Raw genomic sequence first — 72,089 nt, 5'->3', positions numbered from 1 at the left:
AAGGACCCGAAAAGAGGCGTCTCGGCCGATGTAAATAACAGAAGCTGCATGTCCTTCGCGTGCAGTGGCAACACTCGGACGTACCTTCGTCTACTCGGCGCACGATTATAAGTCGTAGACGGGAACTAGGTTGAGAAGGCGAGCACTCGGCTCCCTAGATAACGCCAAGAAGCCAATTAAAGCCAATCTGAAGCAGAGTCAATTAGGACAATCGCGATCAGGACACTTGCACAAGGCACTAGATGACGAAGAGTTGTCCCTGCTCTATGCACGTTTTTACGTTCCTCCGCATGGACGAAGGCAGGAGCGTAAGGTCTCCATCAAATCGGGATGCCCGTAGCGCGCTCGTGCTCATTCGCGATTCGTAGATAGAGTATGCTCGTCTTTGTGTGTGTATATAGGGGTAGTACGTATGTGTGTGTGAACTTTTAAGTTAAAGTTAAGTTTAAGAGAATCGTGGCTTTCGGGCTATTGGTTCGTAGCGGGCAGCTGCTGGTTGGCTTCGTGGATTATTGGTCTGGGCAGGGCTGGGTTTGGTCTCTCTGGACAAGTGGTCAACCAACGTAACTGGAAAGAAGCCGAATTGCGTTGCTCGTCATTGGCATTAAGGTGAATAGAGCACGTAGGTTGAACGACCAATGAACACACATATAGTCCCTCGCATATTTCTTACACCCCGGCCCGCGAGTGCAAAGGCCGCGTGATCGATATTGGCGGCACTATCATGTCAGTTATGGGTTTATGCCAGGCTTTCTCGTTGTCGTCAGAGAAACTGAACGCTAAGCAACGAAGCGCGCTCGAGGATTTGCCGGCCGTTGTGCCAATCACGAGGGCCGTACTGACCGCGGGTTGGGATAACAGTGGCACGCGGTTCCGAACACCGACTTGCGATGGTATTCAACGAGGTTGCATAACCATGATCAAATTTTAGGATTTTGTGACAGACAGAGAAAACGAGAGCGTGCGGGACAAAGAGAAATTAACAACACACACACACACACACATATACACATTACTTGAGGCAGGTATAAACAAAACCATTGCAGCGAAAACGTCGAAGCCTAAATGGGCAGGTGACATTTTCTATGCGGCGTCGATGCCACTAGGCCAACACTGTATAAGTAGGTGTGATACGGATCAACCGGGATAGGGAAGTAGGTTCGAAAACTTTGCTTTGTTCATATGCATTTTAATCTCATGGAAGTATCATAGAAAGTGTAATAACGTTGAATGTTTTGCGAGCTTAACTAGTCTCATTTGACTCGTCCGGTTTTTTTCCCATTTTTTTTTAAGAAAACGTGTCTCCCTCTCTGGTTCCATTTGTTCATTGGCAAACGTTGTGATGCTCGCGGTACACTCGGCTATTCGTAGACACAGAAAGTTAAACTGTGATGATTATAATGAAGTTGATATCGCATATGTTAAATCATATAACGATATAGAAGTACTGACCGAAAGTCGGTTTCACACAAGTTAATTGCAGTAGTCCTATTTTGTCTTTTAGCCTATAATGGTATACACATCGTACGAAGAGCATAGAAGTTATTCTGTAATACACTCGACGTTCCCACTTACCTGGAATGCGCACACAAACAATCACTAATATTGTATTATATGTTAATGATCTCATGTAGATTATTACACATTTACATATAATTTGATTACAAAGTTACTAAACATCAGACATTCGTATGACGTAAATAGTCATAAAAAATTCTCACAACACCTCAGGTTTAGTCCCACAATATGCACGCTAGAAATCTTGAATCTCTCGTCATATACATGTATCACATATCTGAGCATTCCCTTATCTACTTCTCTTCACATCCGACTCCGAGACTGACTTCTAAGTCTATTTCATAGACGAGTACACCCTGCTAGGCAAAACATTTTCCTCGAACCATTCGCAGGCCTTCTTTCTTCTTAGCTATGACGACCTCATCAATGAGTGGTGACTTCGCTAACCGCGCCCTGACAAATCGTTCTTCAGGCTGTCAGCTTAGCCCATTCCCCATTACATATCAAATGACGCGTCCCTACTCTAGACACTGACCCCTGTAAGGTTCGTATGTATCCTTAAAGCAGGACATATATGCCTGGGGGTGTTCGGAGGCTTAGACGCGACAGAGCAACTACGCGACCCGGGAAGAGCTACCGTCATCGTGGTCGTCTTCCTCTTCTCATCAACGGGAAAAGTTATTCCTTGGCCCACTGACGGATCGTTTCAGATATAAATCACTAACTTCAGCCTTATTTCGGTTCGACCTTGACATCGTTAGATGTTTCCTCGACGTTGTGTACCGCATTGATGGATTGGCATTTGTATTCTGTTCTGAAACACATCCACAAACAGTCTGGCAGAAACCGCCATGTACAAAGACATGCCCAAAAGCACGTTCAAATAGATATCCAATCGACACCTGCAATAAGAGGAACACAGTCGAATGAAGATACCGAGGGACCATGGCTACGCCGAAAGGACAGGAAGCGCTGGTTCAGGGCCAACACTTCCGTTTTGGCCCCATAGAGAATTAAGTGATAGGGGGCCGACTAATCAACCGGTGCGCTCAAGCTGCAGGGATAGCCAGTGTAAGACTGGCCGTTAGACCCACAAGCTAATGGGACTAGCAAGAACATCATCTAAGATTCTAACTAGATAAGAGATTATACAAAAAGCTCTGAGACGAAGCCATCATCCAGGAGCCAACCAAACCCAGGAGCACACGACGTTCGCTTGTCCGCTTCGTATATCTACAGAGGAAGAGGTCCACGCAAGTATCCGTTTCTCTTCTCACTGATATTCGGGTCGGATACCGCGTCATTTGCACTGTAAGTACTCGTAGCTTGCCTGCCGTGAAAGTGACTTGGTCCCATAGGATATGTCTTCACTATGCTATGTTGGTTGTTCGTATGACCGACATGCGACAAAGTCTATCAACTACCGAGCCCACTACTAGAAAGCTAGCTTTCAGTATGTTGGCTCATTTGGTCCCAGCCCAGATGGTGATTTGCCCGCCAAAGAGATAGGCATGGAGAGCATCATATATGGACCGGCAGGCTAACAGGCTTTTCTTCGGCTCGAGCCTGAAAGACGAGGGACGTGGTAGGTGGTTGTTTGTTTGTTCACCAGAAAACTGGATAACAGCGAGTCAAACTGCTGTTTTTAAACCAGCCGGTCTACTGCCGGAGAACCTTGCATTCTGCTTCAATGCGAAGTCCTGTATTATTTCTTCGATCGAGCTGGACGCTACCCGTACGCCTCCGCACTGCAAGCTATTGTCAGGTCCAAATATAGCAAACGGGCCTCTAGTTCCTTCGAACCATTGCAGCTCAGCTAGCACTATCCGCACGGTAAGGAAACAAGTACAGCGATATTTCGGCATTTCTTGTTTGCGGGACCTGACATGACCTGTCTGTAGAAAGGTAGGACAAGGTTATTAGGCTATTTGGCCCTTATTGTACTGATCCAGCAGAGTACGAGGTAACAAAAACAGCGACTACGATTCTTTCTAATCCTGCTTGGCTCGATGTGTTGTTGACAAAGCTAGAGTCTTCCCATTCGTGTCTCGCACACTGGACATGCTTGTAAGCCTATACATCAAACCCGTAGTTTGCGCAAATGAAACGTATCCTGTCTACCGTCTGCGTCTGGCTGTGTTTGCTGAGGATAATTCCGACTTCCGTGACTTTCAGCACTGCTATTAATAGAAAGCGTCGATATCTTGACTTTGCACTTCGTCGCGGAACGGAGGGCGCAAAGGAAATAGTCGGGTGTAAACAAAGTGGCTTACGGGCAGCATTAGTAGCCGCTGCATCGCAAGTCGATGTCTGTTTCCGTTCGCTCTGAAATGACATCGCAGTTATTAGCTCAACCCCATCGCATGTTGCGAAAACCTAAGGGTGTCACAATTCGCCTCGTTCTTGTCTTACTCATACGCGAGATCGTCCGGTCAACCGTTAATAGCAATAATAGTGACAGACCGAGATTGGTACATAGATAACTTGCTGAGAAATGCAGGCCAGCTCGGTGACCAGTTAAGGGATGCATATGACCTTCTGCGTACTGTTGATACACTAAGGGCCATTACTGCCAGCGTAGGGTCGGGTCAACAACTCTACGGGCACCTGTGGCTAGAATAGGACGAAACTGCTGCAGAGGCTCTGAGAAGTCTCTCCGAGTAACGCAGCGCGTAGAAGTTCTATGCCACTGTGATATATCTTATTGGAAGGTATACGATAGTGGCTAGCTTATTCAGGAGGTAAAGACTTCCGCGGCCGTCTACAGCTTCGGGGAAACAAGTACTTTGTAAACGAATGAATGCCAGCTATTATTGGTTGGGTTGGCCCTCGGTTGTCTTTTCGGCATCTGATTCGTGGCATTTCCTCGCTTTCAGTTTGCCCTGCTTCAGGGTTGTGGTAGCAGCATCGATGTCCATGTGCATGCGTGTCTTTAGCGAGATGTACGTTACATATGTGAATGTATGTATCTGTGGTAGCTTTGCAGGAACAGACTTTGGACTTCGCAGCATTCTGAGGCTAAGGGCAGAGGAAGAGGAGGCTTAGCGCGATCGCAGTCCTGTCTCTGCGCCTGTGCTTGAAGCGGCCAGCCAGTTGAGGATAGGCTGGCAGGTTTAATGAAGTGATCTACGTGGGCCACACTACTATGCGAGGTCTAATAGCCTAACCAGTTTCCTCAGTGTCGGTGAAAGCGCCTGCTGATGTTGCAAGTTGGGCTAGGAGCGAAGCGTTCAGATGGGCGGTGCTATACTTTAACCATCTACCAGCTTGTCCCCTTGCCGACGCTCTAACCATTTCTTCGTCCATCAGTGTACTTCTTCCTTTGCAGGGTGGAGTCGATGGTAGCAGCGGCGTGCATCATCACTGTATGTATCTGCAGAGCTACATGCCGAAACTGTTGGGCTAGCTGTTGTTCTGCTCAAGGGAGTCCTGGCCCGTGCTAGCGTCGCTAAGAGGTACAAGCCCTCCTGTATTGTTCCGTCCTCTACCCATATTATCCCACAGACACGCGAAGGAGTAGATTTATTCTTAAGTAAATGAAGAAGCCGCGCTTTCGCTTGCTTGTGAAATAATTAGCAGCTGTGTCGAACTTCTATCGACAGCTGCATAGGGGATTCATGTCCATTCCAACAAAATGAAGCCTCGAATGGCGAGGATACTGTATGGGAGCGAGCCGGTTCTCGATCACGGCTGCTGGGAAAGGCGGTACGCGGGTTGATGATTTTATTTGTCATCACGAGGTAATTAATGATGTAAATGGCTGGGGTGATTCGTTCTTATGGCAACTGTGCGACACATCCGAACCCTGTGTTGAAGCCTGCGCCATATTAGATGACAACACTTAAAATCGAATGGTTGACATATTACATGACTTTAACAGATGGTGATGAATCTCAAGCTTGCAAAGTAAGCTTCTAAGCGGGCGCAGCAAATTATATTGCTTTCTTAATATAATATATCCGTAATAATTCGTTGGTTGTATTTTTCTTGTGCCATATGTATTCATCTGTTATCTTCAAAGATTCGGCTACGAAAGACCCGTAGCCTATAAGAGTTTACTAGAAATAAAACACTGATTAGCTGGGACGTATGCCTAGAAATACTGACAACCACTTTGGCGTTTGCACATTTTTTTCGAACAGCAGCTCATTGAGTTGGCAGTTGGTTCATATAGGTTATCTTCTAAGTATTATACACAATTGAACCAGCACTGAAATGTGAGGCCTACTCCTTCGTGGTTTGATTTCATCAATTTTCAGATGAGCCAACCAATATACCACCGATCAAATCATTCGCAAGGCAGAACTGCGTTTCATAACCCCTGCACTGGAATGTGCCCACCACGAACCGACCGGTAGGCATTTATCACGGGTGGACGATAGTATTGATTCTCTCTAATCTGACGCGTCGTATACAAGAAGGCTAGGCCACGTCTGAATCTAGGAGGGCCTATCATTTTAAAAACCTAATGTAATGCTTATTTCAACCTGCTGCGTCAGAGAGGGCCCGTAACACTTATAAGTTTGGTCAAACGTATCTATACGTGTTTACAGTGGAATGCATATGTGCAAGGGGGGTGGAGGGCACTCTGCTGGGGCGAAACCAGTATAAACATCGGCTACTTCTTGGCTGCCTAAACGCCTGTATCATCACCGAGGATTGTATGGCCATTCCTGAAGCTTTGTCGCAGTGCTGACCAGCTGGCGCCGTCGACGCAGGAATCTTCCAGCTCTCGGTTAGCACGACATTGCAGATGGAAACTTTAAGCTCAATTCAACTCAAAGAATGAAGAGGGCGAAAGGCTAACTTGAGGATAGGGCAACTGAACGACGCAAACAAGCCGAGCGTGGTCAGTCACTAGTACTGTTTGGGCAATACAAGATGAGTAGAGTTCTACGCTGTGTTATTATTATCATTATTTAGCATGACGAAGCAACCTGATAACTACAACCAAATAGCCAAACAGTGATCCACCAATCCACGTAATAAAAACGGAGATAGCGTTCGATAAAAGGCTTGCAAGGGGCAGATTGGGGTGACCGGAGCATAGTATACGTTTGTCGGCTACATAACCCCAGCTCAGGTTGCATCACTGCTCCTTTACTATTATTGAAAGATGCACATCAAGTAATAAACAGCTGAATGACGCCCCCTTATGATAGAATCTCTATAAAGACGAGAGGCTTTGATGTACTTTAGAGTTAAAGCTACGGTAGACCCCTGCATCACATTTCGACTTCGCTTTATCCGGATCGCTAGTGCTTGCTCGAGGTTTAACAATAATACCCTACCTACTAACAAATATATAACTACGCGTAAGGAATTCCCCATCTTGAACGTTGTCTAACTTCCTTTCCAGTTTTATCATTTGTTGTTAGAAGTACCTAGTAAGTTTCGGTAGCGCAAAAGTGAGCAGTTCATCGGTATCTGTATGTACGTTTCGTTGTCGCTTGCCTTATCGCTCGAGCCTTTCGAATAGTGCCTTCTCGGCAGCTAGTTGTAGTTCTGCTGCTCGTTCATTATCTCGAACAAGCTCGCAAATATTGCGCAGCCAAGCATTGCCCTACTGGCCATTGTCCGATCGCGCGGGCGACGCTTCTACTTTGTCCCCATTCTAGAATGGGTGCTGTCGTGCTCGGAGCCTGTCAGAACAAGCAAGCACTCTCAAGTACATAGACATCTATGTAGATAAATGCATTTTCCCTTTCTTTATGCCGACCAAATACAGCTAGGAGATGTAGACTTAAATAAGAATTATGCCACGAATAGTAGTGCCTCGTCGCCTACTTTTTCCCTTTTTTCTGTTGCTTTACGTTTGACAAATTTTAACTCATTTTGGTTGCAGTGAAAGTCTAATATGCGAACCGCATTGGAAGCACCCAGTTAAAGCCCAATAGTGCCGTGCCGTTACATCAGATGCAAATCTGTTGTTTACATCAGGATAACACGAAGTTTGAGAAAATATCGGGCAAGCGCAATTAAGATATATGGACATCACTGCGGAGGTACCGCGGAAAGGGTATTTCTGCAGTAAATTTTTTAGAAGTATAGTCATGTTGTAGTTCCTAATATTTTGATTGGCCAAGCCTGTCAACAGTTGTATTTTGGCAAAACTCGAGTAAGCTTTAGCGGGCTTGATTGAGTCAAAGGGTCAGGGAACATGTCTAAAAGCGACGATCAGCCGTTGTGTCTATCATGATGGAGCCTTGTCGCCGCTAGCGACACCAACGGTGGGCAAAACGACGCCAATCACAGTAGCATCCTGAATGCCTTGAAAATACCTTCTATCCCGTGTTACGGTTGCTTTTGTCCCTGGTCCTTTTCTCGCCGTTTGCCTTAGTGCCACCCCGGAAATATAAGTGCCCTGCCGGTACCGCTGCTTTTGTGGGCTTCTAGAGGATTAACTGACTCTTGGATCATCCACAGTGAGTTCATGAACCCCACCTAAAACTACTATGGTTAGTAGCGCCATCGACATGATCAGAATCTTCTAGAACAGATTCTTGAGCTCACTGCGCTCGCTTTATCTGTTTTTATCTGCTTTCGAGACGATCTAGGTAACACAAAGTAAGGGAAAGGAACATGCCGAGAATCGGGATGCGTTGTCACATACTCAGCATCTGTTTGACTGGTGGCGCAAAAAAGCAGTCATTTTGCAAGCAACGTCTGCCTGTGCGCGTGTATGGAAGGGAGTGCGATCAAGGGGAATCATGTAGATGGCTGCCTTAGTCGCATTGTTCCACGACCAACTTCGTTTATCCATGCTGACGGAAATTCAGGAAGAAGTACCTTGGTAATGGCCGTACCGTCTGTGTTGCAACGGCGTTGGACTCAGCGATGGCCATGGGCGTTCAGGGGCAGTAGTAACAGCGGCGGACGTGTAGCCACCATCAACAACGGATTCTTTGTCTCACGTGCCTATGTTGATTTTCCAATCGACATGGATCTTACCATAGGATGGGGTATTGGTGGCAGAAGGAGCATCACACAGCTGTTCACGGCTAACTCTAGCAGTACGTTGACTGCCGCTGCTGGGGACGGCAAATACCGGGCAGCGAGGGACGTTAGCTGACTGGCTGACCCTGTTGAATTACTTATCTGCGCACGATCTGAGGGGTGTAAAAGATGCACGGCGGGGAAAAGTACTGGCAAACCGTGCAGGAATGGACAAGTAATAGCGACCTAATGACGAGTGAGACTGAGCTCAAAAGCGAAACAAACGATACAATAAATATGAATTACAACGACGATGGAAATGATAACGACGGTGTCAGTGGAAAATTTATAAGCGATTCAAGCGGGTGAGATAAAATAATAAAAAGGTTAGGACGAAAGAAAAGGCTTGAAGGAAGGAGAATCTATTGCTGGCCCGTTCGGCGTAACCGTCAATGTTGTTCGCCTTTTTTTTTTTTTATCTATATATGGGTATGTGTGTAACAACTCTATCTTAGAGATATAACACATATAATACTCACAACTTAGACACGGATGCACGCGTCGAATACGCACCAAAACAGAACAAGCAGGCGGTCTGGCGAAAAGAATGTCTACATACATCTACATGTATACGTAGTAACAAAAAACGCACACACGTCTTTATTACGTCGCGTGTTTGGTCTTCCTGGCAGACCAATAGAAGATTCAACATACCGCTTGTGCATCGCATTTTATGTGGCCTACATCACTCTGCTGCACCTACTACACCTATGTCCTAGTCGATTCGATTGTATATTTCTATAAATTTTGCTCAAAGCTCTACTCACTCCTACGTGTCCTGCACTGGCTTTCCTTGTCGTTCACACACGTCTCTTCTAAAGGTAATAGTCTTCACGTCAATGTGTTTTACATGGGGGCCGAAATGAATAAGAAAACTCTGAGATCACTTTGCAAGCCTGTTGTGCTATACGATCTCGAAGGTAACAGTTGGAATGGATCGAAGCAGCGCGCGACGGTGGTAAAAGGCTGTTTCTATAGTCAGCACACAGTCGGGAACACACTCAGGGCCATAACTGCGCCTTGGGCTGTTCGAAATAGAAATGAGCGTGAAGAAAGCGGGGAAGGTCGGGCGGGTCAGCTTTCGAAAAGCTGAGCGGGGCCAACTCAAACGCCCCCTGCAATGCATCCGCGTGTGCTTTCTTTTCCAAAGCGTATCGTCTCCTGTTCGTATTGTGACTTGTGGGGAGACTTCAGTACAGGGAAACGGGTACGAGCGGTAAGCATAACGACGAATACGGCGAACAAGTACAGCAACCAAATGATTGCTCAGCGAAGGATTCGAACGATGAGCAATATACAAGGTACCAGGGGAACGGGGCGGGAGGCGAAGAAAAGACGACAAGATATCTGCCGGGCGATGAGGACTTGTGGGGTGTTGCACGTCCTCGTGATACAAACATCTCACCACTTGTGCACTCTCATTCAGTGCTCGCCGCCACCGTTTGACTGCCGATTGTCATATCGCCATTTTCATTGCTAGCAGGAGAAAGACTAAACCATACAAAAAAGGAAATGGAGGAGAAGCTATGCTTCAAGAAAGGCCCAGTTGCTGCTTCAAAATGCATCAGTGGCATTCTCTAGCAGCTGGAGAAGCAGAGAAATAGCTGGTTGGCTGGCGAACCAACCCGAGTAGGCATCACTGCCCAAAGACACCTGAAGGGAGCAGGTGGTACTGAGTGGATGCCTGGGTCAGCGTAAGTGCCGATGTCACTGTTTTGTTCGATTCTGCTGGTGGTCTTCAGGGGGGTTGAGAAGCTTTGAGGCGAAATGGAGGGCTTGGGGCGAATGAATGAATGAGTAGGTACAGCACGCGGACAGTAATAGGACGAGCGAAAACATTACGACAGCCTAGGACATGACTTGACTTGAAGCAGATGTCGGTGGCCGCTGCCGTTTCCCTGCTTCGTTCTTCTTACGACCGGGACTTGATCGGATTGAGAGATCACTCGAGTTCCTAGGGTTCCTTCATCCTTTGACTTCCTCTTGTGCTTTCTTTCTCATCTACCTTCCTTGCCTCTATATACATACACATACATCCATCTGTCTTTGTATGTCTTTATTCTCGGCGTATGGCTCTTACATCATTATTGCTGCTATCGCTATTATTTGAGGAGTTCAAGTGTTTGAATAGAAGGGAGAAAGACATCGAGACACGAATAATGAAATAACTAAAGAGTCGACGCGCTTGTGAACATATGCGCAATATGAGTTGCTTATGTGACGTTCCGTATCCGTCCTATAGCTAAAACGCATCAAACAGGACTCGATAACTGGGTCGAATGAAAGAGGCGGCCAGTTTCCCGCCCATTCGACCCAGTTACCACAGATATTTTTTTTTGCACAGAGATACGTTTATTCTAACGACTGTAGAAGTTAATACAGCCTAAGTGGTAATCATGCGGTAGCATATTGAGAAACTTCTTCAATGCTCAGATAATTTGAATAGTCAAGTCGCTTTTTCACTTTGGGTAAACTTTGCCTTAGAAGCAGTTAGCATATAAGCGTAGTATAATACTAGTAGATGGATATCTTGCCATAAATCATCTTATCGTGAGTTGTAGCACATGTGTAGCAACAAGACGACATTGTGTCGGCTTGTTAGTCAAACAGAGCGGTAAGCCAGGCTTTATTGATGCCATCGTATGACAAGCGTATATCTATAACACTGGCAATAACATCGATCAATACCGCAGTGCGCTTTGGCCACATGACCAGAGCCACCCACGTGTTAGGACAACTAACATGCGGGTAGCTTTAGACTACGTTAACTAAAGAAAGAAAGCCGGATGTTGTTTCTAGGTGGGGCCGATCGATCCACACCAACGGCTCCGATTGCACTTCGTCTTCGTGGGGCTCATACTACGATTTACGAGCGCCTTTTACCCAAGAGTATTATAGTGTTTTATCCGTAGATTGAACAATTGTCGCTTACCAAGTTTGTGCCACGAAATCAACCCTTCAGTTGATGTACCGAGTTTACATCCAAGACATGCGTCACAATTTCGCTATCTTGAGATTTTTTTACGCTATATAACTAATGTAAACAATGTAAAATAATTCGTTATTTCGTGACAACCACTCCATCAAGCCTTTAATCATTTTTTAATTATCTGCACCGGCCCTTTCCTACTCCAAAATATTATCTCCTTTATAAGGGTCCCCATAAGATAATCTTCTAGGCATTCTTTCGCTGCCGCTACCTGTTATGCTGTCATCTGATGCTCTCAGACCCATGAGTCTGCATCGAAGAGTCGCTGGAAGGGCGGTACCGAAATCGCCGTTCACAGCTGAACCGAAACGTACAGACTGACGAAAAAGGGGATAATCATGACGCCCATATGGCCAAAACCTTGTCTCTCTCTATTCTTGCTAGGGGCGGAACGTTTCACGTAAAGCCTGCTGTAGTCTCAGCGGCTCCGGCTGTTGCGAGAAGTGTATGATTAAAGGGATAGAATAGGACGCAGAAGGACCACTCGACAGGCTCATAACTTTGAGAAGGAAGAGAACTTATAGCTCCCCTGAATTTCTTTAATAGTGACGCAAGACAACGATGTCAGTGAGAAAAGTCTTTAGGGCATTCCACTTTTGAGCCTTTACGCATTCCCTCAGCTTTCTTGTATTGTCCTATTCGCACTCTCCATTAACGTATTTCCTTTCTCTATGCGACCGCTATCTTCTTTATGGTGCAGCATTGACGCGTTCAACCGGATTGCTATAGGAATCGGGAGCATAAGAAACTAATGAGCAAAATGATGGCTTTCGTGATACTGCCGCAGTACGAGCCCTATCAGCAAAGCCGCTAGCGAAAATCATAACCAGATGTATTCTTCTCTTCCGTTTGATTCAGAACCCAGAACGGCAGCGGTAGCAACATTAGCCACTTGTCCTGCAAACAGTCCAGGGCTCCAGCAAGCTTATAGACAGTCGTAACGGAACGATTTCCAGATCGGCTGAACCGGCGCGTGTTGAAGCAGCAAGAAACAGCTTCAACCAGCCAGAAGCAGAGGAGGGAGTTTCAACGAATACTGGCCGCTACTGCAGTTGGAGCCAACATTCAATAGAAAAAAGAAAGCGCTGCGGCAAAAAATGAAACAAAAAATAGTGCACCATGTATATTGTTTTTGGGTTCTTTTCTGATGACGGGCTGTTATGTGAAGTGAAAATGGGAAGAGGACCCTCGAGACCCAAATGCGTGGCAGGAGAGTCAGAAAGATTCGGTCCTGTAACGACGGAAGGGTGCTCGAAGAGAAAAACGATACCAAACCGTTTCCCCAATAGCCTTCTCCCTGATTGCGATTCAATGGCAGTTATATTTGATGGCAACGTGAGCAAGTAGGCTGTCCTCGTTCCATTATTTCATTTTTGCCCACTAAGTCCGGTAGCACACAACCGACTGACCTCTCCAGCCAGAACCGCTTGAGGATGGCTATTTACATATTATATGATTGTTGTTATACAAATGTTATAGTATATTTAACAAGCTGGAAACAAAATGCAGTGTTGAAATCTGTAGTTGATGCTAAAGATTATCACCAGCACATAATATATGCATATATAGGAAACATTTGCAAGGATGATCGAACGGGCTTTTAGCAAAAGCTGCTGTTTTTATCACTTGGTTGTTGCCTATATTTCCCTACCGTATTTTAGGGGCAGCGTTTATTTTCCAAGCCATGTATTGGGAAATAATGTTTGGACGCATTTATGTTTGTCTTCTCAAAGTAACAATAACCTCAATATGTTTAACTAATTGTTGCAGAATAAAGTACAGTTACGCAGTTCTAGCAAAATACGAAAGGGCACTAAACTCTTTCGATATTCACACATGAGTCCGTTTGTACTATCCGTAGGCGAAAAGAATATATATATATATATATATATATATATATATATATACCTGTTCTTTGAATGTGCATCACTCAAGGGTTTGACTACCCAGTTACTCGTAATGGGGATTGGGTACCTGCGCAATTGTGAACTTCATAAGTACGCAGGTAAGTGTAATATTTAGTTTTTATAATATTCTCTTTCAACGTTTACCGTATTGTTACTTGCTGCTCATATAAAGCAGTCTTTGAGGGAGCAGCTGATTTAATTGTTTTCCTTTGCCGTCAATACTATTCGAATACTATTAAACGAGGGGCGGCCAGCTCATTCGTCGAAACATTGGCAAAAAATCTTTGTCCTGCAAACAGGCACCCGGAGCGCTGTTCGTCGGGACTGAGCCCTACCGTCAAATTCGATTTCGTTGCCTGCCATCCCGCCTCTCCACCCATTCCCCTTAATGCCTCTCCCGATCCATCGCAGAGGCCTGAGTTGCCTACGTTATCGCTACTGAGGAATTCCTGCCTACCCGGGCGCCTGTTTCGGCTTCGTCACACCGACGACCAGCGCTGCCGCTATTGCCCCCGCTCTCGTAGAATATATTATTTCACTTTGAGAGAACAAACTGGACTGTTCAGTAGCGCGGCCAGCTTAACGGCGCGGTCCGCCATCGGGATTACTATTATCGCTTGACAGGCAGAGCGGTCCAGCACCGAATGCCCAGCAATCGGCTTTAGTACTGCTGGCGAGCGCTTATCGATACCAGCGTGAGCATTCACTCGTACATTGGTCGTACATATGATAGGTATATCGAGGAACTAGACGGTAAAACGAAAAAGAAAATAGGAAGCGGTGGAACAGAACAATGAATTAGACCGTCGACTGAAACGCATAGAATGGGAAAGCAGGAACTCTTGCCTGTATACACATCACTGGTCAGCATTTTGAAGGGTCATTCAGTAGCCAATGTCCACTAAGTTTTGTCACCTCAACATTTTTCAGCTTTCCCTGAATGCGGTGCCGCGTGTTTCGGCGTTGTCGCCGGTTACAGTGACCAAAAGTACGTATTATGAATCAGCCAAGGCATATATGCCCACCATATGGTTATGCTAAAATGAACGATAGCTATGCAAAGGCTCTCTGCCTTCGAAATTAGCGTCGCAGGACCCATAGAATTATTCTGTACCGCACTTCCAACAGTATAGAATGGAGAAGGCTCGAAGGCGTTTTGTTCATTTTAGGGTCTTTTCAATAAATCGCTCGGATAAAAATCACTCACATTAAATGAACTGACCTATCTCTCTAAATATACTTAGCAGGAGAACGATCTGAGTGGCGCGTGTCAATGTGGTAAAATAAAGTCCGGGAAAGGCTGTGATTTTTACAATAATAAAGTCAATCTCGTTATATTTATATGCGATGATCCTCCCCGTACAAACGATTTGTAGTGTCTATCTGAGCTTCTTCCGATGGACAGGGAGACAGGATAGCGGACAGGGTAATTCACACAATTCGCTAATCCCTTCCCAGAAACCAAAAGACGACAAAAGTGATTTTGATCAAATCTGCATCATAGACACACAAGCATTTTTTTTTGTCTATGCACCTGAATATTACTAGGTTATTCATAAAAACCTATGATTACATTGAGAAGGCATTGTGGCTGATCAGAGAAATCAGATCGGAAGTGGTCTATCGGAATGGTTGAATTATATCAGTCATGGTAGTCTAGTAAAAAAACATGTTTGCCACACACCGCCAAATCAACATGATCATAAAAAAAATTTTAACAATGTATTAATAAAATTGTCGTTCTCCTAAGAGAGTGTGTGATGGAGTAGGACTTGTCCTTCTGATAAGATTACCATGGTCTTAGTAATCGAATGAATAGCACACATCGGTCTTAGTAGCAGTTTCGATCAAGTAGGTAAGACGTACGTATGCGTGCATAGTTACGTTTGGATTTACTGGTCAAAACTAATTACTAAATTAACATCAAAATACATAATAGAACGATGTTAAACTGTTTTTAATGGTTCAGGTACTGTACCTATGATATCATTTGTGTTCTTTACTACGTCGACGTCTAACCTTGTTTGGTTTTTTCATGGTTTATAGCCCCCAAATTAAAATATTTCAGTCACCAGCTAGTTTACCTGCTAACAAACATTCGTGAGTTATCTCGTAGGCAAGCACCACTTGCTGCTTGACACGATATTAGACACAAACATCTGTGGTGACAATAATACGAAGCTCACTATACTGAACTGGGAGCTGAGCACCATAAAAGACCTGGACGAGACTGCACGGCGCATTTAACGTTAGCATTCAGTATGCCCAGGCCCAGGCATTTAAAAGTGTACGAGTGAAAAATCATGCACACCTACATACACTAGGTATATTGCCGATATAAGAGGGGGTGATAACGAACAAAGGTCGAAGACGTTCTTGACGGCAAAATCAGCATTAGCTAATAAAGGCTCCTTGCATAACGATTACGTAAATTCAACGATTTTCTGCCGACATCAAGCTTCTTTCGCTGAAGTGACCATCCGCAAATCTCTGATAACGGTAGGATTTCACGTAGTAAAGAGTCCTCGGAAGCATCCTGGCATTACCATTCGGTAGCCATGAGTAACTGCTACCTTTACCAGTGACCCTAATCATCTTTACTATAGCACAAGTCTTAGTCTTACGCTTAATCATACGGGCCACGATATTCGTCTCCCTCCATTAAACGACAACTAATATTCGGATCGACTGGTCTTCAGTTGGGAGAGGATTTGGCAAGAAAAACACCAGCGGTCGGTGTTTTCTAGCAAGGCTTGCCAGACCGTGCGGAAAAATAGCCCCCGCATAAGCGAAATATGCTTTAAAAACGTGACGCCCTGCCAGTGGGCATACAGAGGGTGGGAATTTTAAAACAGGGTTTTGGACGCAAGTATTATAAGGGTCGCTATGGAAGGTATTGCTCGAACCCCGTTTCTTTCGGTGGTGATGGTAGCTAGCTCTGTGTGCGTATGTGTTTTTGTATGTTTTGGACCAGGATGTAAATTTTTTGAATCAAGAAGCGAAAGAAGTGCTTTGTTCGTATCATGCTTATAGAATAGCCGACGTATATTAGTATATTGTATGCAGATAAAGCTGGCGGCATAAAACCCGTAGCCATTGAACAAAATACCACCCCAATACACAGCTACACCACCACGTACATACACAAAAAGCAAAAATCTATACGATGAGGAAGTACGGAAGCACCAGTGTTACAGCATCACCAGCCACGGGGGGGGGGGGGGGCGATAGTGGCGACGGCACCGCTTCACCGCGTCGGTAAGTGTAGGAGGAGATCCCTTATAAGTCTTCTACCCCATCAGCTACCTGGGCATATTCTGCCAGCTCACACCTTGCTGGCCGAACCTCGTCGGATACCTATGAAGATACCACTGCGGCAACAAACTGTACTCGCGGTTGCGGGCGAACATTTAGATAGGGCAGAAGCGCCTATGAGTGAAGGGAAAGAAAAGATGTCTTGAAGACCCATAAATGTCGCGCCGCGTATTCCCTGCACTTATAACAGCTTTTCAGTGCTCGTAGCGCTCAACGGAAGTCAGGATTTTCAAATCGAGATCGGTAAGGGGTACATATATATATATATATATATGCGGTTTGTGATAAAATGGGCTCGAATTTGCGATGCCGGCATTAACGAATTTCAAGGGCTGTCGGTGCTTAGCAGAGGATGGCGCACGCACAAATAGGGTACTATATAAGACTTCTGCGATACACATAAACTAACATTCAGCAGCTTAACGATGTATTATTTGTCCAGTATTTTGCAAAGCGCTTTACGTATTCTATGTCTATTTTCGGATTTATTGACTAAGTTAAAAACTATTTTGTAAATCGATGTGACACCATGCATGTAATTTCACCATCTGTCAATATTTTCCTTTAAAAAATGTTCTCTTATCAATTCAAAAATGTAGTAAGGGTAGGGATTAGGTTGGGTCTAGATTCCGGTGCAGCCCTTATACCGGAGGGTCGTCATTTGCAAATTGATTTGGCCTAGACCCCGCTGGTGGCAGAGTGCCATCGTCCTGAACTTGAATCGTTTCGGCGGAGTGAGCTCATTACAGTCTAGTTAATAATGTATTCGCCTTGGAATACATGCTCCGTTCGTAGATCTATGACCTATACATACGGACCGTCTTACACACCGGCTGTTAATATGAGTTAATGGCGACCAGCATTACCGAGTCAATCTTAATCAAATACGTATCACTGGTAGTTCATTCATCTGGATGGTCGTATATATATATATATATATATATATGTACATATAGATAAAATGATATCGTACCAGTAAATTCGGATGGCGGTAAAGCCTTTAGTCAGCTATTTGGTAACGAGAGCTTCCTATGAGCAGATTGTATATTGTATCCATACGTTCACTGCGTCACCTCGTCCCATACTCATTACCGCCCATTGCGCGTGTACCAGTGTTCGCCAAGAAAATCTTTGCGGATCCAAATAACTAATCGTACGTGCGTATGTCAGCTGAATGTAATATGAAGGTAGGTGGCGGGCTTGAAGGATAACAAACCAACGGGTCCCGCACTGACGAAATTCGTAGTACAAGTCATGCTGATGTGAGAAACTCTGCTAGGGAGCCCTTTATGCAAACTCAGCGAGATGTGAACATGGTCATGCCGCAAGCATTTCTGCATTCCTAGGAACGACGAGTCCGAAGGAAGCTTCATGGAAGTAGCTGTCAATGCGATCAAAGCGGCCATACCATTTTGTAAATTTCTTATCCTTTTCTAAGCTTAACTGGCGCTTTTCGTTTTGCCTTCATTGCAGTACTTTAGTGAAGTGCGTTCTTCGGACAGCGTTTCAAGATTATTCCATAGCAAATACCGTTGCTCTACATGCCGAGTATTTGGCTTAATATGTTATCGGCTGGCGGAACCGGTGGTCCCTTACCGCTTCTTGTACTTCTCACATTGAAAACCCTGTTAAGGCAGTGAACGAATTGAATGAAGGCGGCTGTGGTAACCCGAGAAAATGAATGAATGAACGAACGTATTGCAGCTTCGAGCGCTGGTTTTCTCCAAAAGTTGAACACGGCAGGCGGGTGAGCGATCCTGGCGGGTTGTCGCATAGCTTGGTACCAAGCCCCACTACTGGTTGGAGGCAACGTGATGAGGGATGGAACAGTGAGCCAGCAGAGTGCCTGTACTCCGTTTTGCCCTTCTAGACGCCTCCGGGTTTCTCTCTATGCCTCAGCTACCTTTTCCGTTACTCATATGTGTTCATGCTCCTTTTCGCAGGCCCTCGTAGCCATTACTGAATAGTACAGTAAGTGCTTTTTGTGGCACATCCCACCGCTTCCATGAACAACAGTGGCCGATCAGCGTTGAAACGAGAGACAGGTCCCTTATTCCATAAGCATCGACCGCTATCCATGCTGCTCATTGGTGTGGCCTACAAGCGACAGCCTCTTCAGGGTAGGTACAGAAGCTCGTTGCAGAACCCGGAGCTGGCTGAAGCTAAACTGAATGTTGAGTGTGTTCTCTTTCTTTGGGTCAGTCCAAGCAATCCACAAATCAGCCCGCAATGAACTCCGTTGGTTTGATTCTATTCGTAACTTTAGCTGTGCTTGCGGAGCTCGCTAACCCGCTGCAAGTCGACCCTTAGCACTCTATTGGATCCCCAGGTTTTATCTGAGCTTATTCCACTCGAGGCTCAGCTTGGCCAACATATATCACCGGCGACGGAGTCTAAAAAAGCAAGAAAAAGATATAAAAATGACCATTGAATCGTGGGTCAGAAGTCAATAGGTAGTGGCTAGCGTGCTGTGTTGTGGCTGTTCGTATGACTGAACAGCAAAAGGATAAATAAGGCGGACACAAATAGAGCGACCAAACGAGGTATATAACGAGTTGTATGACAATGTGTGTTGGACGTTTGGGGGGCACGAATTTTATTAACAACGAGAGTGACGAGACTGTTGCCAGGTGCGAATGTGTTGCGGCCCCATTGGCAACAGAGGCAGGGTATGATTTCGCCTCCATGCCAGCCACCATATATGCTGGACCATGTATAATATATGGTTTCTCGATGTACATGTATTGGAGTACACCACTGCAGGGGTAAATGGGCTAGATACGGAGTGAATGAATACATGTTCATAGTTGGGTATGGGTCAGTTCAGACCAGAGTTTATCAGCGGATACACTGTCCACTGGGTTGTCGGGTTGTCCAAAGCACTATATTGGTGTGGACAAGGCGAGCGAACGAGGCCTAGACGTTACCTAAAATACCCGAAGCCATATTGGCATGAAAACAAATCTCGGAATTTTTTGAGAAGTCCTCCAGGGAGCTCCGCCGAGCTGGGCATCGGGACAGGGCAAGGTGAGCACATTAATCAGGCTCACAAATGCCGCTACTATACAAGGCTAACATTACTACACCATATGGTATAGCCCGGCGTCGGCTGCTGGTCCTGTTGCAGCTCCTTCATTCTTTAACATGCTGTAAACGATGTTGATCAAAATATCTCTCACATAGCCTCCGATTGGACTTTGTTAAGTTTGATTTTTAATTAGTTCAAACGTTAAACAGCGCCCAGTGTTCTTAAGATACTAGATGCTCTTATAATCTTCTTTTAGAAAATTTTTGCCTATGCAACCCTAATATTTTGACAAGGGGAACATATGTTCGTACGGCAATGAAAGAAATATTATAGAAAAAGCAATTTTTACAAATCCTTGGTGTTTATACACGTCGCTCCATTGTTGAATGTACCTCTTTCTTCAATTATATATATATATATATATATATATATATATATATATATATATATATATATATGGAGAACAGGTAGGAAATTCGGTAAGTTTTTTCTAAGTTAGACGCGGAAAAGTTTTTGTATATTTAATTATCTTCTCATAAGTTATTAACATCTAGAGATAAGAGATTCCTGATAATGATATCTTGCCAAACGACCAATCAGGTTCCTTTCATATAACGCTTACTGTAGCGAAGAGATCTGAATATTCAGAAGACAAAACATAGTCATAACAAAACAACGTATATTATATGTTTGATACATACCCGATTTCCATTACTAATAGAATCGAAAGGTGTTGTGGGTTAAGTAACATTGACGTTCTGTAACGTTTAATATACCGGCTAGTTTGATTATCCTGATTTTTTTGTTTATAATGCATCGCACTTCGTATGAATCGAGGGACCACGACAAGGTGCGTTCATTTAGTTCCTATTTTGGTCGGCGCTAGCAAGTCGCTATCGAAATCTCCAAAAGCCTTCGATCCTACCGATTTCATATGGAAGCCTGTCCGGATTGGAGGGAAGGACTGGGCTGAACCTGGTTCAATTCGGCCTAACCAATACGTAAACACGACGACTGAGATACGTACGCTTGCTCCTCCACAGTGAGGTCTAGCATACTTAGAGAAGGTGAGATCGATCAAATGGATTTAAAAAGTACTTTCGTTTTCCCTCGAGTATATTCATGACCCCGCGATCGATACTTGGTCACGTGATCAGCTGGCAAGCGGCTAGCGGAAACAATTTGTCCATCAAATACCGATATATAACTTTAGTACCGATATAATACCGGTATAATACCGATTTATAACTGTAATAAGTTTTAGGTACTGTGACACGTTTACTGGTATTTTATATTTAGGTAGATGATTTCTAAAGATGAATAAGCATTCGGACAACTGCTATTAAAAGAAAAAATCTTATCTAGATCTGTTAGGATTTTTGAAACGCATTTCTCAGATAACACCTACATGTGATCAGGATACTCATTAATCCTTGTATGAAAGTCAATACCGTACGCGTCACTCGATGAGCAATAGGAGAGTAGCTATAACATGGTGTGAGAATGCGGTATGCCTTATAAGAGTAGCTAAAAGGGAATAATAGTAAGTATACATAGAATGAAACCAACGAACGACTCGGTTTACTAAGTTGACATACTCCTCAACGGGCACCAAGCTGAGGAAGCGGCTGGGGTGCAAATTAAATGGAAAACGTTCTTATTCGATTTTTCCTTCTTACTAGTTATGCTGAAAAGGACATATTAGTTAGGTAACGCCTTCCTCGAGGCAACCCCCCTGCAAAGCATTTTTTTTTATCTCGTCACACTGACTATCGCTATAAGCACAGCTATTTTTTACGGGACAGCGACCTTTTCCTTCGTTGTAGGCGAGCAGGTGTATGAGCAGGCTCTAAAAAGGTACGCAACGTACATTTATGCAATACGAACGCCTCTGCCATACAATTTTAGGTCGATACTTTATTGCTTAGCCATACGGATACATGGCAGCGCAACTAAAAGCAAGTACTCGATTTGCCTTTTTGGTTTGTCTTCAGCCTTTCAGTAGATACACATGTACCATGTATCCCGGAGGTACTCGCTGCATCGTTGGAAAAACCCGTTCGGCCTATATTTCTCTATGTCGTTTTGCTCTATCGCTTTATACTCGTGCATCGTTGTTTTGCATGATACCGTCCCTGATCGATTTGGTAGGACCGGGTTGTCGGGTTACTGACGAAGCCGAATACGGTCAAGTGCGCGCGAGCAGTTCTTTGGCTTTCGGGAAGAGGTTTCCGTGTTGGAGTGTTTTGTACACAAGTACGCTGCAAATCAAAAAACAGGACTCCAAAAACACAAGAAACGGACCGAAACACTAGGGATCGAAATGTTTCCAACAGACTGGGTCCAATTTGCCGATTTCTGGGTTAGAGCCTCCGCTCATTTCGCGTAGCTGCGTACTACACTGCCTCACACTTGCACGGTTCTGAGGGTAATGACGGTGGAACCCACGATCTGGCGGGTCTCTAAAGTTCAGCTCCTCGCTTTTCTGTCACGGTTTTGGCGTATTTGCACAAGAGCGTACTCACGTATCAACAGCTGTTCCCAACCTGCATAACATCGAAATACTAGAAAAAATATTCTATCAGCGTCACAATCTCACGCCAAACAGCAGATTGGGTCTCATACGGGATACAGATATAGCTAGGTGTTCCTATTTAAACAGCTTTGAGCGTTGGAGAGTTTAAACAGAACATCCTGTTAGCGATTTCCCTTTCTCCTTCTGCCCCAGTCTAGCTCACTTCATAGAGACTGCAGGCAGGTTTTCGACGAGGACGCAGTTACAGTAATGCTCTGTTACGTTGTTAGCCTCTACCTTGTTCCAAGGCCTTTGTTCACGCCGCGATAATAACGGACCCTATAGGTTAACTAGCTACTGCCACTGCAACTACTACTTCGTCATTTTATCTCATTACTTCACCAAGATCGAAAGCAGAGATAAAAATTCGAGTAAGATTCGTGTGTAATACATAGAGGTATCCACCGACCAACTAACAACCACACCTTTAAGTAAATCGACATGTAACATGATGTTAACGTTTCGTCTATCACAATCTCATGCTCATCGGCGTCAATGCCGTCGTAACCACAAAATGGACCAACGGGGCCTCTGTTTAGTTGCAGTAAACGCTAGCCAGCTACGACTAAACGACCAAGTGCAACAAGCGAAGTTTACCGCCAGCAAATAAGTAGCTTAATGCTCATGGCTGGCAGACGAAAAAGGAAGTTAGAGGATGCAAATGGAGATAACCCTCGGGGGTCAGCGGAAAGCGTCGCTATAGTCGCCGAAAACACTACAGATGCCGATCAAGCGTAATCATTGATAACTGTCTGAATGTATGTTTGTATCAAATACTGTTAAGTACATTAATTACTTTAGAAACAGGCATGGGACAAAAATAGGGGGTGTATGTGCTTTTTGTAGAAAGTTTTGCGTTTTGTTGACACATGTCTATTAAAATTGCTTCATGCACAATAGGATCCCACATGCGTGCAATGAATACATAGAATTAATGCGCAGGCACTTTCCATGTTTTTTAAACAACAATCATTGTGTGTCGGTGTTCATATTAATGGCTATAAATATACGAGGCAATAGTCTGATGATGGGGTATCAATGTTTCGATATACTGGTTTATATGGTGCAATAATGTTTTACATATGTTCATTTTTATGATACGGAAGGTCTATAGGATCTGTTACTTCTCTTCCAAGCGTAGTAGGGGCGAACAAGCGTTAACGATTATATAAACTATGCGGAAGGAAAGAAAAAAATGTTGACTTTCCATAGGGTTTGTTTGTTATATTTAGCCTTGATGATTTAGAGCACGGGCAAAATCACAATAAGCATTTGTATATATGAATCTAGGCCAGTTTCTTGTCACGACAAAAGGTTTTTCCTTTTTCTTTGAAAGGGCGAAAAAAGCGAAAGAAGTTTCCCACATAGCAACTGCAGTTCCTGCCGCTAGTTTTCCTCGATCTGCTTCTGTTCGTAATAAGAAGTACATGTGAATTTAGTGACCATATTGGCTCGTTTAGAAGTTATCGTCCTCGTTTGGTGGACCTGAATAGTGTTGTTGGTATGTAACGATAGCGGAAACGGGAAAAATCTTTCGATAGCAAACAGCCTATCTTTGTGTCAATCGAAGCATGTAATGACCTATTATATAACAGGAAATGCAGGTGCAATACAATATCCTTAGAACCATAGATCAAATTGTAGAGGTACCATTATATATGGTCGACATTAAGGTACCTGCACTTTTCGTTTAGTGAATACTGCGCAAATGACTTACGGAGTATACGTTATATATTGGATATTGGTGCGTGTCCGACTTTCAGGACATTATATTTGTGCTTTTAGGTATTTTTTTTTAGATGTGAGAAAGGGAGTGATTCGTGTCACTTGCGTACCCTATGTAACTGCGTTTGGTACAATAGAAACCACAACTACCTACTGTTTTTGAACATCTGATCTTGCACACAATCTATCACGATTGGAGTACAACTTTTCGTTGAATTGAAGCAATAATACAACACCGTATTCATACGATACACACGTGTGAGCAGTCGAATGCAGCGAACAAAGAAATGGTTCTGGTGTCAGACCAGTTAGTATTTACTTAGCGCCGCCACTCAGTATATAAATATCATTTTGTCCACAAAATCCGATACTAAAGTAACCTCGTGCTTTTTTTTAGTTTTCTCTTAAAACTGCTCGTCTCAAGGCCTGACGTTACAGCGGTTACTTATTTCGGTGTTTTTATTACTGCTGTAGCCATCGTCATTAGTGTCTGCGATGGCGACGACGTCGTCGTATAAACCTACGCGTTTCGTTGCTGTCGCTTGTATCATGCCTGAAAATGGTTCGTCGGCCGGCTCATGCGAAGAAAACACCGGGAGCATTGTGGGGATATGGGGGGTGCCGGATCGTTCGTTCGGGTAGACGGCCGTTATGAGTCGCGAAACGTAGGCCGAGGTCGCTGCCGCCGCGATCTAGCCTCAAGAAGGACCTTCTTACGGATGACTTCCCGCCAATAAGAGCAGTCGTGGTTGCCACTCTACTTCTGATCCGTCGGCCGACCGCTGTTACTTAAGCGTTGCTGGCTCGGTCAGCCGACGAATTTAAAGGTGCCTTCGCAGGCTTGCCCGTTTTGACTCCCTGACAGTCATAAACTGACGGCACTCTCACCGCGGTACCGGAAGAGATCGTAAGGGAGGCCCAGGAACTGAGACTTGGGATGGTAAGAAACGAAACGAACCTAACACTGGTTAGCTGCATGTTCGCCTGGTTGATTTTCACTACTACTAGAACTAGAACTTAGGGTAGCCACTGCGTTCAATGGTGCTGTCTCACTGTATGACCTTTCTGCGTGCTCACTCCTTTTCGCGCTCCACGAATAGAAGGCCTTTCGAACCTTGCGAACGGATCTTGTGCCAGTGGGTCTGTTCGTTCGCTGAAAGAACGAACGCAGCGAAGCTTACACTTTCATTGAAGCAGAGACGACTATGTAGGATAGATGATGAGAACAAAAAGTTTGTTTTAGCAATACCTTATGCTTAACTGCATGGATACATAGGTGCGTGCCGTTCGATGGAGCTTTCTGAAAGCAACAACCTTAGGTTATGCCGATCCTCTACACAGGCGGCAAAGGAAGCACAGCGAAGGCTATGCAACGTTCCTAGTGTTCTCACACCGAGCCTCTTCTATGAATCTCAAGCACCTCGCTCTTCTGGGGGTAGTTACGCCAATGAAGATGCCTAGGTACTTAGCGGTTCATCTTCTCTCCACGATTTTATCCGTTCCCTGCGATCGCCTAACCTACTCTCCAATAACCTATGCTGCCGGATTACGAGGGTCTGCCGTAGCATACTAAAGGGTGGACACATAAGTATATATGTGGTGTGGCGTTGCTGGGACAGTATCTTGTATAATATATTCAATCGGACAAAGGCAAAAATAATAATAATAAGCAAGATGTTAGACTGGTGACGACTGACATACTTGAATAAAATAATTTAGAATATCCTTTCACGTAAAAAAAAAAGCCGAAATTTGAACAGAGATCTTCTTGCAAACGAAACGTTAATCCAGCTACGGTCATCCTGTTCTGTTTAGTTTATAATTTTGATGACTTTAAAGAAGACGATTATCGAAATATGCTATCGCTCTTTTGGGATAATGGAACCTACAGATCTTTGACCGCAACATGCCGCTCTTGAGACGTGTTGCGGCCAAAGATGGGAACGATGCGGTTCAACATGAGAATCGCGTTTATGTAATCGATAAGAGAGGCAAGTGGATAAGGTTTTGTAAATATTTAGGAATTGCCAAGGCGCCTTTAGATTTTAAAATCTAATTTGCCACTTGTGTTAACTTAAGGCTGAATGAACCTCTAATCATTTTGGTGTCCTTGGCCTTAACATATATTTAAATAACTTCAACCCATTTACTTTTTCCCAATATATTGTATTTATAATGCAATAGCAACACGACTAGCGAACGTGTTAAACTGAGCCACTGCAACGTCACACAATGATCGTCCATCTATCGCTCTTGCCTTCACAGTTACTTTGGTCTTGCGTCTCCTTCGGCGTTTTCTAATCATTTTCCGGGTGACCGTAAGCTCGCTCTCCCGCTTTTCATCTGTTGGCTGTTGCCGAGGGGTCAGTTACTTGCTTTTGTCTGCCTTTTTTCCTGTATTCGTACTACGCCAAGAGCGTCATTGCGGTTATTTCAGTTCGAAAAAACCGACAAACGAGTCAGCTCTGAGAGGGCGCTGCTGCCATCGGTCACTCCATGCAGGCTACTTACGGCTCGGTGCTGGTATTTGCTAGCGAAGCTCTTAGATTAGCGAGAAGCTTCACGAGGAGAAGATGGAAGTGACGCAATGATCCCATCTGGTGCTCGGACATAACATTCGACGATTGACGGCCAGGTGGCGTCCGTAGCGACAGTGCCCAACCAGCTCCCAATCCACTTATCCTGCATTGCCATCGACCAGCTTCTTCGTTTTGGCTCGTCGTTTCCAAATTACGCTCCATGCTCCCTTGTCACGCCCGACGATATCACCCTGCAATTCCCTTCCCACCAGCCTACCGCCCTTGTTGGACAGCCGTTATTGCAGCCGCATGAACAAACGAACAATGACTGACCTCTGTTTCTCTTAGCGGTACCACCAGTAGATAGGTACTTTGCAGTAATAGAAGAGGTTCGTTAGCCATCTCACAATCCCCGAAGTGTCTCTCTTTCGATCTTTCCCTCTTTCCAACACCAGCAATAGCGACCGAAGTGGTTCAGACAGCACCAGTAGCAGCTGATCTTGTCTCGTTAGTCACCCTTTCCACGTAGCCCTTTCCATCTGAGGGCTTTCCTCGCACTCAGTTACGCAGTAGCAATACTGAATCGCTTTGCACCTACTCTCTCCCCTCCAACCGTCTGCCTCCTCTCCCTCAAGCGTTGTTTTTCCTGTCGTGCTGATTTTTCCTGCTTTATCCTTCTTGCTCCCGCTATAATAGACAGTCGCACTCACCACTCTCTCATGGGGGTAGTTTGTTTCTCCCTCCCCCCCCCTCTCTCTCTCTCTCTCTAAGAGCGAATAAGAAAAAAGGTCTCTTTTATTCGTTTGAACCCTATAGATGCGCGAAAATGAAACGAACTTGAGCGACGTCACTCGAAAGAAAAATATCGTTGGAAAGGAGGCTGGGCACTTCAAAACGTCGCTTTGTTCTAGGTAAACAACGACGGACTGATGAGCGGAGCAACTGATGATGGACGTTTTTGATTGGAACTCTTCGGATTAGTGTCGTCTGCAAAGTGTAATTTTTTACCAACTGGAAAAGAGGGAATGGTCTTGAAAAGTGGCCACCAACTCGTTCACACAGAGGAAAACATTGAAGGGTAACTCACACACATATCTGGATTGACATGGGATGATGTGGGGTAAACAAATGTTTACGGAACTGCACACGAGTAACACACCAACGACGGTCTACATTGAGATTGCACCTAAAGGCGCCGACGAGTTTAAGGAACACAGTGGACAGCGCAACGGGTCGGTAACGCTGTCTGCCTCGTTATTGCCAACAGCGGACAGAATTACCAGCAGGGGTATTGACTGAGAGGAACTATGCTACAAAACTTTTTATCGCAGTAGGATAAAGAAGAATGAGAAACGAACGAACAAATGAGGAGCGATTCTGTTTGAAGCAGAGCGCGTGTCTACTTACGGGCGGCGACCCCGCCTCATCGATAGAATAACAACTTGATAAAGAATTGTCTCAGAGATATGTACCTGGCCAGTTCAGGACAAGGGCGCTTTGTCGTAGGATCTGTTGTGGATCATGCTGTTTGACTTGTGCAAGTCATAGAATAGCCTTTACTTGAAGAATATATCAAGATCAATGGATTGAGGTTCTGCGAGAGTTTACTGTAACCTGTTCCCGTTTCCCTGTCTCTCTTTCTTTCTCTCGCTACTTATTATTCATACCCAACGCAGTAGCTTTGGTGCCAAAGCAGTTGTGTTAGGCTCTAGAGTCCAGGGGTACACTTAGCTTTGTTCTACATTCTATTAACTTAGAGAATTCAGACGCGTTTCACAGAATGTAGGAATTCAATTTCCTAGTCTAATTGAAGACAAAGTATTAGAGAAATTGTAATTTTTTCCGTATTCAGAAGAGATAAGATCAGGCTTAATGTTTGACGTGACGCTAGAGGCGCCCGAACCGAACGACCAAAAAATGCATGTGACGCCCGAAACGATTCAAAAACGTTACGGATCAGAATGCGCAGCGTAAGTTCGATCGAAATTTGGTCGACTCCTGAGTTTCTAAAAGCTCGCCATAGCCTCGGTACGTGGAGAACCAGTTAATGTAGTAGCTTATTGTCCGCTGTTGATTTGGAGCAGGAAGCTGCTTTAGGCGGTGAATCACCAACTCAAAGTTCTACGAAGTTGGCATATATAATGTATAGCAGGATAACGGGTTTACACCAAAAGTATATTTGCTATTGGACAACTGACTTCATTCCGTTTCCTGTGTCAAGGGACACATTTGACATCTATAATACCGCATAAATAGATAGCTTTTTCGTCGCTTAGTTAGTAAGTTGTAGTTTTTCGCTTCAGCCGTAGTAAGGTTTACCTGCAATGAGTTATTGAAAAAGACAGAAAGCCTTTCCTGTTTCGAATATTGCATAGCGTCAACGGGCAGGCGAATTCCACTGGCATCGATTATAAATTTATTTTTAATGTCGATATATTTTTATATACATAGACACGCCGCACCCAACTATCTCGCACCCTATTGCTCAGTTCGTAAGAAATAGGCCTTTTTTCTCCCATTCAAATGACGCTCATATACCTAACAGTGTTCTGGGAAAATCAATTCTAGACAACATCCCAGCCGCTGATTTCGAAATTATGACAACGCTTTGCATAATACGCGTACATAAATTTATCGAACATATATGCGCATCATTCTAGCTTCCGAACAAAAAAACAATAGCTTAGATTCTTCCTTTCGGTATACGTTACGTTAGGAATTTTGACTGTCGAAAGATTACGGCAGACTGACGAATAAGTAGGCTCAACGATCTTATACATTACATTAAATGACTAGCAAACTATTTCTATCGTTGCCTCTCGGGGCTGCAACAGATTCTGCTAGTAACGATCTTCAACGTGCAACATGGCGATGGAAGGCGAAGGTCACATTAACCTCGTCGAAGTGCCTCGTCACAGAGCGTGTAGTCGATATCATGGCGGAGTCACATTTAGTAATACAATTCTTGCCATCTGCCATTTCTCAAATTACTCGGCAAGTGACGTAATATTCAAAAGTTCTTGGAACAAACATATGTATCTACAATTGCCCGGATAACAAGGCGTCGCCCCATGTAGGATTAACAGCTGCAATAACAACCGGCGACCCATCTACAGCGTGGAAATCCTTATTGTGTTTCAGCTTTCATTGACTAAGCGGTCTTCATCAAATGAAGATCCTATTGTATTTGTGCACCTGTAGCCGATCCGCGAACTCGCATCATCATCATCGTCGTCATTGATATTTTACACTAAGAGCAGCAAGAGCGCGTTAAATAGTTGCATTTTCTTAAATTTAACAGTATATAACAAATGTAGAAATCCCACCTATGCTACATAATCGACACGATTTGGCACCTTGTCATGCCGTCAGCGAACCAAACGAGTTTTTTCTGCGGCTACTATAGTGGTCAATCTGACGATCGGTATGGTGTGATCTAGATTTCAAGAACGGAACGCATCGTGAATTGAACGTCGAGGCCCGTCATCATCAGCAATGTCGTCGTATTGTTGAAGCCTTACGCTGTCATAATAGATATCCCGCTGGTACCATCTACAGTGAACAGCGCAGTTATGCACCCGTTGGCGTCCGGCTCTCCTCTAGCTCGGCATTGGCGTTCACGGGCACGGCCTTTGTCCGTTAACATGTCGGTGTTTCATTCGTGCTTCGACAGCGTCGTCGACCAAGCGCCGGCCAACAGCTTCGCCGCGATGCAATGTTCCGATAGGACTGAATCAGTCGTTACAAGCCCTATTCAAGGAGATGAAAAAGAACCTGTTGCCATTGGCCGACCGAAAATCCACACACTTTGTTATGTCACATAACTTGTACAGATTTGCCAAGAAACGCTCCTCCTTCGCCCAGTCCCTTTTCCCTGCTCGGATTCGATTTCGTTTGACAAGAACATAGACAAGCTTCGTCATCATCAGCCGAATTATATGGCCTTGACTCCAGTGCATGAAGAGTGTTTATTGAATATGCATGATATTTAGGAAAATATTTAGCCGCCGGAATCGATATTAAAGATAGCATTGGGTGTTCAATGGGCACGGATCGAAGAAAAAAAATGCTGAACGTTCCACTGTGGGGTAAATAGAACGACACCATAGTCAGCGGAGACAAAGCGCGTAGGAGATGAAAAATGGCGCGCGAGAAAGGCAACACCGTTTCCATTATCGGTTGGGGTACCATATATGCGATAACACAATGGACAATTAGAAAATTTTCTTTTTTGTTATATTAGCAAGCTGAAACTTTTCGTCTCAGTGGTCTCCTATTGTTTTTTTATTAGCTTCAGCTAAATCGCTCTGAGGTGTGCTTTTATCGAACAAATCAAGGAGCAGAGAAAAAAACCTAATCAATCCAAATTGATCCAAGTCATCGTTGTTACGAAGTAAACACGAGTACGGTAACGAGCCATCCGCGACACCCCGCTTCGAGGGACTCTACAATCTCGGAGTTAACTTTCTCTTCAGAAATGGGAATAACAGGGTTTTTCATACGGAAGGAACGAAAACAGCAAGAACAGTGTTCTGCTAAATTTCGCTTTTCTGATAAATGCCCTTGTTCAAAGATAATGATCGGCATAATAGATTCGTCTTACATACATCAGCGTACAAATATATATCCAGGTACGTTTGAGATAGTACGCCGTTCGTGGAACGAATAATTCTGTGAGTTTTTCAGAAAAAAAGGCTATTTTGACAGAAAAAATAATCCGCCAGAAGTTTAGGTCGCATTGAAAATCGTTGTAGCACCAGGTGACGAAGGCCAAATTTTAAGGTTAAGTCTAACATAACTATAGGTTACAATTTCCTGATGGCGCAGCTCCGTTAGTGAGTGCTCCCAGCGATGCAGCCCTGATCCCGTTAAAATACACATATCGCATTACCGCAAAAATAGTTGACTACTTCAAAGCACAGTTCTGTTGTTCTATACATGTGTTTGCCCGTTAATGATAGATGCATCGTCACATATTGTCTTGTCACGGAAAATATTCAGCTACCCTTGCTATGTGCTTTCAATTGTGAGGACCTTACTTCCGGTTCTACCGTTCCAAATCAAAAGCTGAAAGGTGGCGCAATGAGCAAATGCATTTAGGCTTTAAATATACAAATGTCAGCTTGCTTTTTTCCCCAAACAGAGGGTTTTCAAATCAACCGCCTTTATTGGCTACTGGACCGCACGCAGGTATGGATAACATTGTCCTTCTCAAGGCCATTTATCCGGCAACCAGATGTAATCGTAATCACGTTTCATAACTGACCTATCGGAAGCATTTTTGCAATTCTTGTAAAACTATTGTAGCTTAGCCTAGATGAAGCGCATACTAGAAACTGCAATATCAACTGACACAGAAATATTCAGAATTCAATAAGCGCGTGCCATCGTCAGCCTTGTGCCGGCCTTAGACACGGCCACGTTCGCATATACCAAGCGGAAAAAACACTAATAAATTAACTGTTTACTAGGCGTCCGAGTAATAATTGTCCGAACCAGCTACTGAATAACAGCATAAAGTAACTGGAGTAAAGCATGCCACCCTTTTTATCACGAGGATGACCGTGCCTTAAGGGCACACAAGCCTTTCGGACCGAGATCTTATTTATGTTAGAATAAATATTAGCCTACGCGCTACAAAACAGCGAGAGCCTTCCCCTTCTCTTTTTTACCGAAGTATTCACGGCCAAGAGTATGTTGACTCTAGGCTTGCTCTGACCATTAAAAAGAGCTGTGAGCCGAAGTTTACAGGTGTGGGCGATTGTGGTGCGGGGCAAAGCCATTGCCGGTCAGAGTCGGCAAATGGGACCACGAAGGAAACATCTGTTGTTCTCGTGTTCTGTGCTGCGTATGCTTATCCTGTTTTGGCGCCCATTATACCGTTCATCTGAATTGGTTTTAAACATGTCCGTTTCGTTGACCTTACCGCAAGCTATTACGACGCATTGGTTCTAGCAATGGCTTCGTAACTTTTGAAGCTCTATCAGTGTACGCGTAACGTGCTTGGTACGTTTATGTAGCTTCCTTGTTGCGCCACCTATACGGATAAGCTAAGCCTGTTTAGATGAAAAATTCGAGATACGAGATCGATACGATTCGTGTTATCTGTTCGATTGTATTAACGATCGCAAACAACGCGAAAAGTCAAACTAGCTTTCGATCTCTGCAGACGAATAACGCTGGGTGCCGGGACTGCATTTTAAGGAACACGACACGTATATGGGTGCAACAGGCAGCTTGTTGTGCTAATTCAGTTCCGACGTGCTCTCAGGGCTTATGACGACTATTACCGTATTTCACGTTAGTAGCGCCCGTTGAATGTACATTAAACATTCACATAAAAATATTTATGCGAAAAAGATCCTGCCTTAATATATTCGTTAACGTCACGCAGTGAAGATTCAGAGCGTAACTGACTTCAAGCATCCGATTAAGCGGTGTTGTATACGACGGTCAAAAGAGGTCGCTGTTGTCCTCGTTATTGTGCACTGACCGACTTCAACGAAAAGAGGCATAAACCTAATTTTCCGTGTTTGAACGCAGATTCGATTGCATACGTATATATAATAGCTATTAAGGATCGTCTCAGACTTTGTATATCGCATAAAGGTTTCTTATTGTTAACAGCAACACTAGGTTGGTAAGGCTGTTGGCAAATAATGTTAGGCAAAGACCGTGTTATTACGGGACGTCTCTCAAACGCCTCAGCGTCCAGTATTTTTGTTCCAATGGTGTCGGATTGAAAGAATCTTCCAATTTTGTTGTCCGTCATTATGTAGTTACCTCTAGCACGAAATTGACACGAATGATCGAAGTGCAATTAAGCTGTCTTTTGGACCCACGTAAGTGGTAGCATTGTAGTTGTGATCACCATGTAGAACCCTCTGTCGGACATGAGCAACGACCCAGCTGTATCGTTACTCAAGAAGCTACTCCTTCACCGTAACCACTGTCTACGTGTGGTGCACTTCTATGCACACACCACACCTTTGTTCAAGTGAGTTCCTGCAATTATGACCCATCATACCCCCTCTGCTGCCTCTGGGTACGTAGCGGCTATGGATAGCTAAACAAAACGGGGACGCAAAAAGGTTCAAGGGCTGGCACGCCCTATCCCAAACATCTAGAAAACTATTTCAGGGCCATTTTGTTAACGTTAATTGTAACATTGCATGAATATGTAAACAAAAGATACGGTGTCATACGACGACATTATGGCATTATTCAATCATCTGATTCAACCAGCCTCTTCTTCTTGTTTTTTTGTGTCTATATATATATATATATATATATATATATGTAGACAGTATTCTGCTTGATTCTTATAATGACATATATTTTTAACATTATCATATGCTGTTAGAAACTGAAATCATTCCGTGACAGCTCCAACATAGACGTTGTTGGACACTTCTTGCCGAACAAGACTTTCATGAGAAACGCCAGACGTAGTCCTGTTTTATGGAATAATCCTCAGCTTTAGGAGAAAGGAAAAAAAGACGCTAGTCTGAAGACAAACAAATCAGCAAATGAGTGGGCAATGACGACGAGGCTCCTCTATGGAGGGCCTTTTCTCGTATGAGCTGCTTCCTTACTATACGTAAAGTCCTTGACGGTTGCAGTTAAAAACGACTCGGACTCCTTCGGCAACCGAAATGATGAGCTGTTACGCGTTGTACTTTGCGTTACTAATCCACAGTATTCCCGGGAACTTATGGCAATCGATGCGCTAGAGAATGGGCATCCTGCGAGGACCGTACTCGGGGTAAGGACCAGCACATCCTGTAATCTGCGTTCCGTCAAAAGCGACGTATCTTGTATATTTTGTTGAAATAAATTAGTCACAAAATCTTGCTTTTAAGGTTTCAATGCAAATGCGATAGACAACAATATTTCTCGAAGATGCTGGATCGAGGTGATCTTTTACCCTAAATATGTCCGATAGTCGAAAATAGCTCTACAATCAGGGGACCGAGAAGGTGTGCTCCATATAACGAACAAAAAAATCGACTCCACTGTAGCATTAGTTGACAGCCGGATGAGCTGGGCATGAAGTGATAATAACAAAATAATAGTAATAATCATTTTAGCGCACACCCATTCCCGAATGATCCGACACATTAGAGCATGTAGTATAGCGAAGTCTATATAATGTTTGTCTGGTCAGGATTTATACTAATCCGTTATGATCGGCCTTGTAAGAGCATGTTGACTGAGAAGGCTTCTTGTACTTGCACCAGACCAGATCTTCTAATACTACTATCGGAATCAATTTAATTTCGCTGTACTGATCGTAAAAACAACAAGTTCTTATCTCAACTATGTTTGTCATCGATAATATGCTTTCATTGAAGGAATTCATAGACGATCGTGTTATTTAATTACGTTTTAAAAATGCTCATCTTAACGCTCGTATTACGATCATAATTCATAGAGACACTGAAAGTAGATCTGATCAGTTTCAGAAAAAGCAACACTAACCTCTTTGCCCTACTGTGTCAGTCTATTGTGGAATAAGTTACGCAACCTAAACTAACTTATGTTCCTCGTTGTGTTACTATAATAATCAGCCTGTTTCGTCTTGTAGACTCGACTAAATGTAACTTTTCACAAAACTCGATTCGTTTGCTATTATTTTTCCCGGTAACAATGAATAACGCCGGAAATCCTAAAGTCCTAAACCATCAGCGACGATTTATCTTCCTATATATCTCAGTACATAAAAGGTAAACTAAGATCACTATAGAGACGTTCTTGTTTTTCTAATAAATGTCAATCAGATCTTATAAAGATGCGATCAACGTCACAAAACATAAAAACTTTTTTCTTTCCGGTAGGATATTATGGTTTCCTTTAAAGATTTTATGGCCTACATTTTATCGTACTCGACGGATAAGATGGCATTGTTTTGCGCGAAGTACGGTTATCACTGAATCAACGACTTCTCCTATACGATACGCCTATAGTATCTATTTCCAGTTCGCAACTATTTGTATCTACGACCAGATACAGCTGGAAATTTTGCTCAACTTGTGCATTTCTGTGTTTTTTAACCGACCAAATAGATACAAACATAAGTAATCGGCCTCTGCTGGGCTTGTCCGGTACTTTAGACATGACCTGAACATGCACTCTTGTATGTTGCATTGGAATAATTAGGCCATCAAGTTAGCTTTTTTGAACCAACTGTGCTATTCTCGAAATAACCCACTACCCCACTGATCATCGTTATCGACTCGAATAAAACGGCTCGTCGAGCTCGTACCTTCTGCTGATACGTGTCCATTTGCACTTGAAAATACGAAAATATTTCCTTAGTGTCTTGATCAGAGAGAACGAGAGGGAACGATGCTACCCTCACAAAGGAATTCAGCTTGACCTACTTCGTGCCAACGTAAACCTATTGATCCTTTGGTTCGTCTGCTAGCTTTCCGCAAGTGGCTGCTGCTGCCGTCGTCGCTGTACGGGAAAGGTTACGAACAGCTTGGATTATACCGAAATAGACCTCAACATAATACACCCGCGTCAGCTGCCGATGTTGTATAAATACGGCTGGTCCTTGTTTGCGCTTTGAAAAATATTGATCAACAAAAATGGCCGCCGAGAACTCGGATTTGACCACTTTCTGCCACAGACAAGTAAATATATATGTGTATATATATATATATATATATATATATATATATATATGTGTGTTGATAAGTGTGCGGCCCTGTTAAAAATGTCAGTGGCAATAGGCCTCTGCTTTCAACCGTTTATGTGTTATCGCTGTTGTACAACGATTTCCTATGATGAGAAAATCACGCGCCTGGAACAAAGCGTTCAATTTCGCCAAGCGCGCAAACAACTTGCCAGATGCCATTGAAACCTGGATACGGTACTTGTCTCGTAGAAGACGTAATTACGTGAGGTACGCGCGCTGAAATAATCCGAAGTCTAGCCACCGTTGACATAAATTTTTGCTCTTGCGTTGAATCCTTTTATATGAATGTAATATAAAGATTAACATCTGTTAATTCCAAGTAACTTATACACGGACCCGTTCACTTAGTGAGGATGGAACGTTGCGGCAGAAAATATACTTTAAGTAATTCTCGTCTACCCAATCGTAACTACTTCATAACTTATGCGCCTGGCATATTCAGATGTTCCATATCTGTGTAGGTGTGTAAATACAAAAAGCATATCATTCCGTAGAGGTGAACTAAGTAGTTGCTAGTTTTCATTCTACTACCAGCGCTAAATATAACAACAGTTTCTGTTATGGTGCTGTCTACAAGAAAATGAATGTCAGGACAAAGGACTCTTCATAGATAATAAATTGAAGCTTCGTCTTTAAAATCTACATACTTTGTTTTCCTTTTCTTGTCTGTACCTTGTTTGTTTTCCCTTAAACTCGTACTTTCTGGCTTTGTGTGCTCTTGACAAAGCTCTCAGCTGATCAGCGAACAAGCGGGCGAGAAAAACAAATTCGGCGACGTAATCGCGCTTTTTTTCATCAATGATAGTAAGCTTCCCTTCACCTGCATAGCCGCCGATATCACCGCCCCGTTACCGCCAGTATTCGTACGTTTTCCCACAAGCTTTAGTTAAAGGATAATGCTAAATATAGCATGTACGAAGTAATGGCTGGCAGAAACAATATCGTGATACACACGTCCTATAAAATGAGATATTGGCAATGGCCATTAGCTACAGCTGCCGCTCATCATCATCCGAATACTCCTCAAATATCTACGTAGTGTCACTCTCTGGATGAATTCTAGGCTAGTACAAATGATGAAGGTAGCTTATTTCTGACTCCTGTGCTTTGATTTTGATAACATGATGACGCCGTAGCGAAAATGCCCTGTTAAAGTCTGCGACGGTTGGTTGAAACAAGTAGTTCCATCGCGAAACCTCCTTCGCCGTCAACAGTTTTCATGTCTGTAACAACGAATTCTTAATTGCCACTGTCTCTTGTCCTTCGTGCTTAGTTAGTCGGTAATGTATTTCGTCACGCAAGACAATGGCATTCACTCATGTTTGGCATCCGTTAATTCAGAAAAAAAGCAGGACGATCATGCTTCGAATGGAACCCACAGCTGTGTCAGCTTAGCTGACTGCTCAAAAATATAGGCAGCCTAGAGCCCCTCTCACACTATATACGTCCACCTCGACAGTGTTACTATTTCCATAATGTGGCAGCAGACCGACAAGGATTTTATCTTTCGTATGGTATGCCGGTGTTCGATTGTGCCCAGTTTGATCCACGTTTGTGTGACACGTTTGTGGTACTTACTACCCTGTATCTTTCGATCTGTCGAATCCTGTAAGTTCAATGTGAAGAACCGACAAAGTAGCTTTGCTTTACGAAGTACAGCTAACATCGCCAGAATTCCTGTATTCCTTGGCAAAGCCGCATGCTTTGCTATGTACGTGCGTTTATCTATGTACTATATAATCTATGCACTTGTGCATCAATCTGTAGCTGTGTACGAATGCGCCTGTATGTATGCACATGTAGTAAATGAAGTGTTCCCATAATTCGACCCCTCACCTGTCTGACCCTTTCCAAGGGTCTTCTCCAGCCGGTAAGGCCCGACGTACTGGAACGCGTGGCGGGTCGAGCTGGCCTGATCTTTGTTCGACATCCTTACGCTGCGTCGTGCCACCTGTGTCGTCCCTTCACTTCGATGTGCTGCGGACCTGCGAACGTATTATAGCAGTGTGCATATAAACAGTTCGTTGCAAACAGCCAACGATCCCACCATATTATGATGGGCGATGGATCAGATATTAAACGTTGCACGATGCTACACTACACGAGATATAATCCGATCCTCCACCGACGATTGGGGTTGCACAAAGGTTGGCCCCGTCTTCCCGTCTATTCACTGAGGAGCACGATACCACCAGAAGCACGCCAGCGCACCCCACGAGCCCGGCCACTACGGCGACGAAGTTGGCGATGATGACGCCAAACGACCGTACAACACCGAAACCGTGCGTAGTTGTAAACACATGACCACAGAATGAATCCGCGCTGTAATGGGTATTCGATTGGGCTGGTCACGTTCTGGGGGCGGCAGCTGTGGCGCCGATGGTAGCGACAGAGAGAAACCCTCAACGGCGACGATTGTAACCGCTCTCACTTGCGACTTCCGTGCAAACACTACCTCATCACACAACTCCTTCGAACATTGCCACTTCTTCGTCGCACTTTCTCATATCTGTGCACTATCGCCGCGCGCTTTCGTGCTTTTTTGATCCTTTTCTTCTATTTCCGCTATCTCCTTCTTGTTTCTGCTCTTCGGTGTAACAACTACTTTATCCTCAAACCAGCAGGTAGAAGAAATCGCCATGCACGATATATATATATATATACATATACATATATATTCATATATATGTATATATATGAATGTAAAATACTACTACCGCTGAACAATACCGTTTACCACGATCCAGCAGCACTCTACTGCGATGAAGGGCAAACGATGCCCGCAGCAATTGTAGTTGGTGCAGAACTTGTTACGAATACGAAAAACAGGCAATGAAACAGATTCACCTAACACAACTCGATGATAACCATGATTACAGCGCTGCGTCGATAATGTGTATGATCTGAATGAATCGCTTTTAGTGAACTGAGCTAGCAATCACCGTAGTCTACCAAGCTACTTAGAAAACACCGGCCAGGTGGATCTTTGCATGTGTGGGAGGGGGGACTAAAATGTTATGATGACAGCGGAACTTCGATACCGGAGTGACTTTTCTCTGGCTAACCGCAAATCAGATGTAATCAACCAGCTGAAGCAAGGCCATTTGCCTGCTACAGTTCTAAGACGGAACAGGGCCAAATGGTTCGGAATGGTTTGGGTACACAGGACCACGTTTGCTGTCTGTTTGCTTCGATAACGCTGGTTAATTTCGGTTGGTATTAGTTGGCGAACTCGGCTTGGCCGCCCTGCGGCCTCTCTGCCGAGGCGCTGCGCGTTTAGACACTGGCGGACTGCAGGGCGGCCATGAGACAAGGATAGTGGAGGGCGGCGATTCGAACAGTAGCGCGGGCGGCGGCGACTGGGCAAACGCGGGGGGCCGACATCGAGACGACAGGCTTGGGGGGCACTCGGAACACGGCCGCCATGCTCACGATACTCACAGGCCACAGACGGCTACCATCTTGGATCATCAGAGGGACAGACAGCACAGCAGGCTGCTCTCTCGCTTCGACCACCCTCCGCCCTTCGAGATTGGCGCCCTTTCCCGCACGAGTAAACGAGCGAGTGTGGTGCCTTCCTTCCATGAACATTTACTGTCTCAGCGAACCCACCGGACCCCTGATCTCTCCTCGGTCTCAACCCTACAACCCTCCACCACCCGCTCGTTTGCCTTTCTATTCAGAACTAGCGTATCCCCGATTCTCAACCTCCTCGCATCGGGACCACTGCCATTACTGCTGCTACAACTATTGGTAGAGGCAGCTCCACTGCCTGCTAGTACTGACCCAACGTTAGAACAGCTCTATTGCTGACAACAACAACGAGGGCGGCGGTTGGTGGGCGAGCGTTCGGTCGGTTGGTTGGAGACTGAACGGGCAATCCCCCACGAGTCTCGCTGTCGCTGCCCGTCTGCTGGCTGCTTTTCAAACTGAGGCAACAGTAGCAACCTTCTTACGGAAAAGAGGAAGGTAGATGACAGGGAGCGCGCTAACTTTCGAATTCTCTGGAGGCCTGGGCTCCATTCGAGGGCCAGCGGTTGGCGGGCAGTCGCAGTGGCAATAGAAGCCTAGGATTAATGGACAGTCCCATCGTTGCCAATCTCATCCCAACAGAATCGTCGCGCGCTCGAAAGCTTGTGGAAACTAGCGACGGAGGCAGCAGATAGCTGGAGAGCAATAGTCGATCGGCCGGCATTTAGTCAAAATGTGCACGCAGAACGCAGCCTCATGGCGACGATAATGTACGGAGACAGACCATCGCCGTCTGTTCGCATGTTTTGTCTATGCGATTCACTCTATGAGTGTGTATGTGTGGGCGGTGAGTAGACAGTGGGTGGGTGTCTCCTTTTGGAATTGAGGGTAAGAGATAGTCAGGTATAGACTTCGATGAGGAAGACGACCACGGCAACAATAACACTTGTACGTCGCTATTGAAGTTTGATAGGAAGGCATCACCGCGTCGGTGGGCCGATGAGCCAGACGATATGAGGGGTCAAGCAGCGTTCTGGTTCACCGCACAATCGGATTAGAATAACGATAATACACTAAATACGATATCAGCCAAGCGAACAAGAGACGCTTAATCAATCGGGACACAAAACCCAACCAATAAACACGGTGCGCATAGGAACAAGCAAATCTGCCTGGCAGTATAGCACACTATAGAGGCATAACCGTATCGTCCTGCGGCAGGGCTAGAAGCGATCGCCACTGTCGACTGGGCATCATGTTGCTTGAGCTGCGGCAAGGATCAATTTTAAACTAAGTAGAATTCACGTATAGTACGAGGCATCCGGTTCATTAACGATGGTGCTAAACGTTATCATGGTTACCGTTAAAAGAACAAGATAAAACCTTCAAAGTTAACTTTTTATCGTAGTTCCATACATCAATATCACTATAGCATGGGTTTTTAATCCACCGCCCGGTTCTTATGTGCTTTCGCAGCGTCGTTAGGTGTTTACGAAATTTTAGAAATTATTTTAAGCTTTTACTCTTTTCATGTTACAGATATCACTAAGTATATATATATATATATATATATATATATATATATATATATATATATATATATATATAGAGAGAGAGAGAGAGAGAGAGAGAGAGAGATATTGGCCGTTGATCATTACTTAGTCAGACAATCGAATGGATCGACGGTGACAAGTGCGCTAACCGACATCCTCATTACCTTACCTATACATCTGCATAGTATATATGGAGCAATTTTACAAATATCTTGGTATTGTCATCCTAACGAAAAGAATGTTCGTGCCTAAGTAGTGTGCGGGGGCTCATATGTCCCCATATATATGCCGCTGAATATTGGCCTGTTCCCGTAAAGCAGCGATTATTGTGTTCAGTAAGCTGATCTAGAGCTGATCTGTGCGCCTCTTGGGGACGGATTATCTGTTGGTCCCCAATAGTCTCTGCCGCCGATTATCAGGTAGCGGGCGAACTGTTAATTTTCAAGCAAAATGTATTTTCTTACCGTAAAACTGTATTGAATTACTAACATATTCACTACGTTCTCATCCTTTGGGAACAACTATTGGGGTACATATTACATAGCTACGAGAAGCGATCAGACCCACTCATTCGTATTTTTTCTAGTGCAACATGGACCAAACACCTCCAGCTGCTAAGGCCAGCTGTCCGCGTGGCCCAGCAGACTTCATGCCGCTTTTGTTGCCATCGTTGTTAATTAAGTAGATCAAATTTTGGCAAAGCCATCCCGCCATTCTAGTAGCTTTGTCATCAATATGGCTATTATCGATTCTCTACAGGCTGACCAAAGCAAAAGTACAGCGTCCGACACGGCCAACACTGGACGATCGGGACGGTTGCCCCATTGCGGTCATCTATACCTTATAAAAGCAGTAAGGTTTGGCATACCCTTAGTCTTCCTGTGTCGACTAGATGCCCAGCAAAATTATAGACAGGCATACACCTATAAAATCGTATAGGTATAGGCACCGATAAGCGGAGCCGTCGTGGTATTTAATACGATAAAATCAATTAGTACACATTTGTTGTGCAGTCAAATCCATCTAATAATAGCATTTGACTCTGGGCTTCAGGAGGTTTTGCTCATCGAAACAAGTATATAAAGATTAGCAGTACCTGTTGTTACCCCATCCCATTACGGGCCTTTACTGTCACTTCTGTTCCGAAATGTTTATGACTTGATAACGGAATGATGATAGTACGCCCGTCGCATTGTGACTTCAAACGTGAGTACAACATCCCCATCTTTCCGCTGTATTCTAATACTAATCACTGAGCGTTTTATGTCATTGTTATCTAACCCAAGCAGCACTGGCAACGGAGGAAGCTATGAGAGCAAGTGACCTAGTGTAACGGCAGGATCACTGTCTCTTACGATATCGATGAATATCGGCAGTAACTCGGATTGATCTATGAATACGCATGTGTATTTTATTCTTAAGCTAATGAATACTCCACGATTTTTTTGGAAGCGTTACGGTTTAACGCATCGATGTAGCCCATGTGGATAGTATATCAATATGAACGGGTCAACAGTTTGTTCTCCTGCCCAGTTTTCAATGGCACGGATTAATTTGCTGCTGTTTTGTCAGCCATAAATATTTTAACGATTCTTGATACGACAGAACTTGTTTTAGCAGATGGTTCGCAAAGCGGTACTATGTTATATCGCATAATATTCCAGCTGGGTTTTTTTCGACCTTCAGCGATAATATTCTTCGCCCTCGCCTTTTCCTTCCCGATTGTTGTGTATTAAGAGGTTGCCGCTGCAGTTCAGGACCACACAGTTTAACTATCGTGACCCGATGGTCAAATGCGTTAGTAATGAATTTGCTATATGGCCTGTAGGTCCTTTTTTATGTCCTTAGCCGGCTCGTCAACCACTGTACTCGTACCGCACACTGTTACTGTATACACGGTTGGACATTGTAAATGGCAGTGACCGACATCGAATTCGACGGAATAAATAAGGAGTTGTCAGCCCTCAGCCGACACGATGACTATCCCCCCTCACCTGCGAGAGGTGTTTTGCTAGCTTACAAACCGCTTCTTGCTCTATCAACGACAACAGCTGCGTCGTCTTGCCATCGCGCGAATGTTTGTACCAGCAGCGGGCCGTCGCACGATGAGCAATGCTTTCGCCAAATCAGTCTATCAATTGCTATCGATTTGGTAGTCATTGTAACCACTGCTGCGGTGGCTGCTAACGACTGCCAGTCGGGCAGTTCAGCAAACGAGACAAGCAAGTTGCAGGCAACGAACCCGAAACATAGAACCTAACACAGCAGGAACCAGACGCTTCCCAGGCCCAGGCTGCTGTGGGTTGGTTTTTTAACACCGGGGCAGTACGTAACGTAAGACAACACTGTTGCCAGCCGCCAGTTCTGAGACACTTATCTGGTCTTCTCTAGCGACTGGATCCTTCTTCGCCGCGTTCCAGTCGGCATCTTCACCACCTGCACTGTTTCCATTAGAATACATTGGACCATTATTTAGCTTGGCGTTGGAGCCGGGTCGGCGCTTCGATGCTGCGACTTCGACGTTGCAAGCAACGTTAGCCAGTTCTACAGCGTCTGACTGTGCGCGTGTGTGCCGGTAGCTGGTGCCGATTTTTCTTCAGCGTCTGGGAGGAACGTTATGCAGAAGTCGTGGTAGTCAGTCGCAATCGTCATAGCATCGCAGTAACGGTGGCGCTAAGATTAACTCTGCTTTTGCTGTTCCTGTCGTATGTTTGTGCCCTTCGTAACGTTTTGTGGTGAGGCATCGAGGCCGGTTGGTCCCGATGCTACTGAAGGGCTGACTAACTAACTAACTTAAGGTATCACTGCCGCTGTCTCTTGTTGTAAATCTGAACGTGGGCAGTTCGCTGTTTTGCTGTCGTTTACCGGAAATTACTGCTTCGTCTGTTTTGCATTTTCGTTTGCCCTGTCTGCGCTCTACTCGCTCTGAAACCAGCCGGCGGCGGATGAAACTAAAGTCGCCAGCTGAGCCCCATTGACGCTACAGCGAGAACGTAGCGTCTAACGAACAATCAGTGACGCGCGCGACACACCCCACATAACAGCGATCGTGCTTATTTGAAAAGGGATTGCTGACAAGTCTCCGTATCAGTTTTGTGTTTGTATATGTGCATGTGCAGCATAATTTGTAACTATAAAATAGACTAGATGCTAGTAACGGGTTTACAGAGCCATCATATAACCAAATGCGGCACACAGACAGGTCGGCGTGCTGAAGTAAAAGGTTGCTATTGCTTTCACCGTTGTTGTTGTTGTTGTTGTTCTTGTTGTTGCGCCTGCTGCTGTTATTGTGTTTAAGCGGGCGGGATTCTATGAGTCGTTCATTTATGCCTATCTTGTTAATGCGGTCCAATATGCCAGTAGACTAGTGTCGATTTGTCATTAGCTGGCCGCGTAGCAATACCGACAGGCTGTGTGAGCTACATACAATTAACGAATTGGATCCTCGTAGCCGATAATAGCGCCTATAAATGTCAATCAGCAAATGAAAAAAAGTGAAATGCAAGCGCTGAGCAACCCATACGGCCATATGTCGATGGTGTGAAAACACGGAGAAACTAGAAGGGCTGGGAAGGATTACTGTGATTGTCGGTGAGGTTGGAATAGAAAGTGTGACCGAGGCTGATCTTGACACTGGTCATTACAATAGAGTCAGCAATGACTGTGAACATAAACACGACCTCGCGGATGAGGTGGAGCACGATTTTCGGAATGTTGGTGCTTTTTGGCAGGGTCGGTGACGCGATCATTCCTGAATTAGAACTCTCACAATTTGCTGGTAGAATAAGTGCTTTAAATGAAACCGATCTAATAGCGTTTCATGGAACGATAGCAAAGAAAGTACTATCGGCGGCCAGATACGCCAGCCCGCTGGATCTCGGTGGGCTAAGTGTGCTGATACGGGATGAGAATACGTATGTAAATGTCACACTGTCGCGAGTGAAAATCGAAGGACTGAATAGCCTGCGTGTCTTGGACGTGGCCACGAGTACGCAGCATCTCCGCGCGTCCGTTCTTCTACGGGCGGCCCAAATGCGGTTGAAGTCAATGTTTAAATTAAAGGGTTTTATCAACAACCAAGCAAATTCAAGCACGATCTATGATGGAGGTCTCTTTGAAATGCATGTAGATCGGCCAGCTATCTCGTGGTTTGCCCGACTTGTGGGCGAAAAGAATGGCGAGCTCAATGTTGCACAGTCGGGTGTGCGCACGCACATGAACGAAGTTGACTTTACGTTTACATCGACGGCAGAAAAGCACGAGCTTTCAGCAGAAATTCTTGAAACACTGGGAATGGCACTGGTAGATGAATGCCGACTGCGTCTAGAGCGGACTCTTGGACAGTATATCGATAAGGCCATGAGACGAGCAAAGCCTGATGTTGCCCGGGTACTTGAAGAGCTGCTTCTGCGTGATGATGTGCCTCTGACGTTTGGTGTTGGTTCGCACTGCAAAGGAGCGACTTGCGACGGCATCGAAAAGCCGCGCGGATCTCCAGGACTTCAGATTGTTCAAGATATTCGGATAATACAGACAGAAACAGGTTCTCGGCCGCATCATCGGTCCCGGCGGCAGGTGCCCTGTAACAATGGCACAGAGCTCGATGACTACGTCGACTATTTATTCCGATTTGCGCGGCGTCTAATTCGAGTCATGGAGCCTATTCCAGGCCCAAATATAACCGTGTGCGTTGAGGACTCACTTCAGATCTTTCTGCATGATCTGCAGGTGCGTGGGGTGCACACGCTTTCTCGCCAGAAACCTGCGTACGTAAAGTGCAGTAAGCATGGAGATGTTACCGTTGGTCTCGTTGTTAGAGTGGACAATATTATCGGCGCGGCTAAATATAAGGTGATCCATGACTACAGGCATCTTTTGTTCCAGGGTGACGCCGACTTCAAGCTAAAGGACACAGTAGTGTGGGTGCAGATTTCACAGTTAGGAAATGGAAATAATCGACTCGACGTATTTAGAATATGGCGACTTGGGAAGGTAAGTTAGTTGCAAAAATTAATTTCTAATCTTGCTAACAAGAAGATCATTTACTCCATCATCTCTGCGCACCTTTAATGTTGATTCAATTACAGGACGTTAACCAGTCATTCTTACAGTAAATATGGCAGGATCACCTGCTCAAGTAATACACCGTCAATACTAAGTATGCATCTTTTTTGTTATGCCGCCTTTAACGACTCCTATTATTGGCTTGGTTCCAATCCCAGCTCAAAACAACCTAATATAATGTATATAATAGCCATCTTTGACTCTAATCCTATACGCAGCCTTATACGATCGTCTAAGAGGTGAATGGTCAACATGCATTTCTAGTCTATACATATTATAATATCTTAATACTCTCTATCGAAGGCTTACCTGGAGCATCGCATTGAAGGCAATCTCGAGTTCTGTACAGGTGCGTATAGGTCTCGGCAAACGTTCCTGGGAGAAGTATTTGCCTTTGTTTAGATGGCTAGCTTTTGTATGAAGTGAATCATCTTAACGCTGTGATATCTTTTCAAAATGAAAACCCTTGTCAAGCATTTATGGGCCAGTAAGAACGACAATATATCTTCGAGCTCCCCATCATCGCATAGCGAGAAACTGGGAATTTAAAGTAATAAAGTCTAAGATGTTCTGAATCTTCAATGCACAAATAAACGTTGCGTTAAGCAGCGGATTACAAGACGTTTACTGAATAAACCGCAACGAGGGTCATCGAAACGAGTGCAGTGCTGACCATTAATATATTTATTACTATTAAGAGATAGCGGGTTTTAGGGGATTATTACACAAGTTACTAGAAATGGTGCTATCTTGCTGTTACACGGGATTTGAGACATAATATCTTTGAGGGAAACCATACTCAAATTCGTCTGCATAACCTTATCTATGAAAACTTGTATCACAAATTTGTCGTGCCACAAATTTAAATCAAAAGCGGTCACGACATTGATCCAATTTACGGGGTTTTTTAGTAACGTGACTCGTTTGATGTTGACTATGAAATCGGGCATTGAAATGGTATCGTATTATGGCTGCCCAAGTCCTTTTTCTGCTGGCCGTAGCTTAAACGAATCAATGGCCGGAGCCATCCAGGTATGCGTACATCCATCCACCTAATGTATTAGATATTGGCAGCCAAACAGTTTTTTATCGCTTTCGTAAAGTTCTTCTTTATTAAGGTCGAACTGTTTTATCATTGGCAATTGTCGAGCTGCAATTACTGGCCGCGGCAAATAGACCACAATAGGTAGGTGCTCGAAAATATTCGCAGTCCATTGGAAAACGTTGAAGACAAACCTCTGCGCAAATACTTTCCTCCTTTGTTTTAATAATAACGAAGAATAATGTTCGAATTCGAAGAGAAGAATGAAGACGCGAGAAATGAAGTTAGAGAACATTAGCGCCTTTAATTTAACTCATTTAATTTAACTAGTGCCTTAAATGGCTGATGAAATCCGAAGCAGAATTTACTATTTGAGACAGCTATTGCTCCCAGAGAGTTGAGTTTCTTAATATTCTATAGGTACACTGTATATATATATATATATATATATATATATATGAATTTAAACCTCCGAGATCTTTGCCCGGTGACCTTTGTTTACATTCTTGGATCAACTGACATTTACCAACCCTGTTACTTAATATTTCATTGATCTTTCTGTTTCGCCTCATAAGTACGACTATATTTCGATAGAACTTTCCAACATGCTAGTACTCCATGAGTAAACAATACTTGTGTACACATAGCAGTCGTTTTTGACGTTATCCCCGAGTTCGAGGGAAGCCAACATTTAATTAACCTTTAATGAGTATCGTGAAATATGGTAATACGTAAGCTCTCATCAGCATAGCATACGGACCTCGTCCGGATCTAACATCGCTCAGGTCCCCTTTTTCTTATTACGATAAGCGAAGTTAAGAGGTTGCTGGCTAAGTTCTTAACGATTTTTTAATGAGCTCAGGTGTAACAAACCATTCTCGATGGCGTTATATATGGTAATGGCTCGAGGGGTAGCGCTAAATTTACTTAGCTCATAGACTCTGGCATTCGAAAAGAATATTTTTTTTAAAGGCAGAATGTTCGTTGAACATGCCATATTTGTGATCCTTATGAGGTTCCGTAACAGACGTCTAGGTAGCTATTGATGCGTCTCGAAAGCGATAGCATCCTGCATTGGAAAACTAAATCAAACGAACTCGTTACCCCTATGTGTTCTCTGATTAGCCAAATGAATTTACGTTAAAGATGACGCCCTTCGCTTCGGACGCTTTAGAATGTCTCTGTGTATGCAAATACGTGGACATCAATTTACTAGTACGAGCCTGAAATCAGTTCTGAATGAAAAGTGAATTTTTTGGCGATTACTGGCACGCTAGATTTTGCGCTAGGAAACAGTTTGGCCTAGTTAGATTCGGGCGTACAGCCTAGCATATAGATACGATAGGCAAGCAACTGTCTTTGGTATTGCCGTAGGCAGGTCTAATCACAAATCGCAATAGGCACGATCACAAATCGTGTTCGCGGCTTAGGTTAAATGATCAGGCTACTTTTATCGACTAAACGTAGGCTGTCTTTACCATTTGACAGGCCGTTGGCTTTGTAATGCGTAGGAGCGCGCATATATTATACGATAGGGATAATCGTATCACGAGTCTATAGTTGTAATAGTTCGAAAGTGCGGTAGCATAACTGCACTTGAGACCTTCCAGATTTATTGTTGCTATCGGCGCTGTGGGGCGGACTTCTAAGGACACATTGCGTCCTATCTCGGCAAGGTAATGCAGTAAATGCGGCAAGTAATAGAAATACGTTTTCCATTTCTTGTTGCTTCTCGAAAGGCCTCCATTTTGTACTTGAATATCAAACGACACGAAAGGCTGAACCGAAATATAATTATAGCAATAACGGACACAACAGTAGCATAGGGCTACGATTATTCCATTTATACCATTACTTTAAATCTGCTCCTATTATAATTTAGCATTTATAATAGATGTCAGAAACTGCTACATGTCCCAATAGCATGGAGCATCAGAATGGAAGCTAAAATGGAGTCGTCGAGTTTAGACAAACTATATCTTATGATGAATTGACAGTATTTCTGAAAAAAATAGGTCTGGCCCAACGATACATCGGACATTAGAAGTTGCCTCTATTCGGGAGCCGTCACCTTCAGTAATCAGACCATCACTGACAAGTGAAAATTTAGGAATTGGAACTTCCAGAAATTTTCTTCGCTACAAATAAAAATGATTGCTTAATTCGGCTGCCCAGAAACAGCATTTATCTCTTTCGAAAGTTCAGTGTCGCAAAGGTTTAAATACACATGTTTAAACATATACACACACACACACACGTTATTGTGTTACTTAAATTGCGTTATTGTGTTGTGTCGTTACTCCATAAATTCTACGACGAGCCATCCCTAATTAACACCGAAGAGGCTTTAACGCATTATACATCACTATCGCAGAAAAACGTCACCGTAACGGTCAAACGTAAATAAATAGACAAATAACAACAAAAAACTAAGCTTAACAAACAAGCATGTATTAGGTTCGTGGCCTTCGTGGAAGCGATTGTCTATGAATGCTATTGTAGATCTTATTTAAAAGCAAAACACAGCAAAATTATAACTCAGAGTCTAGAAAAAATACTTTTACGAGCATTTAAGCTATTTTATAAAGAAATCTAATAAAAATTACGACACGGCCGTCACGCACATTATCGGACTGGATTTGGTCACATTTTTATTATTGGAAGTGAAGCGGACGCCTTGTAAATGATGTACGATGAAAAAAAAATGTACGTATTATCATTATTTTCCTTACGTGCTTCACAGAAGAACCGTATACGCGTCGTTTGCATGTATACAGCCTAAATTTATGAGTGCTTTTAAAAGTTAGTTTCGTTGGTTTGTTCTGGCCTGAATCTGTCGCATTCGACTGGGTCTGATGAGTTGTTTACGATTGAAGATAGTTAAAGCATTCAACTTGTATTAAATTCAATTTTACCTGCCAGATCGTTATCAGTCGCAGTAACTATTGCAAGGTGCAACATGTGGGGGGGGCTGGCTCGATAAATAGTTGAGGCTGTCATTTTGTCTTTAACATCTATATAAATAGATATATCCAGTAATGGTCGTCAAGATCCTTTGTCATCTCTGCTAATCTTGATGTGATGAGGAAATTGTCCGATTGTAAAAACTGATGTGTGAATTTGTCTGATGTAAAACGACAAATATTTTCCGTACAGCCCGGAAATATACATACAATATTTTTCCTATTTGAAAAAGAAAGAAAAGCGAGTATACCGTTTTGTGTGGGCGAATAAGGCTCGCGGACGACACACCGGTGGTTAACAGGATGAGAAAAGCGGCCAAAACATCGAAACAAATATATAACTAAGGCATGCAACATTTGTACCGATGAGATAGCTCTACCCCTTTGATCTTTCCGCGTGGGCTTCTGTTCTAAGATTTACCCGTTGTAATATTATATTTGTCGTATAGCATTCTAACCAGTGTAAGACATATCATCTCATACTTTTACCAATCACTGTCTATTTCTCTATTAAAAACTTTACGAAAGTATTATTTCAAACTGTCATTTTAGATAGGATCCGTTTGTCCGGACTTGGTTCCTTTTCTTTTTCATTTACACCGATTTCACTAAGCTATGTTATTGAAGGTCTCTCACTTTGTTATTATACGTACGTATGGGCTACATCGCAAACGTCTTATGGCTAACATGAACCTGTAAGTTATTCTATCCAGCCAATTAGTATACAAAGACTGGCCGTAATTTTCTACCTTTACTCCCTCAACGGTCGAACCCACTGCCTGGTCTCTTTTTGACAATACCATTTAGCCCAGCATAACCCATAACACAGGTCTTGGGCCTTACTAACAGTCCATACAAAGCAAAGTCCCGTTACGATAATTGGTCCCGACGAGGAGTCGTTTTTAACAAGACACAGAGATCTCTGATTGTTTTTAGCAAACAACACGCTAGTTAAATTTAATTTTACTTTTTATACATTCAGTCTGTTACCGGCTAATGATGTTCACATTATCTAGAATCTCTCAATCAATTTTGCCATACATTTGTAGCGAAGCCATACATAGAGTACGCGCCGCCATAGCAGACCGCTGCGTTCGAAGAAATTTCTTGTCAAGTCGTTGCTTGCCAGTGCTATATATTATAAGGGGCGAGGGTACCATAGGTGTTAGCCTCCAAAGAATATAGATCTGTAAAAAGAAATCTTGCCCACCCTGCAACAGACCAGAATATTGCTCTAGTTCATACAAGCTTTATTAAAGGAAAAAACAAAATCCTATTACGGTTCACAAAAAATTGAGGCGACCACTGCTAACAATACTTATTTGCATCCAAAGTCAATATGAAACGTTATTACCACCCGCCCCTTGTGCTTCTTAGGAACTTCCATTTGATCTGTACGCTCTGTTGCTGGTGGATTGATTAAATCAACGTTTCCGGTCTTCAAACCATATGTTTGTTCATCCGTTTACTTAGAATATAAATTTTTCCAGTGAACACTGATAAATGATACTATTGAGCAAACATGACTACCGAAAGGGTGTGTTTATGTTTTTTTTTTTTTTTTTTTTTTTCGTAACGCTATGTGCATCCAAATCTAGACGACGTTGAACTGTAGCGCTTTGCTCAATTAGCACGGAATCAACGACTGATCAACCTGAAGCATGAAGTACATCGGTACAATCGCCCGCGGTCGAGGCCTGCCGCAGAATGTCCGAAATAGTCAGCTCGGCCAACAGCGTAAGCCATTGTGTTCCTCTATCAGTTCTGATGTCCAGTCGGAGTGAGCTCGCCGAAGGGTGGTCAAACGAATAGATGTAATTTTTGTCTAACATTTCTGTTCTAACGAAAAAATAACTCTGTTCCGCTATTCGTTGGGTGACGGCCTTTCATACATATTCAAAATGATACCGACGGAAGTAGAGAGAGGCTATATGAGTAATGGCAACTGAAAAACCCTCTTCAAAGTCGGCACGCTACTGCTTGTAGAAAGATAGCTGCCCCTGACAATTATGGCGGGCTAAAAATCTTGCCGAGCGAATCAACTTCCGCCGTATGTCCGGTGCAGAAGTCAAGTAGACTACTCTTCAAGAAAATACTTCGTACACATGATAGCCTGTGTATACGTGAACAAAAAAAACACTTCTGCGTTTTTCATGCTAAAAGAACCCTTGTTTTTGTTGTCAGGATTCTGTAGGGATGGTAAAAAAATGCCGCGTCTAGAAACTGTCAGTAGAAGACCATGATCTTTACGTGCGCTACTGCCGATGTATTTGTAGAGCTTATCCTTTGTTTTTGCTACTGCTGGTTAGATAATGGTTAGTTATGGCTGGCTAGATAATGGATAGTCTCAAAATGCAATGCACGTTACTCTACAGTGCACAATAAATGACACGTTTAGCTTGACCTTGTGGGCTCCTCCTAAATTGTGTGACTTCGTGAAAGATGAGGTTACTCTTTGGCTGAAGTCTGCCTAACTATATATCGCATTACACATCCCGGCTTCCTCAAAGGGTCTAGCTGTTCTGCTAACCGTACACGTATGTTCTATCTAGAGACTGAACGTTTTTTTATCAATCTGTCGAACTCAATCTTCGAACAGAACAACGCCAAAGGTAATCGCGAAAGACAGTAACAATAAAAATCGAAACGATCACTCTACTATTTTAATTGTCAAGAATCGACAGTTACAACGACAATCTGTTCGATGTGGTACCAAGTTGCCAGGCATTGAGGGAGCCGGAAAGCAGCAGACCAGATTAAGTGAAAATAGTTTCTAGAAATTTTCTTCTTTTTCATTACTAGAATAAATGAATTTCGTCCTACGGACGAACTTATTCATTTGATCACGATCACTGTAGTCACGGGCATCGCTTGCTGCTGCCACGGGAACTACGGTGTTTTTCCTGGCGCAGCTGCCTCCGTCGGCGCTCCATCTATGGCCAACAATACCTTTGAAAGTGTCTTTCACAAGCGTTTTGTAACTGTCCCGTATTCTCCCCCTTTCAGCGCAGCGTTTTCGTCTGCTGGTGTACTGTTCATATACTGTTTAACTTGAACAGCTGAAGTAGGCCTTTGCTAGAATTGTATTCGAATGAGTGCGGCGCCGTCCATCACAGCCGCTAGTTCGCTCCGTGACGGTCACTCCGGCTCAGGTTAATTGACGACAGCCCGATGTTAGGGGCACTTGCACGAGGCAGGGGCAAAATTAGTGATGCGGCAGATATAACGTCGCCAACCAATGGCGCCGTCAGCAACAACAGAACTATCAGCCATTGCCGTCACTGCTACGCAATGGTTAGTTTGTGGGTAATCTCGCAAAGACGATTTACCGTCGTTGACCACGACAAACTGACGTTAACAAACCAGCCAACACGTCATGGAAGAACACGCTGGAAGAACGCGGAAATGAAGTACGATCGGATTGACAAGACAAACTGTAAGACGGTGGATGTCAGACGGGCGATGTCATGCGACAGTCACATAATGGGTGCGCAGCGGAGACTTTTTGAACAGCAGCAGCAGGCAGTATCCGAGTGGCATATTGGCCACTATGTTCGTTTGTTCGTTATTGTTTTTGCAAACACAATTGATGGACCTGTTGTTTTTATAGTAGCCTATGTTTGCTATACAGAAAGCGGTTGAAAGCATCGTCTAGATAGATGTACGGCTGCTGTATATTAAATACAGAAAGTAATCGATAAACTTCACGATGCACTGCGGACGTAAACGATAACTTAAAAAGCGCACAATCGTAATGCCCATAATACCAAACACATTCAAATCGTAATTTTTGATCGTACCTAAGTCTGTAACATTACATTGTTACATTGCATCGTTCGAAAGAGTTCTAATTTTCTAGAAAGGAGTATCAATAGCTAGCTATTTTGTAACACGTTTCTAAAACGGTTATCGGCTCCCACTGGTTCCGTGACCGGTTGCGAGATCGTGACTTATACAGTTTTACGGCCATGAAACTCCTACATTGATAATACGAAGAGTGTCTTAAGTTTTCGAAAAGCAAAAAAGGATCTACAAAGAGCTCCTCGGTAACAATTACCCTTATCAGTAACTAATTCTGATGTGAACGCGACTGCTGTTGCTAGCTACGTTTGCTTCAACGACGGTCAAGTGTTCAGCTTTGCAGGAGATATTTGAATCTTCACATGTTCAAGAGTAATAGCCCGAACCGGTTAACTGGCTGGGAGTTCAAACTCCTAGGGGAGAAGGAGTTAGGAACGCATAAAACGGCAACAAAGACCGATGATTACGTGCGCAGGACCAGTGGAGAGGAGTTGTTCTATCTATCCTGCTCAGTCTTGTTCCCGATTCAATGGATCTGGATAGTAGAAGTGGCATCCACTCCATTGCTACTTTTGCTATCATTATTTCAGCCACTGTTATACAAAGATGGCTTGCGAAAAGGCTATCGTCAAGCGAAATCCATGAAGCGTTAAATATTTTTACTCAAGATCATTTACGATAGTAAAGCACCGGTGGCAGCAGCAGCAGCAGCAGCAGCGGAAGTAGCGTTGATAGAAGGGTCGTAACAGGACGGCAATAGGACGCCGATACGCTGGTCCCAGCATCGTAATTCGCTGTGGTTCGCATTAAACTAATTGTTAAAGTGGATCAAAACAGGCATCTGGAGTCGGACAAAAATAGTAGATACTCATTTTTTTTTTATTTTTTATAAATTTAGCAGACATTAGATTTTTTTCCAACGATTTCAAAATTGAATCAATGTGTGTCTAGTCTGTTATGCGCCGATAGCGCAGATATCGGTATAGCAAATCGTAAAAACTTTTTGTTTAGTTAGTAATGTATGTTTCGGCTTTAAGCGATCGTTTGTGGTGGGCAGACACTAAAAAATGAAGGGATCACGAATATAAACAGCAGAATCTAGTATTGCGCATGTTTTTGGGCTCCGTCTTGGGACCAAATCGAAACAATTGCCTTCGGCTCAGATGCGCCCTATAGATTAATTATGGTAGTTGATTTAGGGTGCCAGCTCAAAGCAGTAAACAATGCTATTATTTTATACCCGTGTCAATAATTATTCTCTTCCGAGATATAGTAATACACTAAGCTATACGGACTCAGTTCTTCCTCTTAGAAGATTCTGAACACGACCTGGCCATAAACATTCCTAGGGGCGAAGGGTGAGATCTGTTGCTGACACTGGCAAGGCACTTTCTATGACCACTTAAAAAAGCCGCGTCCGTATCCGAGACGAAAGTTTTTTTTCGATATCGCCAGATCAGTTTTTGCAAAGCTAAGATTCAAGTTAATAATGTCGGCCCTGCCATTTTTCTCTTCCAAGGTTCAAGTCGTCCGAAAGCGATAACGTATACTTGTTCTATTGTTGAAGAACCATGTGGTACAGCTTGAACTTGTAACACGTTACACGCAATACCTGTATAGCATCTACTGACGAGATAATTTAATTCGCTTCTGAAGATCCGCACTAAAGCAGCATTTCTCAGTACGAATTAGCCCGGTGAAGATAATGCAGCCCGATGTGACTTAAGATAAGGATGCCTTCTATCAGCAACGCGTTTGACTGGAAAGGTACAAGTGGATATAACAATAGTTGATTAAGAACGCTCCGGCTTTTGATCTGGCAAAGCCAATTGTTTATATTTTTTACTAGAACGATAAATTTTGTCTAGTCGAACATTTTTTAATAGTCTGCGTATAGTAGTAGAGTAGACAAACGAACACGAACTGCATGACCTACTGATAATGCCTATAATGAAGGCTTTTCGCCCTGCGTCTACTGCCGTATTTCATAAGTGGAGCTGATTAGGTTGCAGTACTCAATTAATTGGCCTGCCTTTCTGTGTAATTATGGGTCTTCTATAGTTCTAAGCCTTAACGAACCTTGAGCTATATATGTATTGTAATCACATAATTCCTAATGGCCAACCCTAACGATCAGTACCCTGCAGGGGTTCGTGATGTCATGACGTATCTACATAATAAGAAAATAAATAGGCACCGTTAATTCCTGTCCTCGTTACGCAGGCGGGCAAAAACGAGAGAGTCGTTGGCCTCAAGGAACAATTTTCTCGAAGTTATTTATGACAGTCATTGACCTTGGCTTCGCAGCGGACCTGCAGACGGCTGATGTAGACCAAATTATCGAAAAATGAAAAACCAGTTATAAGGTCAGTTTTCCGGTCGACACATGTGTTGTCTCAGTATTAACGGAAGCTGGGACAGTGCTGATTCAGTTACAATCTTGGCTTGTTTCTAACTGTGTTGACTAGAAGAGTAAACGTATAAAACGGTTTACTTTGTGTTTTACATGACATGTTGCTACATCCTCTGTTTCTGTTACATAAATAGTCACAGTCACTTTGTCTGTCGAGCAGATGTTGAATGGACTCGTGTGCATTCAACACCACCGTCCTCTACGGTTTATTCTAACTTAAACACGAGAGTAAGTTACAATAATGCAGAAATAGAGACTTGTAACGTTTTTAGTTCTTTCTTCGTTCTCTACAAGAGCTTTTTAAAAATCACACGCGCTCATATACGGACGAAAAGTCGAATTTCAATGTGGCTTAAGTACGTTCACTGATCGTAGTATGTGTGCCATTGTAGCCAACGTAACAGTATATTTATAGTAATTTAGCTTTGAATGTCCCATCTTTACTTTCCTTCTTCTTCTTCTTCTTCTTCTTCTTCTTCTTCTTCTTCTCTTCTTCTTCTTCTTCTTCTTCTTCTTCTTTTTCTTCTTCTTCTTCTTCTTCTTCTTCTTCTTCTTCTTCTTCTTCTTCCTCAACCTTAGTGACCAATCGTTTTTATAATTTCGTAGCTGTTCAGCCCCCCATCGGCGTCACCACCACTGCTATTGTGTGTTTGACGAATATCTCTAGCAAGGTATTGCAGTCATAGGACTAAAATTGGGTACACGCAACTTTTACAAAAATGAAAGCCTCAGCTTCTCACAGAACCATCCGGTGAAACTTACTCATTGACGGTATAATGGCAACGTACTAATGTCAATTTCAGTGCTTCGCGAGTCACACGATACCCACCCCAGATATTCATTCGATAACACTGTAGGAAGTGCTCAAAAACTTTTTAGAAATTAAAAATATATATTTGCTTTTTTTTTCTTATTTCCTTTTGGAATATATTGACATGTTTGTAGCCGGCCATATTGCCATCCACCTCCATAGCAGTTGCAGGAAGTAAAAAAGGTCCTGTTTTTATTTGTTGATGACGCTCACAGTCCGACAAGTGACCTATGCACGCACACAGTTTCAGAAAGGTCAAGCACGACAGAATGGAACACGCAGTAAACGACGTCTGACTTCTTCCTACTAGCATAGGAATATATAGCTTGACGAAGCTTACACTGCAATAACTCTTTTGTATTCATAATAACATGTCTAGTAATAACATGAGTAGATAAATAGCATACAGTTTACTACGTGCGAAGCTGGGGGGCAATCACAATCTTTAACTAAATTTGAAGCAAATTTAATAAAATAATTGTGACATTTTAGTACTCTTTCAGAGATTTGGAATTGTTAGCCTTGTCTAAGGCTAGTTCGAAATAGGCTCTGGACTCTAACTCACATGTTTGTGTGTATGTGTGATAGGAAAAGAACAATGCCCCTGTCAGACTCTACTGAAGAAGCTTACCTGCAGGTTTGCCAACATTGTAGTATAGAAATTGTATCACTAGCAGATATGCTGAAGGTTGTTGAAATGACACGTATCGGCACCGATAGGGGTTATTTTGCTATAATCGTCCAGATTAGACATGTTCCGTAATCCATACAACCGATTTATCCTTTGCTCTTATATCCTTTACTATTAGACGAATTGTTTATCTGAATTGATAGTGCTATGAAATCGATAAGGTAAACAAATCTTGAGTGAAAGCTAGCAGGTAAAATATATTTTCTATATTCAACTTAATATTATTTCTACACAAAAACGTGTTACGTCTTGTAGATGTGGTCGCCGGCGCGGGCGCAAAAGTTACCCGCACACACGTAGACTAAATACCGTTATTATAGTTACAGTTTTATCAGTTAATGATCTTAGGTAATTGTCAGTCGTTTCGTGTGGATCGCGTAATTAGCTTGTAATAAGTTTCCGTTTGTAACTTGAATACTGGGCGTGGTTCCAGTTTCGTGGAGGCAAAATATTGTTGTACGGGCCCTGCATAAGTTAACATAGACAGTAACTTGCTTTGATGATTTCACGTGACGAACATACGCCAGAACTTCAACTTAAATTCGCGGGCGGTTTATGCTCGATCGATGAGCTCAGTGTCGTACAGGATAGCAAAATCGAGTTATTTCCAGTGTTCTGAATGTATAGGTATTCTGATAAAGTTACCTAGCGAATATTAGTACCGACTAAACGCTGCGATCAAAAGCCGAGACCATAATCACTTAGATCGCATAAGAGGTTTTTATGGTGTAAAAATGAAGCTAAACTTTAGCTTCATAAACTAAAATAAACTAGGGTACAGATTGACGTACACAAATGGTAAATTTATCGTATATACTTGGGATCGAAAGGAGCCAACATTCGTCTAACTTTCGATAGATTATGAAAAAATGGCTATGATAAGAATAGGGCAAACGGTGTAATATTCTGAAAAGTCTTTCTGAAGTTTGAAGCGTATATGTATATATATATATATATATATATATATATATAACATTGATATCTCTACAGTAGGGATGGACAGTCAACGTTAGAGAATTGTACACAAATATGAAACATGTTGTACACATATGTGTCTACAATGATACTTGTATAAAAATGGACAATTAACTAACTTCTATCTGATGAGACCAGAGTAACAGAGGCGGCGCCTTCAGTTACCACTGTTCAACGCCTAGCAGCTCCATTCTCAGTTTTCACATGTACTTCACATTGATAATAGACCTCTTTCATCGGTATGTTTTTGATCAATATCTCAGTCCATTGCGGTTTTTGAAGAACTTTTTGTTTGAAAAAATCCTGCTGGCAGGTCAAATCTTATTTTTTATATTATATCAGCGTGAGGTTAGTCGACTCTCCTTGACTAGTCCTCAAATATTTCAATTGTAAAGCTTATTGGCTTTTTGGAGGCATGCTCGTTTTTGACTGTTTAGCTTGTTCCTGCTGTAACTTAGGATGTTTTTGGACTTTCTCAAAATTAAGTGGAATCCTCTGGAAAATAGCGTAACACAATTCACACGAACCTCATGCGACCTCTGAGCCTTTGTATATTGACTAAATATTTTCAGTTCCCAACGCTATAAGATTTACCTTTCAATTTTTCATGTTACCACTCCGTCCGTAGGTGCCGTTAAGGGATTCGATGTTAATATGGGAACGGGCAGACGATAATCTTTTTTTTTTTGTTTTTTTTTTTTTTTTCACTAAATCACCTTCTTTCCAAGTGTTTGGTAGCATTTTAATATTAACAACTGGTTGGAATACACATACGAACAATCGTGTTAAGAAGGTGCTGCGTTTCCGTCTGTTGAAAAGTCCGATTAGAGACGTGCAATCTAATAAGCACTATATAATAAATGTATTTTTTAATAAAAAAAATATATCTTTCAGTTTGCCTTTCTTATAGAATCATTAAATTCGAATCAGGGACGGAAACCATGGTTTCACCCCGGTAGTTGATTGCGAAGGGCTATTTGTTAACGATGCAGTATTTTCGAAAATGTGAGGTGTTCCTATTCCAATGGACGAGACCGTTAAAAGGAGTAAATAATTCCAATTTGATCGAACTGTTCGCAAGAGACAACTGAATTATGGGAAGAAAAATCTCTACAATACATTAAGTCACTGCTGATAGGAGGGTTGTTCCAGGGGTAGTCTGCACCCCCTGAGTGTAGACAAATGATGCGGTAGCGTTAACTCAATTACGTACTATATTTGTACCTGTTTCAAGCGCTTTATGTAGCAAAATCCGCGTAGTACTTTCGAGGTATTTCTGGAAACAGAACTTGTTTAATCTGCTGCTATTGCCAGTAAGGTATTCTATTTTACACAGACAAATAATCGTCGTATAGAAAGATTCTCATACTGGGCGAAGTCGCGAGCTTCACGTTCAACTGTTCCCATTTCGTGCTACTGTAATCAATACGCCGAGCTGCGTTGGGTAGCCTCAAACGAAGGCAGCAGCACACAAACCCACGCAGAGTTCGTACCAAATTGTATAATCATCTAGAACTGGTATAGTGTAGTCCAAAATATGTGTCATATATAGGACTTCGCAAAATAGAGCTGCAATCATTTTTTCAGCAGCGAAGTCATAACAGTGACCTTTTTTGCTTGGTCCGCGACCCCTGTACAGATTTACTTTTCGTTAGGTCGTAAAATGGACGCCATTTAAGTACTCTAGCTAAATTTTAGAGGCCAATAATAGAAGCATAAAGCATGGCAAAAACTTTTCGCTCGTCTAGCTAGTGAGCAGCAGTCAGGCTTCTTTTCCTCCCCAACATCATCCTATGCTGAGTGATTTGACCCCCAACCGTGTTTGCGATTTGCGTAAGCATAAGAGGCTTTTCTTTGTCAATGCTTGTATTGTTCTCCAGCATACGCTGATCCGATATCTGCTTCATTCCAAGCCTTCGGACAAATCCGGAAGCTTTTCAGCACCAGCTATACGAAGAGTTGCTGATACGATTACTGTAGTCCCTGTGCGATAGGACGATACATTTCCAATACAAACTCTTGTACACACGTATGGAAAAATAGTATAACATTGGTCTAGCCATATCTTGAAAGTGTCAGGAGAAGACGGATTGCCGTTTCAAGTAAGTAATGTCATTAATTTAACGACGTCGTAGTACGTCAATGAACTCGCACAGTACGATGACGAGTTTCAAGCATGGATGTACAATTGGCTTACGTACGTAAATCTACGAAGAAGGTTAGGAAGTGAGTGTACATGTAGCAGTAACTTTCAGACATCACAAAGGAGCACTTACTCATACGAACAGCGTCTTGTTGCTATTCGTTGCGGTATAAAATAAATAAAAGAATTGACAGTTAATGTATCAGTAACAGTAAAAATCGTCCATATTTTCAATTTGTACGATGCACAAGTGCTTACTTTTATATGCACGAGATGTAGTACAGATCTAGTTTGTAAAAATATTTCCAGTCTATCTATTTGCTCAACGCATGCTTAAATTTAGTCGTTCCAACTGTCATATGGAACACAACAATCTGACGGCAAAAAATGGCCCAGCAACTGAATGATATATTAACCAGTAAAACTACTGCGTCCTTATATTTATGTTGGACGGAACCTTTGTAAGCAAACCTACGTAGAACGTTCGCGGCTGGTCTTCATAGATTAATTGCGTATGCAGTAGCGTTGAAGTTTTTCCATCTTGTCTCTCATCACACTTCACAACATTCCAATTTCCTATTTCCCCACTCGTTTACCTTCTCCATAAGCAGTACTGAATACCAATTGAACCTTCATTTTACCCGAAATGTTGAGCGTAGATCATTTAAGTGAATGCAAATGACCACCTATCTATTGATAATACCGAATCTATTGTACTAACCATTTAGCGTAATACGCCCTCTGTGAACTTGTTTCAACCCCTTTGGCGAGCGTGACAATTATCTGAAGAAAAGTTACATAGCTTCATCATTAGATAACCATATACGTGTGCTCCGCTCCATTCCATTGAAGAACTGACTTCAAGTGAGTCCTACTGCGATGCTTTCAAACATTCATCCAGACTAGTCTAATTTAACCAAAATAACGACGGTGGTTACCCACGAAGAAGGTATGCATTTCCGCGTTCTTCCGGAGCGCGTATTCCGAATCGATAATTCTCAGTTTGTAACCGTTTTGTGTACCTTGAAACTGTCATTAATCACTGATTGTTGTCTGCTTTTGTGCACGCTTGCCTTTCAGATCCACATACGAATGCGCGGACTTGGGGGGGTGACGTCCGCGCTTTCGATGTTACTCAATCGTATCATTAACGAAGATCCCTGGAACGTAATTCCCATTGCTGAAGCGCAGATGATCACCTTCGGCAGGGAAATGCTAGCCAATGTTACCGTGCCAATTTTTTCACTTGTGTAATTTTTGTCAGCTTACAAACAACTTATCATAATTATCCCAGGCTTCTGGATCATTTAAAGACTTTATTAATTAAATTTCTTTCGCAACAATGCGGTAATTGCGAAACCTGAAGCCGGTAGCCTTTAGAGGAACCCTGCCTGTTCAAGCACTGCCTTGTCTCCCGGGTACCTTGAAGGTTAATCACAACCGCGTTCGTGCATAAAACGTAGCCCGCAAATCTGCCAAATTAATTTTCGCAATTTGCCGAGTATGGTAACAGCTCCAGTTTCGCATAGGGTTCTCGCGTTCTGCGTAGGACCAACACATGCACATACATTCTTTGCTAAAATGCACCCAGGGAGCCTTCCACGAAGACGATCTGTGTGCTACTGGTGTTCAAATTACGGATGCTATAACACCAACTCAACTATTACCTAACTCATTGCCAAAAAACAACAAGAGTACCGTCATACTGCACCATTCGTTTTGCGGATTACGTCGATCTACGATAACACGACCCAGACAACGCCCAAGAGTGTTTGTTGTTCGACCCAAACAGGTGTGATGCTACTTCATCATTGCGTAAGTAAATGGCAGAGAAGAACTTTCAGCTGAGGTTGCCTTCAGAAAAATTAAGCATCGGTAAGTTGGCTCTGCACGATAAGCAAGAAGCGCAGTACTACGAACGACACGAAAAGTTATTAGCGTTTAAAACTTTAAATAAACCTAAAAACAGAGAAAATCGTATTTTATATCCAGCTATTAAGAGCTTTATAGTCGTGCCCCGCTGTGGTGGAGGGATCGATGGTAAGCGACACACATCGGACAGCTAAGGTAGGCGGAACGATCATCTTCGTATGTAACGCTTCTATACCTCCGCTGATGGTGTTTCGTTGCATACTTCGTTATACTTGCCGGTGGTTATTTTTAACAATCAAGAAACGATCGTAATTATGTACTACTATAATGATAGGTCTACCTGTAGGATGATACCGTGCAGCGCCGTAGATGCTGGCTTACAAAACACAACTCTAAGAAGAGGCAGAGGGTAAGACAGCCCGGTAGAACGTGTTATGTATATAAAAGTGACAATTATGACCGGATCCGACTTTATTCTGGTGATAGAATACGCTTTACGACATATTCGTGTAGTTATAGAATTTTTCAGATTCACAATGTTAGATATCTGAACGGATTTTCTGTGTCCTGTGAATTTTCACCGCAGGTCTTCTCCAGTGTGTGTACTCGACACGAAACTATCACAGGACACATTCACAATAACGATTCATTTCTTGAGACAGGACGTGGAACAAATAATTACGTTCCCCTACAGCGTATTTTCCATCATGTCGTTCGCTACGTTTGCCTGCAGTGCGTATAGCTTAGGTGAAAGAAAACCGGCCCATTTCACCTATCGAGAGGACATCACAATAACAACCGAACAAACACGAGCATAGATCAATTCAGTTGGGCAATTTTTGTATCGCTATAAACTTTGCTATTTATGTGTAATTGTCAACTTCTTCATATCTGGCCACCTTGTATGTCATGCTCAATAACGACTCTAAGTACAGATATATATATATACGTTTCTTGTTTGACCGTGAGCTGGTGCGGTCATCGCGCCTCAGCCATCAACAGGTGCCGGAGCTATGAGGTTCCAGCGGCAGCTTGGGCACGTACAGAATTAGTCAATCGATAAGGTCGCCAGCGATCGCGACAACGCGATTGTATTGCTTACCATTTGGTCTTTGCGGGACAGTCGTCTCTCTCTGCGGTGGTACCGACTAGTACTATCACCTGGCGCCGCGCCTGCCGCCGCCTTTTAGCTCCGCTGGAGGTTTACCGTCGTAGTGTGTAAATATATGTTGGCTTTGTCGGCACAAAATGTTCTGCTTGTCGACACAACATCAGCGTGAGCAGAAATACACAACAGCACGAAGAATAGCAGTTTGTTCTAGCTTCTGCTATCGCTAGCCGCCGCCGTAGCAGCAGAAATACGAGTCGTTATGAGGTGAGCTGTGTAAGCGTGTTCGCTTCTCTGGGTCGACAGTTTCGTTCGTTCGTTCGTTCGTACATTATTCGTGATTCTATGCCCGGAGCTATCCGCCTGCTGAATTCATTCTTTGACTGTCTGGTCAGCGCGGGCGCGGGCGCGTGACCAGAACGTCGTGCGAAACCTTGCAAGGCTGAGACGTGTTGCATAACATTCACGGTGGCTACAGCGGTGGTGTCGCCATTGGCCCAATCCCACCCCACCCCACCCCACCCCTGTGAACCTTATCCACCTTTATCCTTCACATTCTCGTATAGGGCGCCGTTATGTTTTCGAACCCTCCAATATGTTAGCCGTCCATTCCCTAGCTTCTATAGAATTTGTTATTTATGATGGCGCTTACTCGCTGAAAGCGTTATAGCTGCTACTGCCCGCATTGATCAATTGCTCAAACTGTTCGGTGCTGTCTTAATAGATCGGTATTCTCTAACGGTGTAACTAGCGGGTGCTAACTGTAATGTCTGCGCTGCGGTTCTTATTTGATTCTATTAGCCATCGAGGGGTTTGTTTATGTCTTTGTCTGCTGACGTCTGTTGGTGATCGGTAACCGCCAAAATATCGTTGATCGTGTGTGGGCGCGCGAATCTTTTCAACGGCGGCCAAATCAGTTTGTGTCACAAGGAACAACAGTTGCGTCTTCTCATAGTATGTCTTCAGCGTACGTATCCAAGTAGGCCTTCTCCTCACCACCTCGTTCTGACTGATGCTGCTATTAATGATGTTACCTTCTGCAGCGAAAACAGCCGCAAAGGTTCTGTAATTGGTGTTTGTCGCCTATTGGATGACGACGGGCTGACGGTCACCAACGTCCCGGTCGTCCACTAATCCATTGAAATAAACAAGGTTGATCTAAAACCTTCAGATCTTCTTGTGTGCTTTGCTCTCTTCCTTTCTTTTTGTACGTCCTTTCAGCTTTTTTTAAATGAAACGATGCCCAGCCACCTGAAGCACACACACACGGTGTACATGTTGACAATGATTGGTCAAACGTACCTTATTGGAGCGCAGAGACTGCTCTAGTGATGTTATGAGATCATAGTTTGACCCTGTGTTAGTTGTTTTCGTGTCCTTTTGACAGGATAGACAGAACCCGTTAGTTTTTCCTTCGCCCCATGGAAAAACTTTCAAGTAAATTCTGTTGAATCCTAGTTTTTTCTAGATGTTTGTAAGGTGTCGTAAAAACGTTTGTTACGTCGCTATTTATAAACAGGACCGCGCGAAGAATATAATTCAAGTAGAATTAAAACGTATACGCATTGTGCCAACATGGCCTGAATTAAACATTTTGTAGCCAAGACGCGCGCGCTTTGTGTCGTGAAAAGCAGCATCTTGTCAAGAGTGAGCTTTGAGGCGTAAATATGTTTTTTTGCATTTTCATTCGGCACACTCAGTTTTCTACAGTGCTAGTATATATTTTGAACCTCGTTGCTTCCGCTGGTAGCTGATCAAGCGTTCCTGTCTATGCAAGAGCATGGATTAGCTGCTACGGAGCGCGGTAAAAAAAATAATTGCAAATAATGACTGTAATGCGACTTCACAGCTTCGCAACTCTTAAGAAGTGAGTAAAATCAAAATCACGATAGATTTATCGGCTATCGGCGCATTATAGATTAAGATAAGCTAGACGCGTTCCGAAACGGATTTATATCGGAGCAATAATCTACACGGCCCTTTTAATCACAAAGGATGGAAGCTTACGAACGATATCTTCAGTGTCAAACACAGCTCTAGTCCACTGAAGTTTCTTTTACGCTTTACCAACTTGCTGCTTGCAATAGTCTTCATGAACAAATGATTCTGAGTTCCTCTTTGCGTTTCCTCTGTTGGTCTTCTATTAATCGGAGCGTAAACGAATGCGATGTGATAGTTTAGTATCAGTCAACCTATTTCTGTGACATAAAATCATACGTTTCGTACTTTTGCTATATCGTCCCGATGGACATAATCTTGACTGCCACCTCTCATACAGTATTTTATGTCGTGAAGATGTTGTGTCGATATTAGAACTTCATCTACTGATACCCAATCTCGTTTGTGACCGTTGTTCTTTGTTGTTGACCTCGAATATAGATTGAAAGTTCACGTCAGGCACCGTCATGCCTTCATCATTTCATCAACCTGTTACCATAGTACCAACCTAGGACGCCATCCCACCGAACGCTAGCTACCCGCATGCAACAAATAGCCTCTGAAGAATGCTCGCTGGTCCGTTACCGTTACTGAACAGGCAATATGGTGACGTTTGAGAAGGACGCCACACAGCTGTAAATTGTTGTATAAAATGCAGTATATATACAATAAGTTTTGACATAAACATGCAAACGTGTAGGTCATATGATATAACATGTAGCCATAGTTATTTTCATGCTCTAGCGGAAACATGCAGATACATCTATATATAAACCCAGGTAACTCAGACTGCCAAACAATTTAGTATAGAACAGTTCTGTTTTCTATAGATATATATATATATATATATTGTTATGCGCCATATTGATTTTAATGCGTAACCAGAATATATATATATATATATATATATAGTGACCGCTGCTAGACAACAATTATTCGTAATGAAATTATGATAAGAAGAATAAAAAAAAAAATGCTGTTTTTATATAATTGTACGTTGCGGTAGAACGTTGACAAACAAATGAAAAATATAATCGTATCGACATGATGTAGAAGTGTTGTCATTTTCAGTAAAAGGCATGGTAGAGTAGAATACATTCATAGTAAGAACCATTCGTACGAAACGGTAGTGCGAAACAGTTGTCGCTATTGCTGTCAAACTTTCGAGAACTTGAGTAACTTGGCGAAACTGATTTGCCAGACATTGCAAGATACGTGACGCGCCATTAGACGGCCTAAAGAGGCTGGGATCACTAGTAGACACGTACAGATCTACGGAGCCATACGGTGTATTATGGCTCCGAGGAAGATCGTCGCCATTTGTTGAGCGCGCCACAAGAACGAAGACAATTTGGGTCATATAAATACGCATCGATGCAGCGAAATGAAGAATGATTTCTGTCTAGATGGGAACAGAAGCTAATTAGTAACTGTTAGTTAATAATAGATCTTCATAGAGAAAATGAGTTATTTATACGAACGATTTTTTGCGATTCGAAAGCTCCATAGCTACATCCATCGGCTAGTCCACATACAAAGAGCAAATCAACGCAGTGGACTAGCGTTATTTCGGCTGCTTCTATTTGTCGCTATTTCTATTCATTTTCTAATTCTATTCTTCTGTAAAATGATTCGTGTCGAAGTTGTAATGCTTTCGATTTCGTTCTCCTGTTAGCTTTCAGATCTAGTCATCTCTCTCTCTCTCTCTCTCTCTCTCGCATTTATGTTCTATAGCGCAACGTGTAGCGTTAATAATATCACCCGCCGCAGATACTTCAACATGACATCGACAAATTTGTATTGTCTCCGCACAGCCATATGCCCATAAATTTGGGCTATATCCAAAGACCTCGCAACAGATAATTATACAAATAGGATTGATTGTTTGCTACAGGAAGGCAAAGCAGGCGTCCATATGTACACTACTGATATACAGAATGGTTCACTTATAGATTTTATGCTGTTCAGGGTCACTGGACGCGCTCTGGCGTCGCTGAACGATAGAGCCAATCGGCCCTCAACTGTTGGCTGTCAACCTGACAGGCGTTTAATGCGCGTACTGTTCATTATACGATAATCGCAAGAGTGGTGTTAAATAGATGATCTGTTTATACGTATAGATTTGATTCGTGCGGTCGACAGACGTTCTTCGCTGTCAGATTCTGTAGTCCTTCTCTCCGTTGGCTTGACAGGCTTCACGAGCAGTAACAGCTGGTGCTACACGTTCTAATCGGTTGGGTTAAATCGTGCGTGAAAATGCAGCCGGCCCAACATAAGCGAACCAACCTATACGAGCTTTTTTGCATTTTATTTGGTCCTTTTTCAATCCGATGTCAAATACTGGACAAACATTTAGTTCGCTCTTTCGCCACTATTGCCGAAGCTCCGCCGGTCGTCGTATAGGCATCGCTGTAGCCCGCCGACTATACCTCTTATGTACGTCGTAATGGAGTCAAGCTTCGCATCGCTCTTCCACGCCTATTTTTGACCTGAACACGACGCGTTCAAGGCCGAATTTGCTATTTGACGTTATTGCTTTATGGATTCATTTGTTTGGATCTTCTATCCGTCGAAAGTATTAGGGAATATTTACAATATAATTCTTAGGAACTCCAGTGGTATCATAATAGGGGCAATCGCTGTATCTCGTCGATACGTTCCGTCCTGACTTCCCTACACTTCGCTTATTGCTTATAACTTGCTCAAGCACAAAGCGTGAGCTGGTGTCGGTCGGCGATGACGAGCCACGAAGGCCCTACCCACGGGTGCTAACATATCAAGTAGCATAAGTATCTTGGGCATAGACGTTGGTTAGGAGCAGGATCATGGCGTGGCGCTGCGCTGGGTTCGGGTCTGGGTCTGGTCTGGTCTGGTCTGGTCTGCTCTGCTCTGCTGCTGGGTCACTGGAGCGCCAGTCTAGAGTTTCGTCCGTGGCAATGCCAGTGGCAGTAGGGCATGTATTAATGGGGAACAGGCAATGCGTACATGCGCGTCGTTGGCGTTGACATTTTTTTCCGGGTGCGATGATGTTTGCTGCTGATGCTGGCGCTGATAGTCGCATAGACGAATGGTGCTATATAATCTGCCGTCGGCGTCATTTCACGTGGGATGCCCCGTGGCGTCAGCTACGGCAGGCGAGGCAGCAGGTGTTATGAGCATTGCAATGGCATAGGTGCAATAACGGCCGTGTCGCTTACCACTAGTCGTTGCTTTTTTCGCGTATGATAGATAAACTCGGCTGTTGGTCGTGTGCAACATTTGATATCGGTTAGTTAACGCCGCAAATAAAAAGCGGTCGATAACCTTCGGCTTGATCAACGTTATTATCAGCAATTGCTTGTCTATGTATTAAGTGATCACCGATAGCGGCTTGATAGGATAAACAGATGCTGCGTATTTATGTGTATTCGTATATATTAGTTAATGTAAGACTATAACGTTTTACTAAGGCATGTTTAGGCCAAAAAGGTCAATTGTTTTAAATTTATGCTGCCAATGACAAACCACTGCACTGCAGCCATCTGTTTGAGAACAATTTACGTTCCAATAAAAATGTCACTTTTTGAATGGACGATCGAAGGTAGCAGAATATTGTATGGACTAGTAGAAAATCCAAGCTTTTCACAAAACGATAAAATGACCTAAAGATAGATTTTGGCCTTATTGTCAAATACATATATATCTTGTAATAAATAAACCCAGACAGGATGTTATTAGTACATCGTAAGTGTTCGTTAATTCCAGGGAAGCCTGCGCAACGATTTTGGAAGCCTCGTCCTTGTGGTTTAATTAAACATCTCGAACTATATACAAGGAATTAGTTACTACAGATGTTCATTTTACTTTAGAGAAGCAGTATACTACACCAGACGATATTTCTGCATCTGTGTGTTCTATTTACGATAAGGGTGGCAATGGTACGTCACACTTAGAGAAGTAGGTATCTAAGTCGAAACGAATTGGCCATCGTTAACTACTTCATTTAAGCGTGTTCTATGAAGTCTTATGTGTATGTTCGAAGCGATCCAAACATCTTTCCGTCACAGTCATTTGAGCAAACTACGAGCAAATGGCATAAGCAATGCTAATCTAAGACTGCTCGCGCGGCAAACAAACAGTTGAGACCATTGCCTCGAATACAGTCCGGGCACATAATGGCTGAACGAACAAGAATCATGTTTTTTTTTTTTTTATCAAACTTGTGTCTGTCTAGCTGTCTTTTCCTTTGACGTGTTATACGGATAGTTATGATTTTTGGATTGCAATTTTCGATTGGTGCAGTTTTCGACCGATCGCACGAAATCGCGGCGGCCCAAGATGGGCGGAATTGATCAGAGAGGCGAATGTTATCAGACTGACCGCCATTAGTCATGGTCACGGCATTGATGTGATGTCATTATGTTATATAAGACAATTGCAGCAATTGTGTTACGTTTACGTAACCGAAATGGCAAAAGATCGAACAGGTAATGACAGTGTGGAAAAAAGATGCGTCGGTAGTTTAGCTTCAGACTAAATAGATCATAATAGTAACGAGCGTTGAAGTCAAACTGATGATGTCAGTCGAAGCTATCGTTCTCTAAGTTAGTTAATGAGGATCGAAAAAAAAAAGTGTTGTGGCACACTCATGTATGATGGCGTTATGCTGAAGCTGTTGTCCAACCGGGAACTAATTCAATACAGAGATGAGAGAAATTAAAGGAAGATAGGGTGGATCCACATACACACACCGAAACATGTATATATACAATGGAACAGAGACCATAGAAGAATAAAATGAGCCGAAGAAATATGAGTCGAGGTTCTAATGAAGTGTTATATGTTTTCAACTGCATTTTCTATGGCATTCTTTACGTCTTGCATTTAGACAAGAAGAAAAAATAGAGTTTGCAAGCACAGCCGGTGTAAGCGTAACGTTGACGTCTCTTGCCTCTTATCTTTAACAAGTGGCGATTTCAGAGCACGAAGTCGTGGTACGGAAGAGCAGTTCTCATGCAGAAGCATGTATTTTTTAACAACTTCATACGTTTCAAAAAGCGAGAGCGAGCGTTAATGAGAGAGAGAGAGAAAGAGGGTGGGGGGGAGGAAGTTGACTGAATTTTACACTCAAAGGTTTTCAGCAACTTCCTAACTGTTGTCCACCAAAGCATTCTCTCTACAGAGGTATTTCTAAACGAGGTCTTCCGTGCGTTCTGTAGAGACGCTATCGACTAAATATAGGCTTTTTTTTGTGTGACAAATGGTCTAGTTAACAAGCAAACCAACAAGTGACCGTTATACGTTTGAACAACCGTTTTTTCGGTAAACAATTAATTGTAGTAAATGCTTACAACAAATAGAAATAACAGCAGTAACATCAATGGCATAACATCAACAACTGAATGGATGCTAGGGAGAAAGTCCTCTTAGGATGAGTGAAGGTAAGGTCACGTCATTCCCGCTACGCGATCGAAGATCGATTCCGAAGATGACATTTTGCCATCGCGTGGATCGTGCGAATTCCGCATACGCCTGTTTCTTATGTGTGGTAGCTAGCCGCTTTATCGGCACCTCGACCTCGTCAGCGTGCCAATTTTAAACAAAACAATTTTTATGGCATTCAGTGTCATCCTCTTTCATTATATTTTGAAATAATACGAAATGTAGAATAAAAATGCGGCAACACGCACAGTATCCATCATATCTCACGAAATGCTGCCTCTTGTCAACATTTCATCTATAGCACGACATAAATTTAAATGCACATATTTATTACTGACTTTAATTAAGGTTTTGATCTCTTCATTCTGGTGTCTGTTTTTGGTGGGACTAGATATTAGTTATTTACGGATTCTCAACACGACCTGTAACCGGGTACGATTAAAATATTATTAAAACAAGTACAGATCAGATTCATTGAACGCGATTATTTCCGATAGTCAAGTGGTAAGTGCTAAGGGTATATTGCAGACGCTGACTGATCAGTATGA

General features: G+C 43.2%; 1 protein-coding gene across 5 annotated transcripts; it reads left to right on the top strand.

The window, feature by feature from the left end:
• Positions 1–43,122: 43,122 nt before the first annotated feature.
• On the top strand, positions 43,123–67,561 carry LOC111249890 (uncharacterized). 5 transcript variants are annotated; one of them, XM_086986682.1, is made up of 5 exons: positions 43,123–46,291; positions 62,283–63,017; positions 63,661–63,806; positions 64,984–65,149; positions 66,562–67,561. In XM_086986682.1, exons 1-2 carry the CDS (start codon positions 44,957–44,959, stop codon positions 62,454–62,456), a joined length of 1,509 nt encoding a protein of 502 aa, XP_086842808.1. In that variant the 5' UTR covers positions 43,123–44,956; the 3' UTR covers positions 62,457–63,017; positions 63,661–63,806; positions 64,984–65,149; positions 66,562–67,561. The 5 variants fall into 5 exon arrangements, with proteins under 5 accessions (XP_086842808.1, XP_022660083.1, XP_086842807.1 ...); XM_022804348.2 differs by lacking the exon at positions 63,661–63,806 and having other exon boundaries at positions 62,283–63,077; positions 66,562–67,553; XM_086986681.1 differs by lacking the exon at positions 63,661–63,806 and having other exon boundaries at positions 66,562–67,547.
• The last annotated feature ends 4,528 nt before the right edge of the window (positions 67,562–72,089 follow it).

Source organism: Varroa destructor, unplaced genomic scaffold, assembly GCF_002443255.2.
Source record: "Varroa destructor unplaced genomic scaffold, Vdes_3.0 BEIS01000004.1, whole genome shotgun sequence".
NCBI lineage: Eukaryota > Metazoa > Arthropoda > Arachnida > Mesostigmata > Varroidae > Varroa > Varroa destructor.
The sequence above is the reverse complement of the archived record's forward strand: the minus strand, read 5'-3'. Positions and strand labels throughout refer to the sequence as shown.

Coding starts and splice junctions, on each gene's coding strand:
- LOC111249890 (XM_086986682.1), top strand. CDS start 44,957: ATGACTGTGAACATAAACACGACCTCGCGGATGAGGTGGAGCACGATT. Junction 46,292..62,282: donor GAATATGGCGACTTGGGAAG/GTAAGTTAGTTG, acceptor CTTGCCTTTCAG/ATCCACATACGAATGCGCGG.